This window comes from Lampetra planeri, chromosome 28 (assembly GCF_965212315.1).
Source record: "Lampetra planeri chromosome 28, kcLamPlan1.2.h2, whole genome shotgun sequence".
NCBI classification, from domain to species: Eukaryota; Metazoa; Chordata; class Hyperoartia; order Petromyzontiformes; family Petromyzontidae; genus Lampetra; species Lampetra planeri.
In genome coordinates, this window is record NC_136134.1 from 8,076,533 (window position 1) to 8,148,621 (window position 72,089).

At 47.5% G+C, this 72,089-nt stretch overlaps 2 protein-coding genes across 2 annotated transcripts in view; both read left to right on the forward strand.

The window, feature by feature from the left end:
- Nucleotides 1-14,881: 14,881 nt before the first annotated feature.
- On the forward strand, nucleotides 14,882-50,014 carry LOC144728262 (uncharacterized). The gene is made up of 8 exons (XM_078607571.1): nucleotides 14,882-14,885; nucleotides 15,757-15,879; nucleotides 18,922-19,047; nucleotides 26,443-26,565; nucleotides 33,749-33,871; nucleotides 44,978-45,166; nucleotides 48,755-48,874; nucleotides 49,905-50,014. The coding sequence occupies exons 1-8, from the start codon at nucleotides 14,882-14,884 to the stop codon at nucleotides 50,012-50,014; spliced, it is 918 nt and encodes a 305-aa protein (XP_078463697.1).
- Nucleotides 50,015-66,816: 16,802 nt separating this feature from the next.
- LOC144728263 (uncharacterized) overlaps nucleotides 66,817-72,089 on the forward strand; it is a 23,068-nt gene continuing 17,795 nt past the window's right edge. Inside the window, exons 1-4 of the mRNA XM_078607572.1 lie at nucleotides 66,817-66,847; nucleotides 67,098-67,226; nucleotides 68,746-68,877; nucleotides 70,108-70,236. Coding sequence (XP_078463698.1) covers nucleotides 66,817-66,847; nucleotides 67,098-67,226; nucleotides 68,746-68,877; nucleotides 70,108-70,236 — 421 coding nt within the window. The remainder of the gene's footprint in view (nucleotides 66,848-67,097; nucleotides 67,227-68,745; nucleotides 68,878-70,107; nucleotides 70,237-72,089) is intronic.

The window sequence follows — 72,089 nt, forward strand, 5'->3', positions numbered from 1 at the left end:
GAGGTGATGTGACTTTTAAATTGTTTTGGGAAAACAAGAATGCCTTTGGAACTGACAGGGAAGAAAGCAATTGAGAAATAACAGGAAAGGCTCAAAATGAGAACCACACATTTTCTTAGGGCGAGTGAGTCGCTGGGTCTTGGGGCCTGTTTCAACCTCGGTAAATGTGCTCTGCTTCTTTTAGCCATTGTCGAAAGAGCGGTGCTGATTGTAAGCTTGATCAACCTCACAATTGCACAATTTCCACCGTAGGCACATTTGCTTTCACCACAATGTTTGCAACAACAACAAAAAATAACAGCAACAAAAACAAATGAACTTTCTCTTTATACATTCTAATCGAAAGTCTGCAAAGTGCCAGTATTGTTATTTGTAAAATGCAGTGTACATGTAAAGTTAAATTCACAAAATATGAAGTATGGTTATATAATATGTAGCCTGGATGGTAGTGGCATGACTTCCGCGTTAGTACGCAAATGTATCTCAATTGCTAAATTACATGTGTAAGAATGATTATTTTTACATTTTATATACGTTCTATGTAATTGGTTCATGTCACCCTTTCCCACCAACAGAGGCCAGAATATTCATCACAATGTATTTTTTTTTAAATCAATAGATTCCTGAAGTAAACGATGACCCTAAATGACAACAATTCGTTGAACCTCAAAAGGGTTAAAGCATGACACCTCTGGTGGATAGATTGTTGGGAAATTAATATTGGCAAGCACCTACTACACCTGCTTTTTTTGCTACTATTTTTTATCTTACCAGGTAAGGCCCACTGAGCTATACAGTTCTTTTTCAGAAGCGACTTGGCCACAAATGATAGCTCAACGAAGTGGCTTATCACGTGGAAATGTACAGCAACCAAATACTCGAAACGCATGGTTTTTTTTTAAATGTGAAGGTTAAAAACCAAAGGAACCGGATAAAAATCCACGCGACCACAGAGAGAACATGGAAACTCCAAATATGCAGGCATCCGGGTCGGGATCTAATCCACGACCTCCTGTATACCAGGCGAGGGAGTCAACATCTCGCTGCCACGGTGCCCCTTAAGCAGAGGTAGCAAACGGGTTTTGATTCCTTACCCGTACCCGGCCGCACCAGGGTCGAACACGGGTACCCATACCCTTACCCGGCCGGGTACGGGTAGCTAGGTTTCGGGTATCGGGTACCCGGTTGCGACCTCTGCCCTTAAGGCAATCCTCGTGTACGGAGGGGTGGAGTTGCCACCACCAAGCACCCCAAGGCCTCTTTTCCACACTGCCACAGGTCGTCATTTTGATTCATGGGAGGTGAGGCCTAGGTTGAGATACCAATTACGACTAATGTTTTGTTAGTTTAAAGTTGATTTTGTTTAACCAGGTGAGAACTCAGGAGACCAGGATGAGTCTCATTTGCAGGAGTGACCTGGCATTAGGCATGCCGGTAGGTGGTGATGATTGCTATTTATAATCTGAATTGAGTAATTTGTGGTTACTTTTTCTAAGTTGGCAAATTAATTGCACCCTGACGCTGGCACGTAATGGGCCTACTCTTGCGATTAACATCAGGGGATTTTTAATGTCCAATGTGAAACAGACGGCGTGTAGTATATACTTACGATTAAAACACCCGCAGTAATAATGAGGGCGACCGCTGTATTCGAACCGTGAACCTCTGCAACAAGCAGCGAATGAGCTTCCGTTATGCCATGTCACCGCCCTCAGCAATGGGGTGCCCTAGTGGCGAGATGTTAACTCCCTCGCCTGGTATATAGGAGGTTGTGGGATCGATTCCGACGTTGTAAGCCAGTATATTCGGAGTTTGCATGTTCTCCCCGTGGTCGTGTAAATTTTTCTCCGGCTCCTCCGGTTTTTTTCCCTCCACATTTAGAAACACGCATCTATTTGGCCACAATCAATGTTCACATGATAAGCCACATCGTTGAGCTATCATTTGTGGCCGGATCGCTTCTGAAAAAGAGCTGTATAGCTCAGTGGGCCTTATCTTGTAAAATTTTAAAATAGTTTATTTTTTTAGTTTAGCTTCAATGTAATGTAATGTATATCACGTGGTCAATCCACCGCTGGATGAGGGCTTCCCCTTACTGGGTCATGGGAGTTATTTGTCCACAACACTTGAACTGCTGGTCAGTGTGGTTTGGTGAAGGCAGCAAGCATAGACGTGGGAACATAGAAGCACGGTGCAACAATGGATGTCGCTATATTAACCTCCTTCAGCTGCCCACAGCATAGCATGTTAGTGCACGGTGCTCACCCATCAAAGCTGCCGAGATGTTATGAGGAGGGGGGCACATTCGTCCGGGTGTTGTGGTTCAGTAGTGCAGTGTATGGCCAGAAATCCATGTCGGGCCTTCGAGATCATAAACGCAGGTCGCTAATCACTATCCCACAACTCCGCTGCACACACACAAAGACAAAGATCCCCCGTATAGCCTTAACAGACTGTAGGTGCAAGTGCTGTTAGCAAGCACCTATGAAGGCCGGAACGGTACACGAACGAGGGGGTGGGTGGCCAGCACCACGCCCGACCGCCTTTGTCTCCCCAGTGGCGATGTTTACACACCGCACCAGGTACTCGTTTAAGGCTGAGTCGACCTATGGGAGGACCCTGGGCCGGGACCGATTCAGATAATCGTCACTGGTGATAGCCGTGAGTGGGAATCGAACCCGGGTCGCCAGGTTCATAGCGCAGCGCGCTAACCGCTACACTACCGCTCCCCACGCGAGCACACACACACACGTGTGTGTGTGTGTGTGCTCGCATACGTTAATAGCTGGCTAACATGAGGCCTAAAACCGTAATGATCGTTAGCAGCAGCGATCGCTAATGATTATTTAGCGTTCCCCAAACGTGTTCTTCATTTTAAGAAAAACATTTGTGAGTAAGAAAAAACACACACACACACAAAGCAACGTTGCAAAGGGAGGCCGTGGAAAGTTTACAAACGTTGCTACAGCTGTAGTTGTTTTTTTGCGTGTTAAATCCACAACAAGGTTTGACAGCCAACAGACGCGTCGAAAGGTTCACCTCAAGGTAAAACCGTGGACGAAACAAAGACGCGCGGGGAATAACAAAAAAAATCCCCAACACACTTTTGACTATTTCAACGGTTCCCCCGATTTTTACTTTTATTTAGGCATTCTAGTCTGGCTCATAATCCTATTTCCTTCCTCCGTCGGGGTGGGGGGGGGTCTCCAAACGAATTCTCGTCCGCCGTGCGATATTTGTGTAGAGAATAATCACATTCAATCACAGCAGGCACCGTCCCTAGAACTTTGTCCGTGCCTCCGTGCAAGTGGGGAATTTCAATGGCGTGCATTTCCCACCACCACCCCCCCCCCTCTGTTTCCCCCCCCCCCCACCATCACCCCCCCCCTTCTCTGTTTGCCCCCCCCCCTCCTCACTCAATTCCCAAAGAAATGCATCTGCAGTGCTTCAAGGTCAAAATCAATGCAGAGCAACCACATCAGTGGGGGGGGGGGGGGGAGAAACTGCATTGCATATCCATCATTTTTAAGACTGCGCGATGCCGAATTGTTTTTATTGTTATTTTTTTTATAATATAAAAAAATGATTTGTATAATTTTTTAGTGAACTACGTTTAAACGGGCGCACTATATTATTTTGTTTAGTGCAAGTGTATTTTTTATTGCCCGCGAGGGCGTACGCTAGGCACTGCATCACACTCGCAATCACGTGACGGCCCTCTGTCAATCCACTGCTGGAATTAAGCCCCCCCCCCACCTCCCCCATGCCGTGCCATTCATGGGGGTTTATCTGACCATACTTCACCATGCCGGTCATTGCCGGGTCGGCGAAGGGGGTTTGCCGAGAACCCGTTAAGGATTTCACTCGCCACTGATGTTAGTCGCGTTCGGGAATCCAACTGAGGTCGCCGTATCTAGCGGCGGTGTTACAACCACTGCGCTACCACTCCAGAAACACGTCATCGTCATCGTTATTATTATAGATATCATCTTAGAGGGAAAGTCGTATTGTCGTCGATCTCTAAATGATTCATCATCATGCCCTGTCATGAATCCTGCACATTCGTGTTCTCTGTTAGCCGGGTCAGGGCGACCCAGCCTTTTGTCACGATTCATCGAATCGCTGAGTGATTCTCCTTATTGGATTATGTCGGGCGGTCAAGCGTCACGGCGACAGCGCGTACCACCTCTCTCCGTGCAGAGGCTCGCCGTTTGAAACCGGCAGGGCCCCCCCCCACTCCCCCCTGGTTATCGCTGCGTGGGTGCTAGCCATGCAATACTCTGCCTCACAGGTGAACGTCAACGATTCCTCTGGCGTCATTCAAATAATATTAATATGCAGCTCTTTCTCAATCCACTACTGGATGAATGCCTTCCCACATTGTGTCAGTCATGGGGGGGGGGGGGGGGGGTTGTTTGACCATACTTCACCAAACTGTGCAGTGCACACATGAGCAACGCACACAAATAAGGGCTGTCGTAAGCATCTCGGGAGAAACTGGTCGGACCCTCCCCTTTAGAACGTTCTTATATCCCACTTTGTTGCAGTCCACGTGTGGCGACTCTCCGTCAATGCAAGCTCCGCTGTTGTCCATCGATCCCAGCAAGTCTCAAAAGGGGCTACTGGTGCGCAGGTCAACAGTTTTTTTTGTTGGGGTCATCATCGTTCATCATTGTAGTTTATCCAAACCCCTCTCAACCACCACCTCAAGAGACCTTCTAAATGGACAAGATGACTTGATTTGTTGATGTCTGCAGTCATAACAACTTGACGTGGATTTATTTTGGCGGCTGGGAGCAGGGGGTCTTTCGCTTTCAATTCACTTGGGAAATCACTTCGTCCTTGTGTAATATCGTTGAGAACTCTTGGACGCCGGGGTTGAGGCACACGTATTTATTCCGCAACAGTTGTCACAACCGCGGACATACAACACTGGAGGGGGTATCGGCCCACTCACCCGGCTAGCTGGGAACACACTTGCTAGCTATCTCTGACCTACCTCCTAGTCCTCCACTAACGGGCTAGGGGAGGCTGTCTGGCCCGACACTGGTAAGTCGGGCTACGGTACCCGGAGTCCCAGAGCACTAGCTCTGGTTCTCGGGACCACGCCGCTGGCTCGGTCCAGCGCGGCCCTGACAAGGGCGGCGACCCAGTGGAGTCCAGGGCTCTAGCTAGACGATCTTCGGTCTTCACTGGTTTAGCTTTAACATTGTTCCCCGAGCTCTCCGGCCCATCCCCTTTTATACCAAAACCCCCCGCTGAGGGGTGGGGCCCCGGGGGATCACAACTCCGGGCCAGCCCCCCAGGCTGCCCGGTGCGGACGTCGTTGAGAGCACCTCCCCGTGCACTCACGAAGCTCCCGCCCACTGTGTTTGTTTCCCGTGTGATCCTATGTATACAGCCCCTCCGTAACACCCCTACACTTGTACCGACGCACTTGATGGTCTGAGATGGTGCGTGACCACAGCGGTGTTTTCCGCACGCAACAAAAAAAAACTTGAGCAGTGAAATATTTGATGAAATCTAATGTTACTTGTCTGCGAGACAGCTGACTAGCACCTGCATCCTAACTTTTTTCAGGCACCTCTTGCCCTCGTGTTATATTTGCACGGTTTGTTATGTTATTGCGTGTTTCGTACACAAACAAACAAAAACACCGATAAATACCTCGTCAGTCAGTTGGGCAATTTTCCCTAAGAACCCTTCACTCATTCTCGGCAATTCCGATGTTGTCGTGTTTTGTTTTCGTTACTTCTGCTGTGCTCACGCACCAACACGAATCTCCCCTTGTAAAATATCAACTGGCTAAACGGGACCATCTGTTCAACAAATGTAAGATAAACTAAAACTAACCTAAGACTACACTTGTTGTGCTTATTTTTTGCGGAAGGCAAAATGAATAACTGAACCACAAGGTCAATGACCGACTTTGATGCGAGAAGATGTATCGAGCTCATGCCAAGACACCATATGGGTAGACTGGGTCAATAATATAATAAAAACAATGTCCATTATACAGCCAATAACTTCCATTTCAAAAACGCACGTGTGTGATTTTAAGAGCACGCTGGTATATCATTTACAGGCCTTTGTGAATTCACTGCTGGATGAAAGTATCCCAACGACATGTCAGTAAATTGTGAGTTGTTTGACCGTACTTCACCATGTTGCTCAGGGCGGGTTGGTGAAACTTTGGGGCCCTGGGCAAATTAAGACATCACTCGCCACTGATGCTAGCCATGGCCGGGTAATCGAACTCAGGACATCGGGTTCACGCGCACGCTTGGGATAAAAAAAAAAACATAATACAAATATCACAACGTTTTGATCGCAACGCAAGCAATCGTCATCAGGTGGCTTTACCGAAAGACCCAAAGAATATGAATTCCTACAGTCACGAAAGCTTTAAGTCAAGATTTTACACTATTGATGTTTAAGAAAAGTAGGTGGGCTGGAGCAAAACACGTGGCTTGAAGGGTTGTATGCATGTGCGTTGGACCTCTTGCCGTACGTAGCCAACCGCGCTAATGGCTGAGACTGGTGACAGAATGGTAGCTGATGGAGAGATCACCTGCCAGAGCAGTGGTTCTTAATCTTTGCTGCAGCCTGCACCCATTTGGTTCTCAATCTTAAAAAAAGAATTCTAACGCTAATAAATAAGCTTGATAAAACAACGTAGTTGTACTTACGTGCCCGTGCATAATGTTTTTTTCAATTCTTTAACGTCTTTAAATAATCTGGCCATATCTCGCACCCCCAGAAAGGGCATCTCGCACCCCCAGGGGGTGCAGCGTGCAGCCCAGGTGAAGAAGAGCCACTGCTGCTAGAAGATTACCGCTCTAGAGACGAAGCAATGAGATCAACTCATTTGCAGGAGCTGCATCGATTGTTGTAACACGAGGCTGTGACGGATGGCAGCCTTCATCCAGCAGTGAACAAGATCATGACCGATAATGATGATTATCACTTTTATTATCATCAGATACGTTTATGAGGGTAAGTTCCAAGAAACACTTGTAAACATATTGTGTACGAGAGATGTATTACTGGAACAAGTCAGATATTGTTTATTTGAACACATACACTCATCAAATGTATTACTTTATTTTAGCTATGTAACAATTATAATGAAAACACGTGAAGAGACGTGTAGCATGTGAGTTGGCAATTTTACTGCCAAGGATGCTTGGGTTTTGTATATTTGTCGGCAAGTTCTGCTGAAAAACTAAACTATAATAAACTCCCTGAAGTGTACTTGTATAAACACCTCCAAAGGCAAGCGTATAAACTCATGCCCCCGCTCGCACGCGCAAATGTAAATTTTTCAAGATCCAGGCTGCACGTAAATTGTCAAAATTTGTGCGCGGGCTCTCTGCAATATGTTTCATCAAACCACGTGGCTTTGGCGCGTGACATTGATTTCCTGTTTGTTCACGTTCAAGTGGGCACAACTGCCACTGGCCGTGAGCCAGGGAGAGTGTGTGCACTGCATTTATTAAAGTTTCTTGATGTACACGATGAAGCTTAACTTTGGCCGATCCATTTTACACGCACACGTGGGTGTGCGTCTCAATGAAACAGTTGTATGGGACGTCCCGTGTGCAAACATTGACCTGTAAATCGTTTCGCCGGCGGGGAGCGGTGGCGCAGTGGGGGTCACGGCACCGGCACAAGGGACAACGTATACTTCAGTTCCTAGCATACGGATGTCTTCAGCTGTAGATTGACAATTGGCAGCGAGTTTGTATTCTTCTTTGTTTGCTCAGCCCAAAGTCTCATTGCTGTAATCGGGCTCGGTTTCTGAGATTATCTTTCACCGTGAGCTTCTTATTCTGCGCCTCTTCTCTGATTCACATCCACTCGCCCTCGTATCTCATTCCACCGCATCCTCTCATCCTTCCCCCGTACCTCCGATGAGCGCGGTTTGGCTATGTATGGTGTGAAAGAAGTTCAACATACGTCTTATCCTTGATCTCCCTCAACCCCTCCTGGCCTGCATCGGAGGCGTCTCCACAGCCGTTCTTATTCCGTCCTCCTCGTCTCTTCTGATGTCACGGATGGCCTACCAGGATTAATGGAAAAGGCCAATGAGAATTATTATTATTCCATTTTGAACCTCATTTTCCAGTAAAAAATATGATAATTGGTTTTTTTACCCTTCTATCTGAATTATGGCTGCAGGTATTGTGGTCTATGCAAACATGACTCCTTGTAAAAAAAGGTGTCAGTTTTGTTGCCAGATAGAAGGGTAAAAAAAACTATTAGCACTATTATTATTATTATTTATAACCATAATTTATGAAACCCTTTAAAGCCATCAAATAACCTGCGTTGAGTCTTATCGGATTCTCATAGTAATATAATACTACTGTGGAGATTTATGGAACCGTGAAAAGGCATCTGGGCCCGTTTGAATATGTTGTGATAACAAATACGCAACTTAAACATTTTCTTGGTTCTTTCGGTAAAGTCACGTAGAAGGCAGCGTCTTTCCCACAGACCTGTTCTCCACCCGAGGACGGCTGCTTGCGTTGTGGCCGAAACGTCGTGAGAATTATTTTATTGTGTTTTATTTTTATTATTTTATTATTTCCCTTCTACGTGACTTTACCGAAAGAACCAAGAAGATGAATCCCTGCAGTCACGAAAGCTTTAAATCGAAACTTAAACATTGTTGAGTTATTATCCAAAAACAACTGAGGATAGCAAAAGTATTTAGCTTCAAGTCACGAATTGTTCGTGAGTGCAGAGCCGCAATTTTCCACTTGTGTGGTTTCCACAACTGGACTCAGCGGCAGTAATATTCATTCATGTTTTGAAAGTTCGGTTCGTGCCAAGAAAAACTGAATTCCACACACACCGGGTCTGACTATACCCAAAGCACGAGTGCCAGCCTCACGTGATGTCAAGACTGGTGGCGTTAGGGGACAATCATTCAGTGCACCCCTCCAAAAAAAATCCTCCCTCCTTTGCGCTCCGCTTCCCTCCCCCTCGCCGCAGCGTGAATGTTTTTTTTATCGACAGCGGTGACATTTTATATTGCATTACGTGCGAAGGAAATCAATGGATAGAGCCGTATGATTATTTTCCGATCACCAAAAGTAGCCAAGGAAGGATATTCTGGCACGTAATCTTGGAAACCTTTCTTTGGATTACGTTTACTTTGCTGTAGGGCAACGGAATTTGGCCGCGTTCAAATTTTTTTAAAATAAATCTCTTTTGTGATGCTGGCCATATTGGCCACGGACTGTTGCTCTCTCATTTCTCACAACCCACTGCTTGGAGGTTAGGAACCTTGATCCTGCAGAAGTGTGGTGTGACGTTGAACGAGATCTCATCATCACGATCATCTTTTTCGTCCTTCCTGTGGCAGGGAGTTTATCCTGCCACATGGTGAGTGAGCCAAGGGAATGGCATCAGGAGTAGCCGCGTGAATAACCGAAACGCTGCCGGCAAAAGAATGGAGGTGGGCATTGCCACACTTTGGGTTAACCCTTTTCCATTACAATGACTTACGTGTACATCATCGGTTTTTTTCCGAATCCGTTCCGATAACTTTTTCGATACCGAGGCTCCCACAAGGCCATGCGGGAAGGCATGTGGCGCAGTTTGTCGCAGTTTGGCGCCAGCTATCATCGAGTGCGACGGTCGTGTCGTTACAGTTCCATGCAGTGAGTGCAATGTCTTTAATAACAACGGCGCTACGCCTCTCTAAATAAAATTTTCGCTGCACCACTTGCGCATTCCGAAATTCAGCGGTGAACGGGATCCACCTTGCAACTTGCAGACGCCTCGGAGCGGGGAAAGGTCAAGTCCCAATTTGTGTCAAAGAAAATGATTTTACACACGTATATATCTCCGCTTTTCTATTATCGTGAAATATCTTTCTTTCCATGTTACGTCCCGTTTTTTTCCTTCATCTTTTACATCTCACAAGATGGAAATCCTAGCCACGCCGTGTGCCTGCTGACCGCATTTGGGCCGTGGGCTCTTCGTGATTGTCCCACGTTGCAGGAGATGGAATTGTTTGTGGTCATTGTCTGATGTCAACTCGTAAGCAGAGAGCGTTTGAAGTTCGTGTTTGTGGTGCAACACAAAGTGACGGCCAGCCGGTGATGTGCGAATGCTGTGTGATTAATCTACGCTCGTGGAGAAAATGTATTTGTATTTTGCGCCGTACGTAGCCAACCCTGCAAATCAGAGGTGCGGGGGAAGGACAACAAACTAAATTACAAAAAGGAGTTCTCAAGAAATTAGTTTTCAATCTAGACTTGAAAGTGTAAAGCTCCAGTGGCTTCCTAATATCGGAAGGAAGAGCGTTCCAGACGACTGCAGAAGCGTATCTGAAAATGTGGGATGCAGTGTTCTGTTGATAAGACAGACCTGTTCTTCACCTGAGGACGGCTGCTTGCGTTGTGGCCGAAACGTCGTGAGAATTATTTGATTGTTTTATTTTTATTATTTTATTATTTCCACTCTACGTGACTCTACCGAAAGAACCAAGAAGATCAACTAATTGTGTAGCCATTTGCAATGTTGTAGAAATGAAACATTGGTTAGACTCGGATTATGGCCCAATTTTTTTTATTACGCTATTCATTTGGGCTACACCCATTTCAAACGTTTTAAAACAGTCTGCCTCAGCAGCAGACCACGCTTTCCCACCCCACCTGATGACGGACGCTTGTGTTGCGCCCGAAACGTCTATTTTATACCTACGTGACTTTACGGAAATAACCAAACAGTACACTATTCATTTAATTTAACAAAATCTAAATAACATCTGTGAATTAGAAAATATCAGTTTGATCACACTGCAATGAACATCTGTCTGGGTAGCAGGACGCGTGGGGGGGGGAAGTGTGTGTGGATTTGAAATGCTTACTTGACGAGATATAAGAAGTAGTTCTGTGGAGTCTGCTTCCACGGTCCGTTCTTTAACAGACGAACGCGATGCACAGCGTGATGCTGATATCAAACTTGAAATTCATTTTGATAAAAAAAAATCTAAAAAAAGAAAACAAAAACAAAAATCCCAAGTGAACAAGTATCGTTGCAGAGGTAAAAACTACCAGGCATCTGTTAAAAAAAGAGCTTTATATCTCATCGGATTCCTCCAGTATAAATTTTCTGATTTCCGAGGGAAAAACAAGATTACACAATAGTGGAGGAAACTGCTCGAGTGCCTCAGTTCCAAAATCCTTCGTCGCAAACCAGATTCAGGGATGCAGCTGTGAGGCAGCGGTTCGCACACTGGTCCCGCAATCCAGAGGCCCGCCGGTTCGTTCTCCCGCTACGGCAGTCGAAACGACGGTGCTCGTGTCTTAAATCCCCTCTGCCTGCCGCCTCTGTCCACCCGGCAGTGTGAATGGGTAGATCACGGTCAGTCGATGGGGGGGGGGGGGGGGGGTGGTGTGAGTACGCCCCAAGCTCGAAAGAGTACGCCGAAATGCCCCCCAAAGGGGGCCCTCTAGAGCTGTCTCCACGAGGGGCCCTTTTATCCACTAGCAGTGGCACGAGCAAGAAAATTGCAGGGCTGCACCTGTACCCACCAGATGCATGCGCCGTGTTCTGCTCGCGGAATTATTTCGATTTCAGTTTTTCTCTTCCACAATTGACCCCTTTGGCACCGCTGGGAAGGCACACACACCCGTGCCCTAAGGTGCATCCTGTTCATCAGTCACGATGCCAGAGGCCTGGAATCGGAGGTGAATGTTCAGAGCCGTTTGTGCTAAGTGGCCTCCTCCGCACTGCACCGCCACCTGTTCAGTAATCCCAGTGGCAACCCCGCTTCTGAGCCTGCTTTGTGAACGGCGAAGGGGATTGCGAGAGATAAACGACGTCAGTGCTTGCGTGATTGTTTCCAACGGCCCATTATAGCAGCACGGTATCGGAATGCCCTCAATCCAGCGGGCGGATTGAGAAGGACTGGACTAATGGGTTCGTTTGCTTCTCGTGATATACGCTCGGGGAGTAAGCGACGCGGCGGCTGAAGTACACTGCGCTATTGTGCGCTGTATTTCACAAGCATCCGCAACTGCGGAGATTTAAACCTTCCGCGCTTCCAGCTTCCAAAGAATGTCCCAGCGCGTGGAGGGGAAAACTTCGGACGTCCTGCCGAAACAAAACGCGGCACGGCCTGACAGCTCATCGGAGAGCTACGCGGAATCGCGGCACAAGCCCAGGCGGTCGTTGGGGCTGTGGTCTGCCCGTCGCAGCGGTTCAATGTCGCTGTTGGTTCAATGTCGTTTTTGGTTCAATGTCGCCGTGGCTTTTTGTTGTTGTTGTTTGGGCATCATCCTGGATCAGGGTGGCTCACGCACCACCGCCGCGTCGAGGTAACGCGGCGTATCGCAGCGAATCCCGATGCGCTTGTTGCATTACCCCCCCCCGCCCCCCCCCCCCCCAATATATCCCCGTGGCATAGATTACTCACGCGCACTTACGCACTGCCTGCGTTTAAGTCGCATTTCATGGGATGTTATTAAGCGCAAGCACTATATCGTGTTCGGTTCCACTTAGGCTGGAACAGCCGGGAGCCAAAATATTTGAGAATCTGGACTCCCGCCTACGTTGGCCCCTGCTCTCCTCCCTCTCTCTCTCTCTGTTTTTCGGCCTAAAAAACCAAGAGGGTGTCAGCGAGCCAAGGGAAAAGGCTCGCGCCGATTTACAAACAAGACGGCCTCCTTCTCAGAGCCGAGAGGGTCCGTCTCTCCAAGGCAGTTCTTTACGTCGAAACTCGAAGTTGGGGATACTCGGCCCTAGGGCACACAACGTAACCCCCCTCCCACACCCCCTTATCCAAAATAATCATACACGATCGTACGTGTTAGGCTCGTGTAATCCTACGCAGCAGGTTGTTTCAAGTCAGATGCGTGCATTCATCGTTGTTGTCAGTGTGCTGTGTTTTTGCTTGTTGTTGACGGTAATGTAAAAATGCATCACGCGGGGGGGGGGGGGGTGGACAAAATGAATTCCAGAGCAGTGTTCCAAGCTGTCCTGGCTGCAATTAAGCACTGGCTATAAATATCTATATGTGTGAGAGGTGCGATCAATAAACCTACGGTATGACTCGGAAATACACGGTGCAGCAAGAACGAGTGTATGTTCCATTTATAAGTACAATCTTACTGGTAGGATCCTCCTGGTTACACCAGCCCACAGGGGATTATTGTGTCCGTCCGTCGTGCAGGGAGGGACTGGGTGGGAGGGAGGGGCTGGGTGGGGACGGTGGAGAGGGGCTGGGTGGGGAGGGGCTGGTCACCCCGTGGTGCCCTTATAAAACTCAACGTTTAACCTACTCACGCCGGCTTGTGCCCACCCTCACAGTCGGGCATATAAGTGTAACGGTGTTGGTGGTCTCAGCCCAGTCATCATTTAAATTAGCAAATATGTCAGCTCTGGAATTTTTACAAAATAAAGTGTCAGTGTTGACTTGCCACAAGACAAATATGGCAGTGTGGGGAAAGTGCAGTGCCACAAATGGGGATTTAAATAAACGGTAATGCCAACTCAGACAGAGTTTGTTGATGTGTTCTTCCTAGGGCCCTTCTCTAGCGAGGGATGGTGGACTTGCCTCAGAGAGTTCCCAATGGATTATTTGTCTCGCGTTGTAACCCCAGTGGCACAACTGCAATAAAAACTGTGGAAAATAACGGACGTATCGAAACTAAATAAATAACTGTACGATATCACGTTCTCTTTACAAACCACCAAATACTCCCTGACCTGCATTGCTGATGTTGATTAAGTTCACGAATGAGTCTATGACTTTGTCAAACAAACTTTGTTTGATTGATGCAACGTTGGACGACAATTGTACGTTATGTTCTTTGAGAAGAGACATTTTAAAAACGCATTTGCTCTTGAGAAACGGTTTAGCCTATTTAATAAATAAAAACCCTGAGAACAAAAACGATATTCCGCGTGAGGACAACATTAGGTCAAAGAGGTCGGAGAATAAAGACGGAGTGAGGAAGCTCCTTCAATGATGTTGTGCCCAATGACCTGAAGCTCTGACCCATTTAGCAAGTTGATGCACGTCAACTCTTAAGAAGTGTGGCGTTCCCACTGAGAACTGAGAGCAGCTTGCCCAGGACTATCGTCCGTTCGTGAAGATGGGCAGTGCACAAAGGAGTGAAGAATGTAGAAGAGAGAGTGGAAATTGTGAAGGAGAGAGTGGAGTTTGTGGAGGATAACGTGGAGATTGTGGAAGAGAGAGTGGAGATTGTGGAGGAGAGAGTGGAGATTATGGAGAAGAGAGTGGAGATTGTGGAGTAGAGAGTGGAGATTATGCAGAAGAGAGTGGAGATTGTGGAGTAGAGAGTGGAGATTATGCAGAAGAGAGTGGAGATTGTGGAGGAGACAGTGGAGATTATGGAGGAGAGAGTGGAGATTGTGGAGGAGAGAGAGCCTGCACCGGTCAAACAAAGAAAGGTAGCTCAGGCGACACAAGCCAGCATCATCTGAGATGTCCCCCTAAGGAGAGGCATGACTGTCCGAGTTGTGGGAAGATCTGCTATTCAAAGATGGAGCTGCTCAGCCAACAACGGAAACAGCTCCTCTCATAGCCAGGCGGCGGTGGTGGCTATGCAAACACGCCTGTAGTCCACCACTGCGGAGGCGGTGAGGATTGGCGGATCATCGGACAAACGTTGCCAATCTTTTTTCCTGTGCACGTTGAGGAGGTGCCATGCCCTGGCATGCCAAGGGAAGGCGGTTCGGCAAAGTGCGGACCCTCTGTCCCATCTGTATACGGATTGAGTGTTGACCCCTCGCACGCGCGGATTTACGGCGGTTGCTCCGATTTCCTGCCACGTGTAATAACACTGAATTAACTGGCTGAAAACAACATCTTAATATATAGAGATGACTGCAGAACATGGGCAATTGTTGGCACCGGCTCATGGCCTCACTGCTTGTCTGTGGTTCCTCGGCGGTTGTGAGATGCGATTTGCATGAATGGCGCTTTATAAATCCAAACAGTCATCATCATCATCACGATTATTATTATTATGAAACTTTTCACCCTGGCAAAGCGTGTTGATTTCACTGAATGCCCGTAAGAGCAAAAGAAAATGCCTTTGAGGCTTAAAGTCGTCATCTCTTGTCAAACGGCCAGCACACTGTGACTCCCGCTGGGCGCTTGGGAACGGGGTTTAGATTCGAAGTGGTGAACATTGACGGTGGAAAATGAGAGTGCTTTTGCCGCTAAACCTCTGCCCTCTGCCTTGCCCCCCTCCCACCCCCCAAAGGGAATAAAATCTGATGGAATGTGTAGCTCTTTTGTTGTTTAACACTGTTTTGAAATGTGTTGCACTCTGGAGGCTTCCACTGTCTCGAATGTTTAACTCCCAATTAAAATTAAATTTGAATCACTCAAAAAAACCCGCGTGCTTTAATGGCGGTCAACCGAACGTTGATTTGCTCTGTTCGTGATGTTGAACTCCTTTTTCATTTATTTACGTCAGTTAGTTTATCGTGTGTAACCAGGCGAGAACTCAGGAGACCAGGATGGGTCTCATTTGCCAGAGTGACCCGGGTCACCAAGATGACTATAACCCTGTCTGCCGTTACAACGTGCTTGTTTTTTTTCCCTTCCTCTATCCAGGTCTCACTAAAACACAAAAACAAAAGAAGACACGTCTGATCTCTCCAGGTGATCGCCCGGTCTCAAGTAAAGGGAGCTGGGGGGAGTGCATCGCTTTGAAAGGCCGCGCTGAACGGGTTTTCTCTCTCTTTTTTTTTGCGCGTCAGATCTGGACGAGTGCTCGGCGTACAACGGGGGCTGCCAGCACACCTGTATCAACACTCCGGGCAGCTACAACTGCGAGTGCCACGCAGGGACTCGGCTGCACGCGGATGGCAAGACATGCGTCAGTGCGTGCATTTCCTCCCTTAACAATCCATCCGTTTGACTTCAAACGGCTTCGTTCATTCGATGCATTTTTTTTACGTGTGTGTGTGTATAGTGGGGAGGGAGGGTGTAGCGGTTAGCGCGCCGCGCTACGAAGCCGGGGGACCCGAGATCGATTTCCGCTAATGGCCATCACCGTTGACGATTATCTGAACCGGTCCGGGGCCTCCCCCTGGTAGACTCAACCTCGAATGAGTACCTGGTGTGGTGTGTAAAATAACATAACGCCACTGGGGGAGACAAAGGCGGTCGGGCGTGGTGCTGGCCACCCACCCCCTTGTGTACTATGCTAGATGCTCACTAACAGCACTTGCCCTGAAAGTCTCTTAAGGCTATACGGGGGATCTTTGTCTTAATATAGATATAAAATTATCTTTACTTACCCATGACAGCCTCTCGAGATTCATCTCGAGATTATAAAACATCTCAATGCAGAAGAGTGTCCTGCATTGGGATGTTTTTGATTTATTTTTCTCATGAGTGTGTTTAGCTTAGGGAAGGAAACCAGAGTATCCACAGGGTGGTGGGTGGGGGGGGAACAAAACCAATACGTATGAACGGGGGAAAAACTAAATCTCCACACAGATGGATTCAATAATCTGTTTGCTGTACTGCCATGCATGGGCCACCATGGATGGCACCGAATATTCCCAGGCAGCTTCACGTCTCAATAATTACATCAGCTCAACCCGGCTCAGCTGCTGAGCTACCTAACAGGTGACTTGGTGGTAGGCCGAGTTACGTGGATAAACATCCTCTGTGAATTCCGTCCGCCTGCCGAGAATTCCGTCAAGCCGTTGGGTTGCTGTTTACACTGACACCACCAAATTGATTCTAGAGTCACTTCGGCAGACCTCTCTTACGCAACGCCAAATGCGTCCGATGAGTATTATCACGTGAGCAGTCATTGATGACCATTCGGGGACCACCAAGTCAACACGCCAGAGAGGCCTCCTGAAAAATCCCAGTCGTTGTTTTCTTTTTTTCACTCATAACATTGAATGATGCCCCGATCCGGTAACGCGTTACACAACAGCCGAGGTCAGACATGATACATTTAACGGAGCTGGCGTCTGTGAGTGGCGTTGATTTGCTAGTGGACAGAGCGTAGGAATTATCACGCGCTGAGTGTTCACAGCACACTTGGGCAAAGGGCTTCTTTTTGGAGGGGAGCTGCATGACGTATGATTCACCGATGCACTCTGGCCTTTTGGCGAGCGGACGGCAAAATTTAGCCGTGGATTTTTTTTATTTTTTGTTTTTTTTTGTTACGGTCGCCCAAAGAGCATGGACTCATGCAGAGTGCTCGACTCTCTGCCAGAGCTTCAGCGTCGTTGAGAACATTGGCTCGGCGTTTCCGAGGCTCGTGTGCTTTGTGTGCAGATGAGACGCAACATCCAGTTCACTGTGACTTGCCCCACATGGAGGCACAATCATTAATCGTGAATTTTGGTTTCGGAATAATTGATTTACCGAAACAAAATTATTTGAAGCTTACTGGTTTTTTTTTTCTTCACGAAAACAATCTTGCCTCGTGATTACCCAAATTCCACATTTGTGTTTTATCCAGGAGCCTGACATTTATGAAGGATCTTGGCTTTTCGCAAAATAAATATATATAACGTTTGGCAAAACGGTGGTTTAAGTACATGCACGTGTGTACTCAAAACGATTTTGTTGTGCGTGCAATTTCACGTGAGTTTTATTTTTCTTTTACGCATACATTGTATGCATCGTGATGCATTGCACGGTGCTTCTATGCTGCAACACAAGAGAGAGCCTTTTGTGGCATCCGAGCCCGGCCTGCATCTCCACAGATGCTAACTATGGACAAATCAATATCTGCTTGTGTGGAAGCCCTGCAGCTAAGGGGGAAGCACATGACACGGCTTAGTTTGTGGAGAACCAAACATGCGTTTAACATATCAACCTCACGTGTTAGAATCGCCACCCCAGATGAGATAGCAATCTCCCTCCCCTCCCCCCTCAATTAAAACGTCTGTCTGCCGAACAACAGTGGTTTAAATGTAAGTAATCTATGGTGCATATATACAGTTAGTCAATTGGCATATATGATTGCGGTGTGGTAAAGTGTGGGTACCACCTTCCTCATATCCGATATGTCTGACCAGTGCAGAAGATTTAGCCACATGCTCTCTTAGAGGGAGAGCTGCATATATTGGAGAGCCCTTCTGCCAGCAGTAGTATGAGCAAGAAATTGCAGGCCTGCGACTTTACCTTCAATAAGTAATTTCAGTTTTCAACGTGCAATATGTTTGTATTTTAGCAGGGTACGATGTTAATAACAGGACCCTGCGGGGTGGGCTGGTAGGAACGAATAACCAAATAATATAAACATAATGTATTATTACACTTGTTAAGCCAGGAAAGCCCCACTGAGTCAAAAGGTTTTTGTAGGGTCCTGCCAAGTGTTTGCAGTAGGGGTCGATGTTGATACACGGACGGACGGACGGACGGACGGACGGACGGACGGACGGACGGACGGACGGACGGACGGACGGACGGACGGACGGACGGACGGACGGACGATATAATCTATTGGTGGTCTGGTCCACTTCGTTCCTACCAGTATTAATAATACCTCCATACTTTGACTGTTGAAATAAACTCAAATGCCCTTTAGCCCCCTGTTGACAGGAAATTTGATCAGGGGCTTGAAGTCTCTTGGCAACCTGGATATTATCCGAGTCTATTTTGTAAATGTACGTTGAACTTCTATCGCACCGTACGTAGCCGACCACGCTAAACAACAAGCTAAACACACAAAAAAGCAGTTTCTTTTTATCCAATAAATGAGTTTGCAATCGAGATTCTGCGCCGGCCTTCGCAAGTGCCCGCACACTGAGAAGCCACCTCCCCCAACAGCATGTTGCGTTGTCTATCCCCCGGATGTTCCTTCTGTTTTTCTTTGCTGATACTGTGCTTTTGTCTATCTCTTCTCTTCCCCCCCCACTACCTCTGCGCCCCACCTCCGCCGGGCAAAGCGACCAACCTGTGCACCATAAACAACGGGGGCTGCGAGCACGAGTGCGTCCAGCTCCCGTCGGGCTGGTACCAGTGTCGCTGCCCGCACGGCTATCGGCTCAAGGACGACGGCAAACGCTGCGAAGGTGACGCGGCGCCTCGGCGTGACAATGGGGGAACCGCGGGCACACCCACGGCCGCCGGCTGGCTCGGGGCTCGTCCTCAACGCGAGCTCTTGCATCACGATCAGCCTAGATTTTCACGGAGCTCACGAGCTACTCCATTCCCGTGTCATTCATTGATATCCACGCGTTGGTGTACTGGACCTTTGGTGGCTGAGCAACAGGATTCCATTAAATTCTGAGCGCAGATGAGTGTGTTCTCTACCAGTCAGGAAGGTGTGGATAACTGAGGTATAGTGCCCGTTAGCTCCTGATGACAGTATGAATGACTGGGGTATAGTGTCTGTTAGCTCCTGATGACGGTATGAATGACTGGGGTACAGTGCCTGTTAGCTCCTGATGAAGGTGTGAATGACTGGGGTATAGTGCCTGTTAGCTCCTGATGACAGTATGAATGACTGGGGTATAGTGCCTGTTAGCTCCTGATGACAGTATGAATGACTGGGGTATAGTGCCTGTTAGCTCCTGATCACAGTATGAATGACTGGGGTATAGTGTCTGTTAGCTCCTGATGACGGTATGAATGACTGGGGTATAGTGCCTGTTAGCTCCTGATGAAGGTGTGAATGACTGGGGAATAGTGCCTGTTAGCTCCTGATGACAGTATGAATGACTGGGGTATAGTGCCTGTTAGCTCCTGATGACTATATGAATGACTGGGGTATAGTGCCTGTTAGCTCCTGATGAAGGTGTGAATGACTGGGGTATAGTGCCTGTTAGATCCTGATGACAGTATGAATGACTGGGGTATAGTGACTGTTAGCTCCTGATGACAGTATTAATGACTGGGGTATAGTGCCTGTTAGCTCCTGATGACGGTATGAATGACTGTGGTATAGTGCCTGTTAGCTCCTGATGAAGATGTGAATGACTGGGGTATAGTGCCTGTTAGCTCCTGAGGACAGTATGAATGACTGGGGTATAGTGCCTGTTAGCTCCTGATGAAGGTGTGAATGACTGGGGTATAGTGCCTGTAGATCCTGATGACAGTATGAATGACTGGGGTATAGTGACTGTTAGCTCCTGATGACAGTATTAATGACTGGGGTATAGTGCCTGTTAGCTCCTGATGACGGTATAAATGACTGTGGTATAGTGCCTGTTAGCTCCTGATGAAGGTGTGAATGACTGGGGAATAGTGCCTGTTAGCTCCTGATGACAGTATGAATGACTGGGGTATAGTGCCTGTTAGCTCCTGATGACAATATGAATGACTGGGGTATAGTGCCTGTTAGCTCCTGATGAAGGTGTGAATGACTGGGGTATAGTGCCTGTTAGATCCTGATGACAGTATGAATGACTGGGGTATAGTGACTGTTAGCTCCTGATGACAGTATTAATGACTGGGGTATAGTGCCTGTTAGCTCCTGATGACGGTATGAATGACTGTGGTATAGTGCCTGTTAGCTCCTGATGAAGGTGTGAATGACTGGGGTATAGTGCCTGTTAGCTCCTGAGGACAGTATGAATGACTGGGGTATAGTGCCTGTTAGCTCCTGATGAAGGTGTGAATGACTGGGGTATAGTGCCTGTAGATCCTGATGACAGTATGAATGACTGGGGTATAGTGACTGTTAGCTCCTGATGACAGTATTAATGACTGGGGTATAGTGCCTGTTAGCTCCTGATGACGGTATGAATGACTGGGGTATAGTGCCTGTTAGCTCCTGATGAAGGTGTGAATGACTGGGGTATAGTGCCTGTTAGATCCTGATGAAGGTGTGAATGACTGGGGTATAGTGCCTGTTAGCTCCTGATGACAGTGTGAATGACTGGGGTATAGTGCCTGTTAGCTCCTGATGACAGTATGAATGACTGGGGTATAGTGCCTGTTAGCTCCTGATGACAGTGTGAATGACTGGGGTATAGTGCCTGTTAGCTCCTGATGACAGTATGAATGACTGGGGTATAGTGCCTGTTAGCTCCTGATGACAGTATGAATGACTGGGGTATAGTGCCTGTTAGCTCCTGATGAAGGTGTGAATGACTGGGGTATAGTGCCTGTTAGCTCCTGATGAAGGTGTGAATGACTGGGGTATAGTGCCTGTTAGATCCTGATGACAGTATGAATGACTGGGGTATAGTGACTGTTAGCTCCTGATGACAGTATTAATGACTGGGGTATAGTGCCTGTTAGCTCCTGATGACGGTACGAATGACTGGGGTATAGTGCCTGTTAGCTCCTGATGAAGGTGTGAATGACTGAGGTATAGTGCCTGTTAGCTCCTGATGACAGTATGAATGACTGAAGTATAGTGCCTGTTAGCTCCTGATGAAGGTGTGAATGACTGGGGTATAGTGCCTGTTAGATCCTGATGACAGTATGAATGACTGGGGTATAGTGACTGTTAGCTCCTGATGACAGTATTAATGACTGGGGTTTAGTACCTGTTAGCTCCTGATGACGGTATGAATGACTGGGGTATAGTGCCTGTTAGCTCCTGATGAAGGTGTGAATGACTGGGGTATAGTGCCTGTTAGCTCCTGATGACAGTGTGAATGACTGGGGTATAGTGCCTGTTAGCTCCTGATGACAGTATGAATGACTGGGGTATAGTGCCTGTTAGCTCCTGATGACAGTGTGAATGACTGGGGTATAGTGCATGTTAGCTCCTGATGACAGTATGAATAACTGGGGTAAAGTGCCTGTTAGTGCCTGAGGAAGGTATGAATGACTGGTGCTGGTCATACTGGACCTCAAACTGGTCGGGGGTTTAACTGTGTTTCCCCCCGTACACTGTTTGCATGCGTTATACGTTTAAAATTTGAATTATACAATGTAGATTATGTTCTCTGTGTTTGGTTGATGTAAATTCTGGTCACCTGTTCCAAGATACCTGGCCAATTTGGAAGAATAGCTCCCGCTCTGTACGTGCGTATGTTGAACTTCTTTCGCACCATACGGAGCCAACCGTGCTTATCGGAGGTGTGGGGGAAGGACAACAAACTAAACACAGTAAGCAGTTCTAAAGATATCTTTGGGTCGTTCGGTAAAGTCACGTAGATAGGTTCAAAGAAAATAACAAAATAACAAAAAACTACGACTTTTCGATCGCAACACAAGCGGTCATAGTCTTTTGTTATTTTCTTTTAACCTATCTACGTGACTTTACCGAAAGACCCAACGAATATGAATTCCTGCAGTCACGAAAGCTTCAAGTCAAGATCAGTTCTAAAAAAATACGAGTTTTCAATCGAGATGATTTAAAAGAGCATAGCTCCAGTGATTTCCTAATATCGGAAGGAAGAGCATTCCAGACGGCCGCAGAAGCGCATCTGAAAGCACGGTGACCGTCTTTGTTCGATGACCCAATAACTATATTCTTGGCTCTTTCGGTAAAGTAATGGAGAAGGGAAATAATAAAATAATAAAAATACATTTTATTTTATTATTTCCCTTCTACGTGACTTTACCGAAAGAACCAAGAATATGAATCCCTGCAGTCACAAAAGCTTTACATCGAGACTCAATAACTGTGAAGTGCCCATATATACTGCTGAGTGGACAGAGTTGGATTGAACCAGTGACCTCTGGATGAAAGGCTAATAATGGTGGCCTTTAATCTGGCAGTGTCATGAGCAAGCAATTACATGGCTCCACATTTTCACGTTTCCCTTATTTGTGAAAATTCTTTGAGAATATGGGTGAGCTGAAAAAAAATCTGTTCGGAGTGACGCTCAGAAAAATGAAGTAGTTAAGAGTGGCAGATGGGGCCAATTCATCAAAAAAGGGGCCTGAGAAAGATTGGACCCCCACTGGATCGTGGCCCCTCATTAACCCCTGCCTCCTTCAGGAATCCGAGAGGGGATGGGGCGATTTGCATTTCTCTCTTCGCCCCGAAATTTTTAAGCACAGCTTTGAGTCGTTTGACCGCTCACACCCAGCTGTTGGCTTGGCCATTAAATGGAAAATATTTGCCAGCAAATGCTTTGTTTCATTAATGTATTATGTTTTTTCTGATGTGGTGGGGGAGGTGATGTCACCGTTCGAGCACGCTGAAGAAATGTTCACAATTGCATCTTCTCCGTGTTTTGTTTTCGTAGCAAGGATATTAGCGTTAATGTGTGGAATGCCACGTAAAGAATGCATCGCGGGGAATTTTACTTTGATTTGAAGTATGAAATAGGCAAAGATAAAGGTGCAGTCCTGAAAGTTGATCGCTAGCACCACTGCTTGCACAAGGACCTCCGCGAGAGCGAGCTCTAGAGACATCCCTCTAGAGGGGATGTTGGCCGACTCTTCCACGCTGTTCTTAGGTTGGTTTTTTTTCGGTAAAGTCACGTAGGTAAAAAATACAGCTATCGTGCTGTGACGGTTCCACCTGAATACGGAAGCTTGTGTTGCCTCCGAAACGTCGTGATTTTATTTTTATTTTTATTTTACTTTCATTATTTTTTTACCTACGTTACTTTACCGGAAAAAAAACCTAAGAATATGAATCCTTGCAGTCACGACAGCTTCAAATCTAGAATTAATTCTCTTCCACGCTGGTCCTACATCCTGGCAAAGGTGGAAGCACTCACACTTTACACCACCACATGCAGCCTGCCGATTGTCGAACTGCGGTAAACCCGTTTCCACTGCTGGATGGGCAGAGGCAGGGAGATTGAGTGAAAGTTTGCACCGTTGTTTCGCCTGCATTGCCAGGTGATAGAAATGGCATCCTCCGGATTGCAAATAAATTGTGCTCTTCTTGGTTCTTTCGGTAAAGTCACGTAGAATTGAAATAATAAAATAATAAAAATAAAAGCCGTCCTCAGGTGGAGAACAGGTCTGTCGACAGACCTGTCCTCCACTTGAGGACGGCTGCTTGCGTTGTGGCCGAAACGTCGTGAGAATTATTATATTATGTTTTATTTTTATTATTTTATTATTTCCATTCTACGTGACTTTACCGAAAGAACCAAGAAGATGAATCCCTGCAGTCACGAAAGCTTTAAATCGAAATTTAAATTGTGCTCACCAATACACTGTGGTAGCTTCCTATTTTGTATATTTATTGTACGTAAAAAAAGCCGGCAATTTATTGAAAGCTATGTAGGCACATCTAGCAATTGCCCGGTATGCGTATAATTGCAATTGGCTTTAAAAAGTATAATAATGTATGGCCCTTTGTCAATCCACTGCTGGATGAAAGCTTACCTATACCATGTCAGTTATGGGGGTTTTCTGACCACATCTCATCACTCTGGTCAGGACCGGTTCAGATATAACCTGCTACTAGGCGTAAGCAGCAGCGACCTTTGTTTATCCAGGAGACACATGATACATTGCACCTTCAGATAAAGTACATTTACAATTCAATAGAACATAAAAAAAACATTAATTATAAACGTTACAAATCTCAACCGAGCTTCATAATAATTTCATGAAAAAAATAAGAATGCAGCTGACATAGCCTCTCATGTTAGCCGTGGCTGGGAATTGCATTGAGGTCGCAGGGTTCAAAGTGTAATGTGCTAACCACTGCACCACTGCTCCATCCCAATCTTAGAATAATAACAACAAAACCATTTAGTTGTTCGTAATGAAAACATTTTCTTAGGTTTTTTCGGTAAAGTCACGTAGGTAAAAAATAAAAATTAATAAAAGTAAAATAAAAATAAAAATCACGACGTTTCAGAGGCAACACAAGCTTCCGTCTTCAGGTGGAACCGTCACAGCCCGACAGCTGTATCAAGTAAATGAGAGATTACAAGAGATACCACTTCGTATATAGTAAGGGGAGGCTTAAGACTAAGAATAGACTGCATAACAAATGACTCAGCCTTTGTTATGGAGAGGTGCGTTTGTGACTACGCATAGCCTACATAACAAATGCTGTAAATGAGACCGAGCATCTGCCATGTAGATTTTTTTACCTACGTGACTTTACCGAAAAAACCTAAGAATATGAATCCTTGCAGTCACGAAAGCTTCAAATCTAGAATGAAAACATTCTTTAATCAAGCAAGGTTGTTTGATTAATGATCGTGCGATCGAACTCGAGATATGAATGCGGCTACTTTTGTTAAATATGGATTTATTTTGTCTGGTGTGTAAATAATGTGTTTTCGCCACTGCGTCTGTAAGGTTGTGTAATCGCGCGCGTGGATTTGTAGCCTGCGAGAGCTTGAGTGTGTCTGCATGTTCAATTCAATGTGTTAATAATGATAATGCAATTTTTGCTTCCTTGGGAATTCTCATACTTCATCTCAATTAGTTTAGAAATTCATCTTCATTAAAAAAGTATGTATATATTTCGATTGAAAGCTTTCGTGACTGCAGGGATTCATCTTCTTGGTTCTTTCGGTAAAGTCACGTAGAAGAAAAATAATAAAATAATAAAAATAAAACATAATAAAATAATTCTCACGACGTTTCGGCCACAACGCAAGCAGCCGTCCTCAGGTGAAGAACAGGTCTGTCAGACGCTGTCTTTCCGACAGACCTGTTCTTCACCTGAGGACGGCTGCTTGCGTTGTGGCCGAAACGTCGTGAGAATTATTTTATTATGTTTTATTTTATTATTGTATTATTTCCCTTCTATGTGACTTTACCGAAAGAACCAATAAGACATATCTATATATATAACTTAGCCCTTTAACTAATTCACCTGGAATGTGCCTGATCTCATGAGGTCTAGGAAGCTAAGCACGCTTTCTTTTACTGGTGGATGATGCTTCTGTGGGTGACCGTCATACATACACAGATTTTAAGGGGGCAGTGCAGAATATCCATTATGTTGTACTGTGTTTCGGCACTTCGAATTCTATGCTCCCAACCTTCATCATCCCCGTGCTGAGGAACGTGGTGAAGCATGGTCACATAACCCCCACGGCGTGGGGAGGCCCTCATCCAGCAGTGGATTATCCAAAGAATCGTTGTGCATATGCATTGTTACAATTGACCATTGCACCTTGTGTCACTGCAAGTGTGGGAGCAGCATGCAATGCTTCGTTGCGTGGCAATAATCTGTGAAGATGTACATCCTTAAGTTGACGTGCTATGAAGAAGGGCTGTTGCCCAACACGTCACCGCTCACGTATCAGTTTAACACACAGTAGGCTTTCACGACCAATATCATCCATTGTTTGGGTTAGAGCGTGTAAATATAAATGTGTCGTGAAACCCCCCCACCACCCAACACAGCCAATCAGTAGGTTTTTGTCACGTAAACAAAACGTGCCAATTCGTTACTACTTGAGCACACCGGTGGTGTGTCGGAGAGTCAAGTGCTCGATATGTAAATGTAGATACTGGCAGAAAGGGCTCCCACAGATATGAGCTTGTTGTTGTTGTTGCTTGTGCCCAACTGCCTAAGGCAGCACCAGCGGCAGCATCACCGCATCATTTGCTTACCCCCCCTCCCACGCCAGCGATCGACCCGTGCACCAACAAGACCGGTGGCTGCTCGCAGAAGTGCCACAACGAAGGAGGCTCGGTGCGTTGTGACTGCCGTGCGGGATTCCAGCTGAACGCCGACGGGAGGACATGCGACGGTGAGTCTCGCTCACCCCCCCCCCCCCACCGTCTCCGACAGCCTGCATGTCACGGCATCTTGGAATCCCTGCCTCAGTTGATACAGCAAATCTGGCTGTGACGGTCCCACCTGATGACGGAGACTTGTGTTGCCTCTGAAACGTCGTGATTTTTATTATTATTTTTATTAATTTCAATTTCATTGATTATTGGTTTTTTACCCTTCTCTCTGGCAACAAAACTGACACCTTTTTTACAAGGAGTCATGTTTGCATAGACCACAATACCTGCAGTCATAATGCAAACATAAAAAAACATAACTCTGATAATGTATGCACTGTCCTTGAAGTTGATTGGTCCACACCCGAGACAGCTTTCCTTAGAGCCTAGTCTCACATGGTGTTGGACCAGATGACTTTACCGAAAAAACTAAGAGTATCGCTTCCAAAGGTCAGGGGTTTCGCCGGAAACAATTGGTTGCTCGCACCGCTGCCGGCAGAAGGGCTTCCACTCCAGGGAGCTGCAGAGAGTCACTCCCGGAGGGCGCTTTGGACCTCATCTTCTACGCCAGCCAGAGGTCGTGGAATAAGTGGTCATCAGGAACAAACATTTTTCAAATGTGATTCTCATCAGGCCCCACGGGGTGAAGTGCGGTCTCCAGCTCTTGTCCACTCTTTGGCCGCGCTATGAAAGAGGGACATTGGCCAAAGCACCACCGATTATATGTTTTATTTTCTCACACGGCCGCAGTGTTCTTGACGAATGCGTTGATGATTTTTGGTTTGTTTGCGCGTGGGCACCACTTCGACCCGCTGCGGCGCAAGCTCACGACTCATTACACAATAAACAACAAACAGATCTGTTTTCAAATATATTTCAAACCAATGACCGCGATAAATATCAGTATATGAATGTAAAAAGTTGTGTAATGTTACGTGTCAAAATTTGGGGTGGTGGGGGGAGGGGGCACTGCGTTTAATAATGATGAATTTTTGGCCGAGGTGAACCACTGCCTCTTATTTGTCCGTAATTACATGTGAAATGTGAGAAATTTGCTGGACTTTAAATGCTAAAGCAATCCGCAGTAGAATTGTCCTGAATTATTTCAGCCTGGGGCTGAAAAGGGGCCGCTGTTCGGCTTGCACCGTCGATAAACAAACACCAACCCGACAGCAAATGTTCCGAGTGCTCGCACGTACGTCTACACACACACACAGTCCACGTTTTTCTTCATCGACCGTTGGAAGTAAGTGTGGATAGTATGTATGCATGTAGAACTTCTTTCGCACCGTACGTAGCCAACCGTGCTATTCGGAGGTGCGGGGGAAGGACAAAAAACTAAACCTAAAAAGCTATTATAAAAAAAAAAGTTTCATCCTAGCTTTAAAAGTGCGTGGCTCCAGTGGCTTCCTAATATCAGAAGGAAGAGCATTCCAGACGACCACAGAAGCGCATCTGAAAGCGCCGCGTTGTTCGAGTGTTAGCGAAAAACCGCTGCGGCGACAATGACAACAACCGGAGTTCGCGTGATGATGGTTTATCCTCCTCGATGAAATCAGCAAGGTTCGTGAGTTCCTATTAAGGCTGGCACGGCGCGCAGGGTGCACAAGGGGAAAACAATCGATGGGATTTTATCGTCGTCAGAGAGGAAACCAGGAGAAAACCCACACACGGGTAAATATATACAAATAATGATTGTTCATCTCCTATTCGATGTTTGAGCATAGTTGCACCAAGCTGACGCAGTCAAACTCTTTCTCAACAACTGTGCCACAGCCGAGTGAAGTATATAAAATACAATATGTGAACAAAGTCACCTATCAGTGTCGACATATTCACCTTGACCATGGTTAAATCACCCTGAAATTGCCAAATCTCGTCAGATCTTGCAAGCTAAGCCGAGTGGAGCCTGGTTAGCGCTCGAATCGGAGCCCACTAGGGCATGCCGGGTGTTGTAGGCACGGGACCTGGTGAGGTAGTGAGTCGATGGGGCACGATTGAGTCTTCCCCCTCGTTTGTGTGAGCTTTCACCGGGCACTCCACTGTCCTCCTGTAAGACACTCATGAATTTTACCGGATAAACATCCCAATGTCGGGCCATCCTGGAAAAAAAAAGTCTTGAGACTCGGTGAAGCTTTCCCGGATAAATAATGGTCGTTATTATTCTAATTATCAAAAATATCCACGTCCAACCAACTTTGTTTCCGGAGCGCTGATGTTAACGCACTCATTTTAGGCCAAGTTGATCTACGGGAGATCCAAGATAGATTCCGTTACTCTTTGCCAAGGGCGTGCATTTGTGGACCGTGAGTAAACCCAGCAACCGCTGGGATCACATCAATAACCACAGCCGCCATTCACCATCCAGCAGAGACGATAACATCTTCACAGACCTTGCACCAGGCGAGACGCACTTTGATGCCACGAGAAGTGTCGAAGATTCGCTGGCAAGGAGGTCATGGGACACACCCAGAGTTGTTACACGTTAACTGACCGAGGTGCTTGGCAGATGCACCACCTGCGCTCCCCACTGCGCCGAATCGTTGAGTGTCGCTTCTCAGCTCTCAGTTGTTCTTGGAGGGCGACTTGACTACTACTGCCCAGAGCACACACACACACACGCACACACACACACGCACACACACACACACGCGCGCGCGCGCACGCCCGCGTGCACTTGCACACACATAGCAAACATCGACTGGACAGAAGATGTCCATATACCAAGCAAAGGAAACAAGATGATTGCCGTCAAAACAAATGACCTTATTCCAGTGGTTTGTGTTTTTGCCTTGAGTTTAATGGGTGCTGCGTGTTTTCATGAGTAAATAAACCGGATTTACCCCCCCCTCCCTCTTTCTGCTCCTGCTGGGACATTTCAGAATAATTGAGCCCATGGATACGGTCTTACCCATTTTTATAGGACCGTTGTACCCATTAGAGAAAATAGTTGCGTACGCTTGACTAGAGGGATACAACGATATCACTAATCTGGGGTTGGTAAAAAAGAAAACGAGCAGCACCTTGTGGGGCTGTACCTACAGGGTGCTATCATCAATCCACTGCTGGATGGATGCCCTCCAAAACGTTGTCTGCGACGAAATCGTTCGCACCGGCTCCCGTGCGCACCGATTTCCATCGCTGCGTCTCCCCGGTGGACGCGTTTTCTCCGGACGCGTTCACATCCCTTGGCTAGCACTCCAACGTAATTCTTGATCATCAGCCATCGAAAACCCTTCCAGCAACGAGCCCTGCCCAAGCCCGCTCACTTTTTTTAATGAACAGTTTGAATGATGCCTTTCACCTTGCGTATGTTCTCCAATCCGCGTGTTTCTCTTGTTGCAGCCTCTTTTGTTTTGTTACATTTTCATCGTTAAATTCCTCGGGATGAAATTACGACTCCTGGACTGAAGAAGTTACACAGTATGTCAGCCCTGCAGAAAATAAATATCTGAAAGCTTTTTTTTTTGTTAAATTAATTCGGCCATATTTTCACGTGGGTTCCCACTCAAAATAATGAAGGCGGTGCTCAATTTTTGAGTCGGTGGTGGAAATTCAACATTCCTTTGGCAAGGCAAAGTCTATACACCGGTCAATAACTGTTGACTTCGGACTTGCACTCAATGTTTTAATCAACACTGGCTGGAAGCCCGCACAATATTCAAGCTCGCAACTCGCAAGCCGTGCGCTCAAACCACCGTGCAAGCTGACACGATTGAGATTCCTCACTTCCTGTCTCTCATTAGTGACTCAAGCAAAACAATAATATGTATTAGATGTTTTGTTTACTGCAAATGTGAGTATAATGTACACGCGCTGGATGCTGACTCATAGTGTGACGGTTAAGACGACCGGAGGTCAACTGGTTCAAATGCCCCTCCACGGCATTTTAATTTTAATCAAAGGGGGGGGGGGGGCAAGTATTGCGAATCTTCCTCACCGCCTCTGTGGCACCCAGCTGTATGAATGGGTACACCCAGTGCCGAATTATCCTAGTAGCAAGGTAGCTACATATGCTACAGGTCCCGCACTTTCAAAGGGCCCCACGCTAAATGCTTTCAAGCTATCAATTCCGGTTCAGTGATTCTGCACTTGCTCTATTACTAGAGTACTATACCGCCTTCAACTTTTGTGAACGACTGGGTGTTTAAGGTTAGCCATTTGTCGTATTATCTGTCTGTATAGCAAATGAAAAAATACAATTACTTCACCGTGCAAGGAAATAAATTGTGTTTTAATAGTTATGTTTTTTTTTATTTTATTTAGGTCCACCTTATAACTTATGCTACAAGCCCCACACTAGCTTAGTCCGGGACTGGGTACAGCACGGTCCCTTGATCGGCAGGTCACGTGTGGTGGGGTAAAGTGTGGGTACTTCCACCTCTGCCAGGATGTCTGGCCAGTGCGTAAGGGAAGGCCAAAAATACCCTCAATTTTTCAAGGACTCCCTCCAGCGGAGGCCTTTCACCAGCAGTGGCTTGAGCCAAGATATCTATAACAGAGCTGCACCCCTTTGCTTCATGACATCACGTGCGACGCGTGTGACGAACAATTCCACCGAAGCTCACCTCTACTCGAGATGATCCCAACGCGAACGCCGACGTGCCCACATCTGTGAGTAGCCGCGAATGAAGTGCGGTGGAGGAACTGCAGAGTTCAAAGTTCGTTGGCCAAATAAATGGGATCCGCTGCAACAAATGAAGAAAAAAACGTCCGTCGCTTGGAACAAAACAAAAATCGCAGCACTTGGACGAAAATGCGGATGATTTAAAAAACAGTTTGAACAATCATGTTTTCAGAGAGATGAAACGTGCCAATAAAACGCCCACCACGGCACATTACTGCATGAGCACCAGAGCCGCACATGTGCGCGGCACGCCATTCGTTACGAGGAGCCCTCGCTGCCTTCCGCGCTGAATGGGCCCCACTGTTTTCATCCACTGCTCTTTGCAATAATGTCTGGCAAGCCGGCAGACTCCCTGTTGACGAATCCCTGAAGGTCAAAACGGGTAGACAGTTTGCCTGCTTAAATAAACCACATTGGAAATTGTAGATCTGGCAGGCGCGTAGGCCAATGTATAAAATAATAAACTTTACTTAAAGTGGAGTAACGGACTTGCTGTCTTTATATTACATATTCACAATTGGCCTTCCTGTGTCTTTTCACGTGACAGGGTCGCACTCATTACACACACAAAGTGCTTGCCACAAACAAACCACAATACCCCGCTGACCTCAAGAAGGAACATAAATCATCACGCAAACTCCGATCATCCTCGCAGCGGCACCTTTTTGGCTGCTGGTCATCGAAAAAAGACGATGATCCCCACGTCGCGCAATTTCAGATGCGCTTCTGCGGCCGTCTGGAATGTTCTTCCTTCCGATATTAGGAAACCACTGGAGCCATGCACTTTTAATTAATCGAGATTGAAACTTTAGAACTGCTTTTGTCGTTTAGTTTGTTGTCCTTCTGCCGCACATCCGATTAGCACGATTGGCTACGTATGGTGTAAAAGAAGGTCAACTTACATACACATATTTAATATATTCATTTAAAAGCCTCACTGAGTCTCAACTCTGTCCCACAACATACCTGATACATTTTCACAATAGAAGGGGACGATTGCCATGCATTTCCCATTTTTAGTGATGTTTCAAGTTTGAACCATAAAGGCAGCAAACGATGGCTTACTCTTTTAAATGGTGTCATGGAGACATCTAACGTCTACTACACTAAAGCAGATGGCACTTGTTTGATAGATAATGCATCTGGTGTATTAACCAGGGCAGCCTACCGGATTCGAACCACGAACCACTAGAACAAGTGCTGAACGCGATGCCACTCGGCCACGTCAAGCAAAAAAAATGTCTGTTCTTAACATATTTCAAATAGATGTCCTGCCCGGTAATGATATCATAAACCTCTCATGTTAGCCGTGGCTAGGAATTGAATCCAGATAGGTGCGTTTCATCGCAAATTGTTCACAAAACAACTACCAGGTTAAGCCCACTGAGCTATATAGCTATTTTTCAGAAGAGAATTGGCTATAACAAATGATAGCTCAACGAAGTGGCTTATCACGTGCAAATTTATATCAGCTAAACACACAAAACGCATGTTCGTTGTAAATGTGGAGGGGAAAAAAAACGGAGAACCCGGAGAAAAATCAACTCGACCACTGGGAGAACTTGCGGACTCCAAATATACAGCAGGCATCAGGGTCGGGATCGAAAGCACGACCTCCTGTGTACCTGGCGAGGTAGTTAACATCTCGTCACTGGGGCGCCCCAGTGGGCCACATCGCGCGTGCCGTGTACGTGCACGCGACGTTTCGGGTTCGCTAAACCGCGCCGCCCCCTTTGCGAGGAAGTGGGGGAGAAACGACCGCGAGACTTGCATAGCGAAATCCATTTCCGCGCGAGGGAAATTGGAAATGACCGCGCGGGGCTCAGAAGAAAGCGGTCCGTCTGCTCGCGCGCGAATCTGCCAAGAAGGCTCCAGGCGTGTCGTACGCGAGGTGTCAGTCCATCACACGCCCGGGAAATATCGAGAAGAAAAAAGTTCAGAAATAGTTGAGGGGCGATGGAGGAAGGTGGTGCTAAGGTTTCGTTTGTCCAACGCCAGTCACAGGTGAAGCTTTTTTTTTTCTTTCCCCGCAGCTCTTTGTAGACACTCTCGCTGCCAAAGTAAACCTAATTTGAAATACTTGCTATGCTGTTTGTAAGTGCTTCTCGAAAGAAAAAAAAATGCGTTTGATTCATTGGCAAAGCTTTATACTTCGCGAAAGTGTCAATTTTCATGATTTGTTTTGAATTATAAAGAAACTTTAAACTCGCTGTCGCAGTGCCAAAACAAACATTTTTGAATTACGGAATGTCAGAAATGTGTTCTCTTTTAAAACAAATAAAATCACTCAATCTTTGACATCACCATTTGTGTTCCCCGTAACCGAACGCACTCAGAATTCTCACAGTTCGTTGGAAACATCTCGCATTCATCCGACTAAATTAAGGCAACCCGACAAGGCGAAGCGGAGACGGACAGCGAAGCGTGCCGAAAGAGCCCATCACGAGACACGAGCCGGACAAATTGCCGATTTCTTTCGCGTCATTTTTGTGCACGCGCCTTGAGCCGATCTTTCCCTCTCCGTCTTCTCCGCCCCCCCACCCTCACCCCCACCCGCCCCTCCACCTCCTTCGCAGATCTTAACGAGTGCTCGCTGGGTTTGGCGCAATGCTCGCACGTTTGTCACAACACCCGCGGATCCTTCGCCTGCTCCTGTTACCCCGGCTATTCTCTGGGGCCCAGCAAGAAGCACTGCTATCGTGAGACGCACAACTGCACCGCACCCAGCGCCGGGAAACTAGGGACTGGTGGCTTAGCGGTAGAGCAATTGGCTCGTCGTCGGAAAGGCTGCGCGTTCGGATGGACAATGGGGGGGGGTTGACTCAGCCCATCGTCGGTTAACTGTCGTGGTTGTTTAACACGTAGGCTTTCGCGACCAATATTATTCGTAATAAACGTTTTTGGGTGAGATCGCGTTGTTACCCATTTATAAATAACGCGATCTAATCCAAAAAACGTTTATTAAATGCTGGTTGTGTCGTATAGATGGGCTCACCGTGGGAATGTGTGTATGTTGAAATCCTTTCGTACCGTACGTAGCCAACCCGTGCTCGGGACTGTGTTGTTGTTGTTGTTGTTGTTTTTTCTACCTTGCCCCAAGCTTTGCATGTATTGTTGACAAATCTGCAGAAATTCATGTACGAGTGCACATTGTACTTCTACACTTAATATTTTCTATAATTAACTTGCTCAATATGTCTCTGTCTTGCTCTTTTATCTTCATGTTTCATTTGTTGTTATAACTTGTTGACTCCCCCCCCCCCACTTGACATCTGTAAAGAAAGAGCTTCATGGCTCATCGGATTTTTCCAGTCTAAATACAGATTCGGACTAATGCAGGGCCTGTGTTTAAAAAATATACATACTCTCACCTACCATAGGAATGAGGAATTTCCACCAATGGCTTAGGGCCCGGGAGGGGGGGGGGGCTTGAATGCTGAAGGAACCCCCTAAAATTATGAATTGCTCTTACAATAATGAAAATGACACCGTTGAAATTAAAATAGATGCGTTCATTGTAACTTCGAATTACATTTACAATTCACAACACCATATTTATTTTCAATCATAGAATGACAAATTACCAGGGTAAAACGGGGGCGGGGGGGGAACGGGGTGTTTGGCAGCGGTGGTAGGGAAGGGAGCTAAAAATACTAAGATAGGCCCCTACGATATCAGCGCCCCCTCCCTCCCACTCCCTGTGTAGTATGGTTCAAGGAGACTTGGACGACGTAGTCGGAGGCACACTTATTTATTAACCACAGTTGTATCACAGGCCAAGAATACAACACTCGAAGGGGTATCGGCCCCTTCACCCGTCTAACAGGGAGATCCCTCAATCTCTATCCCGGCTAGCCTACTCCCAGGTCCTCCACTACAGGGCTAGAGGGAGGCTAGCTGACCCAGCTCTGGTTAAGCTGGGATCAAGGCACCCTGAGTCACCAGACCGGCTCTTAGAAGAACATCGGCTCTGGGCTCTCGGGGCCACGCCACTGGCTTGCCCTGGTCGGTCCTGAGAAGGACAGCGATCCAGGGGAGTCCCAGGGCCTATCTAGCCGGTCTTTTTGCTTCACTGGTTTAAGCTGAACACTGAACCCCGAGCCCTCCGGCTCACCGCCTTATATGGCAACTCCCCCCTGAGGGGTGGGGCCGCGGGGGATTCCAGCGCCGTGTTAGCCCCCCAGGCTCAACGGTGCGGACGTGGATGTAAGCATCTTCTCGCGTACGGGCGTAACCACGCCCAGTGTGTTTGTTTGCCATCCGTAACACCTCTACACCTGCACCAGGCCCCCCGCCACCCTCAAAGGTAATCCGGATCTGATGGCACCATTCGACCACCTCCATCCTCGCCAACACAAGCGCCACCATTTCACGAATAGTTGAGCTGTCAACACCTGAGATCCTCGGTTCGAATCCAGGCAGCTGTCGGTGATTGCACTGCTTTTTTCTCGGATGCCGTGAGTCGATGGTCTCGGTATAATCCACGACGACAGCACGAAAAAACAAGCTCATTATTAAATCTCTGCAAATTATATTTGGTGACATTTCGGTTTTTGCTGTGAGTCACCTGGCAGAGTGGGGTGGGCCAGTGCTGCTGCTGCCTCTATGGTGTGTGTGTGTGACCAGAGGTTCATCTTCTTGGTTCTTTCGGTAAAGTCACGTGACTTTACCGAAAGAACCAATAAGATGAATCCCTGCAGTCACGAAAGCTTTACATCGAAATTTGACCAGAGGTTGCTTGAAGGAATCTCAGAGGTTGCCTCGTGATAGCCACTTCTGCGGGCCGTTTTCGAACACCAAGAGCTGCAGCTGCCTTCTCTGTCTCACGGCGGGACACTGGTAGCACCCTCGCGATGAAACTATGGAAAGATATACATTCATATGTATGCTGCTGGAACGCATTGGTCCAGATAGTCACTTGTTTGTTGTTGGATTTAACTGTATTTTTTTTTTTGCAAATAGAGGGACGCCTCTTGTCTAAATGAAGGGCATTGTCGTCAATATTATTAGCCGAATGTGTGATCCTTATTTAAAAAAAAAAACCTCTGTGGAGGGTTCCCTTCATTAAGTACAGGGCATTTTTTAAAATCTACTGTTATTTTGAGTTTTTGAAACAGTCTGCTACCTTCACTGGTATAGATAACAATATGCTGAGGTCAGTATTATATTTTAATAAGACATTAATAATTCAATAATGATGCCTCCGATTACGTTACAAAGGTTAAACATATTTATCTGTAATAATAAAGCGAACAAGAACCTATCAAACCAACTCGGTCAACCATTGGTGAAACAGCATAGCTTTAAAAGCAATGATTCATCTGCAAATGCCTTTGCAAAGTAGCATGCGAACATCCGCACACATTCCACGGGTTAGTGCAATATCACAGCAACGTTTCTGCGTGGGCACACGGGTGTGTGATCGTGCCCCAGTGTTGTATAAGCCCTGCTCCGGCTGGGTTTGATAATGTGCTGAAATGTGACGTTGGGCCAAAAAAACACAAGATCCCCTCCCTCCGTCCCTCCCGTACGAACCCACAATCTGGTGTGACTGGCACACGCGATTAGGATCGCGGAGTGATCCACGGTGTGAATTTAGGGGCGTGCGAGCTAATAGCAGCCCAAATGTGTCCCGTAGCGAAACGTTATCTGCGCGACGTTGACTTAACAACGTACGTGAGGTTTCGCAAACATTTATTTTTTTAAAATTCTCGTTTGCTGGTTTGCCCGCTTGCTCTTTAAAGCCTCGTTCAGCCTTGTTCGAGTGTCAGGGTTGCACTCATTCGTTCGCACGGTGGCGGACATCTGTTAGGCAGTGTCTCTATGGTCGTTTCGATGTCGGTGGGTGAGCCACGGTGGATCGCTTCAAGAGTAGCCTCATGGCGAACGCCTGAATCGCGTCTTCTTTTCTCTCGCGCGGCTGCTGCAGATGCAGAGCAGCAACTAACAACGTCACATTCAATCCGGATAACCCGCGTCAGGAGCAGCTGAGCGCATCGCTGCGATGTCTCCTTTGCATTTGTGGATCGGGCATTGCGTCGTTCTACGTCGTGCGGTCTGTTCTGGATGACCACAGTGGCACAATGGAGATTTTTTTATTATGCATTTGTGCATCAGGGATCAGCATTTTTTGTGTTTCGTTTGTTGTCCTTCCCCCGCACTTCCAATTAGCACGGTTGGCTATGTACAGTGCGAAAGAAGTTTAGCAGATATACATCTGATGCATCGTTGCCGTAGAATGATAGGAGATGGACCGTGGCATTCATGTGTGATCCAAGGTCTGAGGCTGCTGACTGCAGTTGCACCATTCGTAGTCGTCCAGGTTTCAGGAGATGGCATTTGTTTGTGCTGATTGTCTGATGCCAATTGGTAAGCGGAGAACGTTTGAAGTTTGTGTTTGTGGTGCAAAACAAAGTGGTGGCCAGGCTGTGATCTGTACACGCCGTGCGACTATTCTGAACTCATGTAGAATATTTATATATATATACAAAGAGCAAATTTCAGTGCAACCATGCTACAAGGCATATCTCAAACTTCATGATGCTTTAGATTCGTAGTGTGTCGGGCAACAGTAGATATCTGCATTCCAGAATCAGGACTATTTACAAGTAAAAACATATCACATTCTCACATATTTATTGAAGTTAAAGTCTGGCTTCCTATAAAACACACTCACCACATCTCGTCGCAGGCCTAGATTTGTAAATGCATTCAATAAAAGCCACTGTGTTATTTACGTAAGCAATGTGACATTGAAGACTTGTTTAAATCAACAGAATATCTAGTATCGGGTTGACATAAAAGATGTAACAAACTAAAACTAAACTCGATTTGAAGCTTTCGTGACTGCAGGAATCCATACTCTTTGGTTCTTTCGGTAAAGTGACGTAGGTAGAAAAAGTAATAGATCACGACGTTTCGATCGCAACAAGAAGCGACCGTCTACAGAAGGCGATCGAAACGTCGTGATCTATTAAGAGTATAAAACTAAACTATTTTTTATTTCACCAGGTAAGGTCCACTGAACTATATGGCACACCTGATGATGATTGCTTGTGTTGCAGTCGAAACGTCGTGAGAATTTTTATTGTTTTATATTAATATTATTTTATTATTTCCCTTCTACGTGACTTTACCGAAAGAACCAAGAATATATGGCTCTTTTTCAGAGGCAACCAGGCCACAAATGATAACTTAACGAAGTGGCTTATAATGTATTAAAAAAACATTTATAGCAGCCAAATAAATTAACCACACTTTTGTTTCTAAATATCGAGATTTAAACAAACCGGGAAGGGAAAAAAACTAAACTATTCTGTGTGCATGATTCACGTTTTAAAGATCAAGTCGTGCATAGTCACAATAAAATGTGCAGGTAGGTGGTGGACAAGGCATGAGTCGTAAAAAAACGAAGTCAATAACGCGTGGAGCTTAAGTAAGGCCAGATGCTGGCCAGAACAATTGGCCTCATTCTGCGCATTTAAATTCTAAGTTCCTTCAAACAAAAAGTGCAACATGTCCTACGTGACTGTTGCCGTGGATGCCAGCTGTTAGTATGATGCTATTAATAAAGGATATACCTACTCCGGAATGAATGTAACTTCAAACAATTATTTTCTTTAGTTTGTTCAAATATCTTCTTGGTTCTTTCGGTAAAAACTACGTGACTTTACCGAAAGAACCAAGAAGATGAATCCCTGCAGTCACGAAAGCTTTAAATCGAAATTTGTTCAAATAATTATATTGGACTATCTGACTTTGCTCATTATTATTTTACATTAGGCCAACACTGCAGCCTGATTTCGTCAATAACACTGGTCAACAAAAAAAACATTTTTTTATGGCCTGGACTTTTGCAGCTGTTTTAGACTAATTTCAGGGCGCTGATTCCAAATCTGATCTCAGATTTGCTCTATCACATCTCATTTTTATGCTATCGGCATACCCCATTTTCATTGATTTTACCCTAAATTAACTCTGTCACTTATGATTGCAAGTTGTTGCGAGTCAGTGACTGCTTTAGTGTTAAAATATGGTGCTGTATTTTTAGGATAGTGTGTTTATAATATCATTTTATGTAGATATCCACATTTATTGAATATTTTTCTTCTGCAGTTTTTATTGAAAATGCAATATTTGATATCTCAAAAACCTGATGTGATAGACAAAAACTGATGCCAGATTTGGAATCAGCACCCCAAAAATACCTTAAACCCGTTGGAATACCTTATGCCAGAAAAAGTGTGTTGACCAGTGTAATTCTTCTGCAGTGCATTTTCATTGATTAGTACAACGACTGTGTCGTCAGTAGACACGGGCAGGCTAACATTTTCTCACGTTAATTCGCGTCACTCTATTGCTCCCTTTTAACGCTCACGCATATGTATTCTAATGTTGCTGTGAATAGCCCGGATGAAAATATATCTCCTGCCCTAAATTGGTAATCTGTCACTCTCTCCGCATGCAATCTCGTTGAATCAGCTCCTTGCGTATAAATGGTTGTTAATTGTCTCTACGATATCTTAAACTATTTCTTTATTTTACCAGGTAAGGCCCACTGACCTATATAGCTGTTTTTTTCAGAAGCCAACTGGCCACAAATGATAGTCCAATGAAGTGGCTTATCACGTGGAAATGTGTACCAGCCAAATACGCTAAACGCAGGTTTCTAAATGTGGAGGGAAACCCCTGGGGGATCCGGAGAAAAATCCACGCGATCACTAGAATAGAGAGACACGCAACATTCTAAACACGCAGGCGTCAGGATCGGGATCGAACCCACGCCCTCCTGTATACCAGGCGAGGTAGTTAACATCTCATAGCCACCGTAATGAAGATGAGAGAGAGACACTTAAACTCCAAATATACAACCGGCATCAGGGTCGGGATTGAACCCACGACCTCCTGTATGCCAGGCAGGTAGTTAACATATTCTAGCCACCGTGATGATGATGAGAGAGAGACACTTAAACTCCAAATATACAGCAGGCGTCAGGGTCGGGATCGAACCCACGACCTCCTGTATACCAGGCAGGTAGTTAACATATCCTAGCCACCGTGATGATGATGTGAGACAGACACGCAAACTCCAAATATACAGCAGGCGTCAGAGTTGGGATCGAACCCACGACCTCCTGTATACCAGGCGAGGTAGTTAACATATTCTAGCCACCATGATGATGATGCGAGAGAGACACGCAAACTCCAAATATACAACCGGCATCAGGGTCGGGATCGAACCCACGCCCACCTGTAGACCAGGCGAGGTAGTTAACATATCCTAGCCACTGTGATGATGATGAGAGAGAGAGACACTTAAACTCCAAATATACAGCAGGCATCAGGGTCGGGATCGAACCCACGACCTCCTGTATACCAGGCAGGTAGTTAACATATCCTAGCCACTGTGATGATGATTAGAGAGAGAGACACTTAAACTCCAAATATACAGCAGGCATCAGGGTCGGGATCGAACCCACGACCTCCTGTATACCAGGCAGGTAGTTAACATATCCTAGCCACCGTGATGATGATGAGAGACAGACACGCAAACTCCAAATATACAACCGGCATCAGGGTCGGGATCGAACCCACGCCCACCTGTATACCAGGCGAGGTAGTTAACATCTCTCAGGTTTTTTCGGTAAAGTCACGTAGGTAAAAACATTAAAATTAATGAAAGTAAAATAAAACAAAATAAAATTCACGACGTTTCGGAGGCAACACAAGTCTCCGTCATCAGGTGGGACCGTCACAGCCGAATTAGCTGCATCAAGTGAAGCAATGATTCAAGATGTAATCCCTTATAAGCAAGTTGAAGGGAGGTGGAGAGGGGGGGGGAGAGAGCTTATCAGGCTGTGGTAGCCAATGAATGGAAACGTATCGGGAGGGAGGAGGAGCGGTGATCAAAGACTGCACGCAGTGCTCAACACAATGAATGGAGACGTGTCGGGACGGAGGGCGAGCGGCGATCAAAGACTGCACGCAGTGCTCAACACAATGAATGGAGACGCGCCGGGACGGAGGGCGAGCGGTGATCAAAGACATCACGTAGTGCTCAACACAATGAATGGAAACGTGGCGAGCGGTGATCAAAGAACAATGAAGAGATTACTGTTAAACACTGTGGATGTTAACACTCGGTGAAGTAAATTAAAATAGTGCCTGTCAGATAAGATGGTCCAAAAAGTGTAATTAAGTCTTTTTTGCGTGGTTAATAACATCTTTCCAGTGATTACTGAGTTTGTACCCATCATCACGGTTGAAATTATGTCTGTGTTTGTATATTTGTATGGCTTCGTGTACAAACCTTTGATGGTAGCCCGGAGGTTTGCAGAGAACCTTGGTCTCGGAAAAGACAATTTCATGAGAGCCCGCCGAGTTGTAGCAATGATCGGCAACGGCCGAAGAATCAGTTCTGCCGTGTTTCAGATCTGACTTGTGCTCGCGGACACGATCAGCAACATGACGTTTTGTTTCTCCAATGTAGCAATCACCACAAATGCAACTCAATTTGTAGACTCCAGGATACTGTAAGTCAGGAACGACATCCTTCACAGATGGAATCAGATCACGGATTTTATGCACTGTACTGAATCGGACTTGGATCTTATGTTTGTTTAGAATTTTGGAGATCTTTTTGGTCACGCCTGCTATGTATGGTAACGTGATAGTTTTGGTCAGAGTTTCATGTGGTTGTTTCTGTGTGGTGGGAGAGACAGCTTGGCGGATAGTGCGGTCAGAGTATCCGTTCATCCTGAGGGCCCGATGTACATGTCTTAATTCATCAGTCAGGTGGTGTTGGTCAGAAATGCCATGGGCTCTGTGGTATAGCGTTTTGATGAGAGAATTCTTTTGAGATGGGTGGTGGTGGGAATCCGGTTTCAAGTAGGAATTTGTGTGGGTGGCTTTCCTGTAGACAGAATGTCCCAAGGATCCGTCAAGCCTCCTCTTAAACAGAATATCCAAGAATGGTAGTTTACCGTCTTTCTCCACTTCCATGGTGAATCTGATAGATGGGTGTCTAGAATTGATGTGGTCCAAGAAGTGGTTCAATGCTGGGAGGCCATGTGGCCAGATGACGAAAGTGTCATCCACATATCTCTTCCACAGGGAAGGACGCAGGGTGGATGTCTGGATGGCGTCTGATTCAAACTTTTCCATGAACATGTTGGCTATAACTGGTGACAAGGGGGAGCCCATAGGGGTACCCTCATTCTGTTTGTAGAAGGTGCCATTCCAGGTAAAATAGGTGTTGGTGAGGCAATGCCTAACCAGCGCAGGTACATCAGAATTCAATCCATGTTGGACTAAGTCCTCAATTATTGTTAGGGTGTCCGGTACTGGGACTTTGGTAAACAAAGATACTACATCAAAGCTGACGAGGATGTCATCAGAAGATAGCACCATGTCCTTAACCATAGAGACTAATTGGGTTGAGTTGAGTACTGCCGAAGAGGTCTTGCCTGTGAAGGGGAGCAGAGTATCTGATAGAAAACGGGCTAGTTTGTACGTCGGAGAGTTTATCGTCGACACGATGGGTCGTAGCGGGGTGCCTTCTTTATGGATTTTGGGAAGACCATAGAGTCTGGGAGGTCTTGATCTCCAAAATTCTAAACAAACATAAGATCCAAGTCCGATTCAGTACAGTGCATAAAATCCGTGATCTGATTCCATCTGTGAAGGATGTCGTTCCTGACTTACAGTATCCTGGAGTCTACAAATTGAGTTGCATTTGTGGTGATTGCTACATTGGAGAAACAAAACGTCATGTTGCTGATCGTGTCCGCGAGCACAAGTCAGATCTGAAACACGGCAGAACTGATTCTTCGGCCGTTGCCGATCATTGCTACAACTCGGCGGGCTCTCATGAAATTGTCTTTTCCGAGACCAAGGTTCTCTGCAAACCTCCGGGCTACCATCAAAGGTTTGTACACGAAGCCATACAAATATACAAACACAGACATAATTTCAACCGTGATGATGGGTACAAACTCAGTAATCACTGGAAAGATGTTATTAACCACGCAAAAAAGACTTAATTACACTTTTTGGACCATCTTATCTGACAGGCACTATTTTAATTTACTTCACCGAGTGTTAACATCCACAGTGTTTAACAGTAATCTCTTCATTGTTCTTTGATCACCGCTCGCCACGTTTCCATTCATTGTGTTGAGCACTACGTGATGTCTTTGATCACCGCTCGCCCTCCGTCCCGGCGCGTCTCCATTCATTGTGTTGAGCACTGCGTGCAGTCTTTGATCGCCGCTCGCCCTCCGTCCCGACACGTCTCCATTCATTGTGTTGAGCACTGCGTGCAGTCTTTGATCACCGCTCCTCCTCCCTCCCGATACGTTTCCATTCATTGGCTACCACAGCCTGATAAGCTCTCTCCCCCCCCCTCTCCACCTCCCTTCAACTTGCTTATAAGGGATTACATCTTGAATCATTGCTTCACTTGATGCAGCTAATTCGGCTGTGACGGTCCCACCTGATGACGGAGACTTGTGTTGCCTCCGAAACGTCGTGAATTTTATTTTGTTTTATTTTACTTTCATTAATTTTAATGTTTTTACCTACGTGACTTTACCGAAAAAACCTGAGAATATGAATCATTGCAGTCACGAAAGCTTCAAATCTAGAGTTAACATCTCGCCACCGCGACACTATCAAGGGGGGTCTCGCGGTTGCGCTCTAGTCCCTCCGGTGTGTTTTCGTGTTCTACCGCCTGTTGCTCAGTCAGTGTGAGCCGCTGAGGTGGTGATGGGTTTTGTTTTTGTTCCCGTTGCTCCGTGCCCCCTGTACCGTTCCCCTCCTGCTGTAATGTGGCACTGATGCCCACTTTATTGAGGGCGATATTGGCACGTTAAATGAAAATCGATTGATTGTTCAGCGCTGTATTCCAACGTTTTCCTCCGCAAGCCGGAAGCTTCAATCCATTCAAGCCCTGAAGATGCTCCCAGCACGTGGGGCAAAACGTCGGACATCGTGCCGATCACGAAAACACATCAGAGAGCTCATTGCAAAGATATTTTTTTCATTATTATTATCATCATCATAAAGGGCTCCCCTTGTTCGCGGTGCCGTATCACAAGTTGGCTGTGGAAAGCGACAAACTCACAGAGGGCATTGTCAGACATTTGACCGACTTCCTGAGGTCACCGGGCAGCGTGACGGATCGCTGCCTCTCAGCGAAGAGCGTGAGACCTCCTGTATACTCACCGGAGGAGGAATGTATTTCCTTCAGGTGGTCTCAGTAGTTCTTAACAATGGGAATGACTGAGTTATCGATTCATTGTGGGTTTTTTTTTCTCTCTCGAAAAATGTGGAACTCAATCGTGGTATTTTTCTTCGAAAAGTATAATTGTTTCTGTTTGTTTTGTTGAGACAAAATTTACGTGATTATGAAGGTCATCCTAAAATTCTTGTTTTTTTACTGTGATCATAACTTTTGTAATACCGTACACAGCCCACTGAGCTAAATATCTCTTTTTCAGAAGCGATATAGCCACAAATGATGGAAATTTGTAACAGCCAAATACCCTAAACGCCTGTTTCTAATTGTGGGGAGAAAAACCGGAGGACCCGGAGAAAAACCTACTCGACCACGGGGTAATAGACGACCCAAACTCCAAATATACATGCGTCAGTGTCGGGATCGAAATCCACAACCTCCTTTATACCAGGCGAGGAAGTTAACATCTCGCCACCAGGCCTACCTGGGTTAACAAGCCTCACGCCCTAATAATCACGATGAATTACGTGTGGGTTTTTTTCCCCCGCTGCGTATGGCGCGACTTCAGGCATCGAGCTGGAGCTCATCAGCGGTTGTGAGAGAAACAATGGTGGCTGCTTCCAGCGGTGTGAGAACGCCCGTGGAGGCCCGCGATGCCACTGCCTGCAGGGATACGTCCTGGAGAGCGACGGCAAGACGTGCACAGGTGACCCAACAGCAACGGCCGGCAGTGGCTGCGGCAGCAGCAGCAGCGGCGGTAGAGACATCCACCATCAAGCAGCCACTAGGAGTGACATATTTCACTGACAATGTAAAACAAAGGTAAGATTCTGGACTCAAATCGTGACCCCCCCCCCCGCCGCCGCCGCCGACAGTACTGACAATTTGAGATGACCAATGATTGGTATTGTTTGGCAGTGGGTGATATCACGGCGGGTACTTAAAGAGCACAGAGTTAAATAAAAGTGACCTGGCCGCAAATGATAGCTCAACGAAGTGGAGTATCATCTCGTGGACATTTATAGCAGCCAAATACTCTCAATGCATGTTTCTCAATGTGGAGGGAAAAACCGGAGAAAAATCCACGCGACCACGGCGAGAGAGACACGCCAACTGCACATATGCATGCATCGTCAGGTGTCGGGTTTGAACCCACGACCAGCAGGCGAGGTAGTTAACATCTCGCCACTGCGGCGCCCCAACGGGGAACGAAACTACGAAATCAGGGACGCAATATTGACTGTTGAGAAAGTTGAGTTGACTTGGACAAGGACGGGCGATGGCTACGAGGAATGATGGTCTCTAGACAAGAATGGTAGCCAAAAGAAAAAGAGATTGGACCCGGGAGGATGACCGTTGTGGAAACGGAGAAATGAGATCAGTTCCCCGTGCAGGAGTGAGATGGATTGTGGCATCGCAGAATCGTGAGGGATGGTGGTGGTGTGGGGAGGCCATCATCCATAAATATATATACGTATTACAGTAATGATAACGATTATGATTTGGTGCAAACAGCCACTCCATTGTAATTGAGTAAAGTGTCACTTGTCAAAGCTCGTAACATTTGAGTTTAATGCACAAGAAGACATTTTTTTACGGGTGGAAAATGATCAAATGTTGACCATTTAATGTACGGACATGTTATATAATACAGGTTCTTAAATTTTGCTTATCATCCTTGATTTAAAAAAACAATCTACCTTCCCATTATGATACATGCATTGAATAGTGTGGGTGGTTTTCTGTTCTGCTCTTTTAGATTTATGAAAATTACATAAAAGACATATTATGATGTGACATTAATACTCATGAGGCAATAGATCTGTACATGCTCAATAAATATAAGGCGAAACGATACAAACCACATGGTAAAACTTAGATGCGATGTTTTATTGTCCATTCAAATCATGACCCTGAATCATGACAATTCCACAAATCATGACAATTCAACAAATCCTAATTAGATGCTGACTTTTGTTTTTATTCAGCAGCTAAAGGTGCAGCCCTGCAATGTCTGGCAGATGGACCACCAATAAAATGAGCTCTTAGAGAGCCCGAATGGGACCGCCAGATGAGGTTGGCCAATTGTTGGTGGCAGCTGACCGCGTGGTTGCTGCAGCCGCCTTCCTGGTTTATCTGTGGTACCTCCTCGCGCCTTCGAGTCATTGCCTCGCTCTTTTCGAGAGCGAGCGAATGCTGTGCACGTTACAAGTTCAAATTATCGTTGTTTCGATTTAAAGCTTTCGTGACTGCAGGGATTCATCTTCTTGGTTCTTTCGGTAAAGTCACGTAGAAGGGAAATAATAAAATAATAAAAATAAAACATAATAAAATCATATATTTCTTTCGGTAAAGTCACGTCGAAGGGAAATAAAAAAATAATAAAAATGAAACACAATAAAATTATATAATATAATATATTTTATTATGTTTTATTTTTATAATTTTATTTACCGAAAGATATTCTTAGGTTTTTTCGGTAAAGTCACGTAGGTAAAACATCAAAATTAATGAAAATAAAATAAAATAAAAACAAAAATCACGACGTTTCGGAGGCAACACAAGTCTCCGTCATCAGGTGGGACCATCACAGCCGAATTAGAAACGTTGTGATTTTTGTTTTTATTTTATTTTATTTTCATTAATTGTGATGTTTTACCTACGTGACTTTACCGAAAAAACCTAAGAATATGATTCCTTGCAGTCACGAAAGCTTCAAATCTAGAATTTACCGAAAGAACCAAGAAGATTATGGTTGTTGTTGTTGTTGTTTGGACAAACTGGCCAGACGTCGTGGAGGAGTTTGGTTAAGCGGTGTGTCACACGGCGGACACGGTGGGGAGTGGGGGTTGGATTGATTTGAGTCATGAGAAACGACAAATTGTTCACTGCATCAAACTCCACGGTGACGAGATGTCAACAACCTCGCCTGGTATCCAGGTGTGCGTGGGTTCAATCCCAACACCTGAGAATGCCTGCATATTTGGAGTTTGCGTGTCTCTCTCTCCCCGTGGTTGCGTGGATATTTCTCCAGGCCCTCCGGTTTATCTCTCCACAATTAGAAACCTGTATTTAGAATATTTAGCTGCAAAAATTTCCACACGATGATCCACCTCATCGAGCCCTCATTTGTGGCCACGTTGCTTCAGAAAGATAACTCTATAGCTCAGTGGGCCTTACCTGGTAAAATAAAAAAAATAGTTTATAGTTTCAGAGTTTTTAATCAATCAAACACGTGCCTGGAATTCACAATACATGCCGAAAGATAGTGTGTTTCCACTGCAGCGCTTTCCATAGACACTGCTAGTCGTTGGTAGAGCATCTAAAAAGAGGCTTAAAGGCATGTGTCAGAACATATGTATGTATGTACGATCATCTGCTGGGCTCATGTAAACAGCCGTCTCTGTCTTCCCACTCTCTTGATCCAAGAACACATCGCAGGAGGGCAGTCAATTATTTTGAGATTCATAATTCTGGACAGAATGAAAAAAAAACTTTCATTGCAAACGTTTCCTTGGCGGATAAAAATATGCAAGCAGTCAACGTTCTTTGTGCGACAAAACACGATAATAGCTGCACGCTGTGCACGTTTCAAATCCAACAAGATTACGAATTCTTCACAATGAAATGCACAGACTCCTTTCATCGGACGCTTGGGCAGCATGTGCGCTAAAAGTGAAACTGTTCTCCCTCCTGCTCCCTTTAACCCCCCCCCCACATCCGATGAATTGTCACAATTCCGTCTCACAAATTGATTTAAAAAAAATTGTATTTACACAAATTACATTGTAGTGAATATATTAATATAGATATACAACGTTATACGAATCAAAGAAACGTTGATTCTTCCACGTGTCGTTTGGTGTATCAGGTGCTAATAGTAAACCCGTCAATTTGCACTTGTGCAATTTTTGGCCCGCATATTTGGGCTGGCAGCAGAGGATACTTTCGGAGTGCCCTGTCGATGCGATTCTTAGCCCCTCTCTCCCACACTGGCCAGACGTCTCGCAAGAGGTGCGAGAAGCCTCACGCCACCCCATCACGTGCCCTGCCCTCGCCTATGCCCCGAATTGACGTTTAACCGGCCGAGCGATGATCGACGTTGAGACTCGACGTTGAGGCCACTAAATCGACAGTGCCCGTTCCTCCACGCACGCTCCCACGCACGCTCGCGGGTCTCCTGCTCGTCACCGAAACAGAACAACAAGTCTCGGCATATACGGTGCAGTACATTGTGTGCAAGGAATTAACTTTGAAGGCGTGGAGTGATTTAGCGCCCGGCACCGGGACAATTCAGTAACGTTGGCCTTGGCTGCTGCCTGTTTGCGTTCTTGCGCGCGCGCAGATGTGGACGAATGCGCCGCCGACAGCTGCTGTAGCCATTACTGCACAAACAACCCCGGAGGCTACGAGTGTGGCTGCCGGGCAGGCTACAGGCTCGGCATCGATGGCTGCGCGTGCGACGGTAAGACAGCGATTTCCTCAACAACAACAACAACGACAATAAAAACGGCATCTTCCATCCACCTCCCCCCCGACCCCACCGTGGTCTTCATTTGACACGGCGGAGCCTTTCCGTAACGTGTTGCAAAGAAGGGGGGCCGCTTGCTGGCGGGAAGGGCCTCCCGTTTGAGAGAGCTCGCGGGCAACGAGCGTTTGGCGACGTGGCAGTCGTCGTGATTATGTCAGCTGGCCGGTTATGTCCAAGAACGAATCTCGCAACCACGTTTAGCAATGAGACACGACGCTTAGAAACTAAACTGAACCCATTTTTTTTTTATTTTGCCTGGTATGGTCCACTGAGCTACGTAGCTCGTTTTCAGAAGCGACCTGGCCACAAATGATAGCCCAATGAAGTGGCTTATCGCTTGGAAATGTATAGGAGCCAAATACTCGAAATGCACGTGAATTTTAAATGTGTAGGAAAAAACCAGAGTAACTGGAGAAAACTCCATGCAAACTCCAAATATACAGGTGTCACTGTCGGGATTGAACCCACGACCTCCTGTATAGCGGGCGAGGTAATTCACATCTCGCCACCACAGCGTTTCACTTGAGACCGTGACCAAACAAACATCAGCACAAGATCCAAACATCAACTGTGAATCATGGTGTCTGACGTCCCGATGCTTGGTGTACTGAAGGAACTGAATGAACTCCCAACATGTAGAGCTCCAAGTACATGGGGCGAAACGAAGGACATCATGCCAAGCAACACACGGCACACAACCAGAAACACATTAGAGAGATATTTATCATGCGTTTAATGTGGCCAACGGTCGACAACGGGCCGCGAGACGGTGCCGAATCTGCCGCCCCCCCCCCCCCAAAGTTTCGACGTGAACGCTGAGGAGAAAGGTTATCGGATCGAACTTCGCGTTCGTTTGGCGCGACAACCGTCTGGCGCTTCGCTCCGCGGATGCCGGGCGGCAACTCCGTGGCGAAGCGAGACGGTGCAAACCGCGTCGAACGACGCGCGATAATGACCCGAAAAGCAAACGCATCCGGAAGAGCCGCTCTGGCCCACCGTTTGTCGCAGCGGTTCGCGATGACGGCCGCGCAGACGGCGCTGGGGCAGCACAGAGACGCGGGGCGCTGGAGGTAACCGCCCGAGACAGTTCAGAAGCATCGCAGTGGGAAAGTGGTTCTCTTCGTATGCCGGGTACTTTTCCTTCTTACTACTTTGTTGCTGTTGTTAAGTCGCTGTCTCTCTCTCTCGTTTAACGCCGCGGCGCGCGCCGACGCTCAGACGTGGACGAGTGCCTGGCTGAGAACGGCGGCTGTGAGCAGGAGTGCGTAAACAAGGCCGGCTCCCACGAGTGCGCCTGCCAGGGCGGCTTCAAGCTGACGGACGACCGCAAGCACTGCGTCCGTGAGTTACGCGCACCCAGTTCCTCTCTCACAAACGCTGTGGGGGGCGCGGGGGGCGGGGGGGGGGGAGAAAGAAAAAAAACACTTCAATAAGTGCACCCTTCAATAATGACAGTCGTAATAATAATGATAATAAATCTCCCCCCTCCCCTCCGCCCGCCAAATAAACTGAACGTGGTTCCGTGAAAAATAATTTACGAACACGGTAAAGGCGGCAAAGGTGTTGCCCTGCAATCGCTGGCTCGTGCCGCTGCTGGCGGAAGGGGCCTCCGCTGGAGGGAGCTCTCCAGAGATCGTATTTGGGACCTGGCGATCGACTAACTGTGGTGGACCCCACGTTCCCACTCCTGGGTGGAGAGAGACAGTGGAGGACTTGATGAACGAGCACCATTGTTCCGACTGCCACGCCGCCGGTTGGAATCGCACCCGGGACCGCTGGATTTTACAAGCCCCGTGTGCTAGCTAACCACCACACCAAGACAATCATAATAAAAAAAACCAAGAATGTCAAATATACTCCCGTACAAATGTTGTTTTTATGATTCACATGTTCAAGCGCCTGCTCTTAATCTTCTTATTTCACTGAGCGTGGAATTTGTGTTGATGTTGTTGCTGTTGTGGTGTTTTCAGCGCCCCGCTATTTAATGACATCCAGCCTTTAATACGGCAATGTTTTTTTGTTTATGGAGCTGTCCGGTCAAACTGGCTCTCGTGGACTGAAAATGTGCGGTGATATTTTTGCAAAAAGTTAGGTCACCATGATCTGCTGGACCTCCTGGCCAAACATGCGCAGACTATTCTGAAAATGTTTTTCCCATCTTCTCCACAGGAGCGTTGCCTTTTAAGCGCTTTGTACCCAGACCCCTTTCTGCTCTATTACATTGCGACATTCAAATCGTTGTTACGCGTCATGTCGTAATTAAAACCGAACCCATACAACACGCGATAATAGGGCCCAGGAATGCATCCACGAGGTGAGCAGCGCCTCGGTCACATGGGAACAGATGTCCCCACAATGCAATGTGCCAGCAATATTTGACTTTTATAGGAATTCGTTTATGCAGTAGTCATGCGTTTTGATTATGCGGTTTGTCTGTTACTCAATCGCAAACTTTAATGTAACTATTCATTTCCCTATTTAAAAATGGGTCATCAGAAAACATTTTTAAAAATCTAATTGAAATCAGGCCCCATGGTGTGCAGTGTCCGACCCTCATGATCCACTCTGCTGTCTCTCTGGCATGAGCTATGGAAAAGAGCCATTGCCCAAAGTGTTGCCTATTATATTTTTATCATTTCTAAGGCAGTATTGTTGACGAATGCGTTGGAGTTTTTGAACACGTACAAATGCCTCACCTTATTTACGTATAAATCAGCAAGCGTACAACAACGCACCGATTCTTTGAATGAAATTTATATTTACGCTCACTGTTATTTATACCCAAATTATATGCTCATGGTATACATTCAGACAATTGCGACAGGCACAATGTTTCAAACGAGACAAGGTGAATGAAGAACAATGCCAGTCAACTGAGACGAAATATTAGGGTCGAGCCTTGAATCAAATGATGAATCGTAGCAATTGGTGACGGGTTGAAAACAACGGTCCAAGTTTCTTCAAGCCTCCACCCCCTAACTCTCCTCTGTCCACCCACATTGCATGTGTTGGAGTAAAGTGTGGGTACTCTCACTTAGAACGCGGCTCTTTAGAGCTCCCTCTAGCAGAGGACCTTCCGCCAGCAGAGATATCGGCAAGCACTCGCGGGTTTGCACCTTTACCTTTTTCCGTTTATAATTCTGACCACAATTCCTTTTTTTTTTCATTGTGCCCAAGCCCTGGACAATTCATTTGGGCTCAGGCCAGAGGGGCAGTCTCCCGTGAGGAAGGGCCTGATCTTCCGCCCTCCACCTCCTCCACCTCATCGTGCCGAGGCCTCGCGCTCCAACCTGTCGCTGCTGCTGCTGCTGGAGGGGGAGCTGTCGGACGAGGAGCACCACGCGGGGCGGGACTGGGACGACTGGGACGGAGATGGAGCCGACGGCGGCGACGCGGCGGCGGCGGACGAAAGGGCCGAGCACACGGCTCTTCACAAAACACGTACGGAGCGCTCCCGCGCCGTGAGCCGCCTCGCTTCTGGGGGCTCATCAGCAGAGAGGCAGGGCTTGCTTCAAACGAATTCCGTTGATCAGCAGAGTCAGGGCTTGCGAAGTGAATTCTGTTGATCAGCAGAGGCAGGGCTTGCGAAGTGAATTCCGTTGATCAATAAAGTGATGGCTTGCTAAGAAAATTCAGTTGATCAGCAGACAGGGCTTGCGAAGTGAATTCCGTTGATCAATAAAGTCAGGGCTTGCGAAGTGAATCCGTTGATCAATAAAGTCAGGGCTTGCTAAGAAAATTCAGTTGATCAGCAGAGTCAGGGCTTGCGAAGTGAATTTTGTTGATCAGCAGTCAGGGCTTGCTAAGAAAATTCAGTTTATCAGCAGTCAGGGCTTGCTAAGTGAATTTTGTTGATCAGCAGTCAGGGCTTGCGAAGCGAATTTTGTTGATGTCTCATCATCAAAATCATCATCGTGGTTTCTGGTTTAACAAATGGCGAGAGCACTCCCTATAATTGACTGGGTCCTCAAAGTGCAAAAAAATGAATTTGTATATAAGTCGTTATGCTCTGTAGTGGGAGCAGTTTGGGTAAATAAATACATGGAATTAACTCTATTTTTTTATTCTCACAAGACTCCTATGGCGCACCCTGGTTGCTGGGTCTCATCAGCAGAAACAGGCTTGCTAAACAAATACCTTTCATGTTATTGGCGAAAGCATTTCCCCCTTACCCCCCTATCGGCGCAAGAAACAAAACATCGTCGAACAAAGTAAACAGGAGCCGAAGATGAGCATGCTGGACATGTACATAGATCAATACAACTCATAGTTTTAATTCTTAGAGATTGGTATTAGTTTAGTTCAGGGGACAACCAGATTTTTTATTTGTTTCTATTTTTTTGTGCAGACAATTGGTGACCGCGGCTGAGACCACGAACCGGCGACACTTGAGAATCCAGTCTAATGACCCCATGTCTAAACCCAGGATCTGAGCAGCACTGTCTCGGCACATTTGCCTCAATATCAGCCAATTCTTTTAGACCACCCAGAGATCTCCACGTGAAGCCTTTAACAGACTTTTGGTGGCTTCTAAGCGAGCGCCTATGAAGGCCGCCACGGCAAGCAGGGGGGGGGAGGCCAACACCACTAAAAACAACTCGCAAATATTGGATCACCTTGGCAACGCATTTTTGCTGTTGTTGCTGCCATTCACAAATAGTCGGGCCCGCCGTCACGGCGTAAGGGATAAGGCCACAATGTACGGAACGAGCCGTGACGTCATTGCTCACAATGTACGGAACGAGCCGTGACGTCATTGCTCACGATGTACGGAACGAGCCGTGACGTCATTGCTAACAATGTATGGAACGAGCAGTCATTGCTCACGATGTACGGAACGAGTCGTGACGTCATTGCTCACGATGTACGGAACGAGCTGTGACGTCATCACTCACGATGTACGGAACGAGCCGTTACGTCATTGCTCACAATGTACGGAACGAGCCGTGACGTCATTGCTCACGATGAACGGAACGAGCGGTGACGTCATTGCTCACAATGTATGGAACGAGCAGTCATTGCTCACGATGTACGGAACGAGTCGTGACGTCATTGCTCACGATGTACGGAACGATCTGTGACTTCATCGCTCACGATGTACGGAACGAGCCGTGACGTCATTGCTCACGATGTACGGAATGAGCCGTGACGTCATTGCACGCCGGCTCCCAGTGACCGCGCGTGTGCTTCACAAGTTCAAGTTCATTTATTAGGTATAGCCCTGTGAGCCATTCGGCTCTTGAATCGGGTGCAACCGCAACAAACAAAAACGTGAACAAGAAAACATCTGAAAGAGTGAATATGTGACTAAGTGCAAACAGAAAATCCAAGAAAAGACAGTAAAATATTGCAGAAAAAAACACCGTACACCAACGCTGTGTGCAAAAATCCCAGTGGGATGCAAGTCAAACAACAACAACAACAACCACAAGACAACTTAGATTTAGGCCATCAGTCTAACTCTGTACTACAACAAACAAACATGGCTAAACCAATACACTTTTCGAAATCACCAAAATAAAGCCATGAAAGCAATGAAAAAGCAATCATAGGAACTGTGACGGAATTTTCACAATAAATGGCATAAGCAACATGTACTACCAAAACCTTGCAGCAATAGCTGGCTGCATGAGCCACTCCACCACAGCAGGAGCATCAATAGGAGTATTATAATTTTTCAATGCACCAAAGACAAAGACTCCCCCCCCCCCGTGTAGCCTTAACAGACTGTAGGGACAAGTGCTGTTAGCGAGCACCTATAAAGGCCGGCACGGCACACGAGGGGGAGGGTGGCCAAGAACCACGCCTGGCCGCCTTTGTCTCCCTATTGCCGATGTTTACACATCGCACCTGGTACTAACTTTTGAGGCCGAGTCGACCTAGGGGAGGCACATGACCGGTTCAGATAAATATAATCGTCACTGGGGTGTTGGCCCTGAGCGGGCATCGAGCCCGGGTCGCCAGGTTCGCAGCGCGCTAACCGCTGCACCACCGCTCCCCGCGCACGAGTGGGGGGGGGGAAGAGGTAGAGTATTAAAGAGTCTTTTTTTAATGAGTCCGTTCCTTTGGACTGAGCAGCAGAAGGAAATATTTTCTACGCAAGTCACGCAAACGGCAGCTGGTGCCAATTTGCTTGGGCGTATTTTGCAATGAATCATGAGAGGAGAGGGGGGACCTGGTTACACGGCAGTCCCGGATTCATTTAAACTGGCGGTGCTTCAGTCGAGATGACATTTGACATGCACGCTCATCAGTGTGACCCAGTCCGTGATGCATACGCATCTGCAGACACGTTTGTCCAATACACCGCTGGATGAGGACTGCGCCATGCCTGGTGTGGATTGTGAGTGTTTAAAAGTTTCGCCACGCTGGTCAAAGTGAGGCGTGTATATGTGGATACATAGAAGTAGAGTACAAGAATGCTTTTTTTGGACACATGCCCTCTTAATGCCTAACACATAGCCTCACAAGTCGTACAGGAACCTGGTTTGTACATGGTCGTCTGCCATCCAAGCACTATCCAGGCTCAAATCTGCTTAGCTTCTGAGATCTGATTAGATCGGGCGTGTTCCAAATTACATGGCAGGGAGCATTGTGGGTAACACAATAAATTAACAGACTTCCTTAAGTTCTTCGACGTAAAAGTAACATGTTTTTGTTGTCAACATGGACATTCCAGGCAAATATTATCCGGCAGTATTTGTTCAAGCAAACAAACTCGAGACCAGTTTCAACCTGGGTCTCATCATCAGTCAAGCTTGTTAAACTATTTGTTATTTTCAAGAACAGTTCATCCTCACAATGGGAGCCCCTGCTCAAAGCCAAAAGCTGTATTATATACACACACACAGAGCAATACTTATATATATAAATAATTACGTGCTGGTTGGAGCATTACTGCCAATAAATTAAGCAGACTTCCGTTAGTTTCCAAACACAGTAAAACTCTGCTGGGTTGCAGCACATTAATGACAAAGAACAACACGCCTGACTGCTGATGACGCCCAGAAGCTTGAAACCAGTTGAGAGTTTGTCTACTTAAACAAATGCTGCTGGATGCATTACATTAGCCTTGAAGGCCAATGGGCTGATAGACTAAACATATTTTCTTTTTTCCGTGGGAAGAAGGACTTCATGTCTGTTGAACTATGCGGTGCATATCCATGCATTAGAGACCAATTGAACGTGAGGTTGTGACTCCTTAGGCCCAATTAGGAATAGTTTATGGTAATTCAAACATTAATTCTCATTAATTCTGGGAAGCTGCCGTGATCGTGTGATGGTGACCACCGTGGACTTGAAATCGAGAGATTTGGGTACTCCAACAACCTCTTTCAAGAGGTCTGACCAGCGTGCAAGACTCGGCTAAATTGCCCTCTCGAGTCTAGAGCAGAGGTAGCCAACCTGTAACAGACCAAGCGCCAAAAAGCGCCCATGTGTTCGGCAAACAGCCAAGTATGTCTATATATGTCTATATATTGACATTTTTTAGTACAGCACGGGAGACATGCATTATTCTTTGCTACTGTGATAGTGTGTTCTACGTTACGCCAGTTGGCCCTTTGGGCCTCACTCGAGTGGAAGGGGCGAGAGTGAGCAAGCAAATTGAAACTTTACCCATACGCTGTAGAACAGCGCAATGTGATAATACGCGACAACGTTCACTTCTTCGCAGTGCCGGATTATCTCAGCAAAAGTAGCTACATATGTTACGGGCCCCGCACTTTCAAGGGCCCCCGCGCTAAATGCTTACAAGCTATCAATTCCGGTTCAGTGACTCTGCACTTGCTCTATTACTATAGTACTATACTGCCTTCAACTTTAATGAACGATTTGGTGTTTCGGGTTGGTGATTAGTCGTATTATCTGGCTGTATAGCAAATGAAAAAATACAATGACATTACTATGCAACATTACTATGCAAGTAAAAAAATGTTTGAATATTTACGTGTTTTTTTAACTTTAAAGGCCCCTTTATAACATATGCTACAGGCTCCGCACTAGCTTAAACCGGCACTGCTTCTTCGAAAGTTTTTTTTGGCTTTATTTCGTTGACGACGCGCCTCTCACTCGCGCACTCCTCCGGCCTCTACGACGCCCCAACAATGTAAAGGTGCTCCCCGAACTCTTTGCGGGCAGGGTAAGGATGAGGAGGGCGGGAGAGCTTTTCATAATCCCGAGAGCGCGCGGGAAGTCGCGTACTCGTCCCATCGTCGGTGCGAAACCCCGCGTCTCGTCTCGTGTCGTGCGGCAGTCTGCCTGGGCGGCTCTTTCGGCGCCGACTGCTCGCTGTCGTGCGCCGACTGCACCAACGGCGCCGCGTGCGCGGACGGGGCCGACGGGTGCGACTGCCCGGCGGGGTGGACCGGGCTGCTCTGCAATGAGAGTACGGCATCACGCACGCACAGACAGGCAGAGACCTCCCCCCCCACCCCACCCCACCCCGTATAGCCTTCAACAGACTTCGCAAGCACCTACGAAGGCTGGAACGGTATACGAGGGGGTGGGTGGCCAGCACTACGCCCGGCCGATGTTTACACATCGCACCGGGTCATTGTTTGAGGCTGAGTCGACCTAGGGGAGGGCCCAGGATCGGTTCAAATAATCATCACCGGTGTTGGCCATGAGCGGAAATCGAACTCGGGTAGCCGGGTTCATAGCTCAGCGCCCTAACCACTACACTACTGCTCCCCACACACACACCAACCATTTAACTACGTCTTACTTTACTAGGTGTAAGGCCCACTGTTGTTCAAAATCGACCTGGCTAGCGTAAATGATAGCTCAATGGAGTGGCTTATCACCGTCTGGCAATTCACAGCAGACAAATACTCTGAACGCGCGTTTCTAAATGTGGAGGGTGAAAAAACGGAGGAACCTGAGAAAAAAATCCACGCGACCACGGGGAAAACATGCACACTCCAAATATACAGCAGGCGTCAGGGTCGGGATCGAACCTACGAGGTAGTTAACATCTCAACACTGGCACCCCAGAGAGGACTTTCAGCAGCACTGGACTTACCTCTATGACCTTCTCGAGAATTGTGTTACAGTCAGATACTTTGAGTAGATCCAAAGTCAAGTCAATTTATTATTTTCGTTGAACACGTGGCCATCTCTCTGGCGCAGATCTGCCACCCAAAGCGCCATCACATCATTTCACACGTAAACATAAAATAACCCACAGGCAGATCTAGCAACCTCCCAGGGGTGGCGACGGGGGGGGGGCATTCCTAAAATGTAAAGCAAAAACAATTCAAAACTGGATACAATAAATAAATGTACTTAAATAATAAATGTCCTATTTATCCAGGGGGGGGGGGAAACACACTGGGTGGTAGGACTCTTTTTCTTTTCAGGAGGGTCCTGCGTTATTTTTTTTTATTATAACATGTTTTCAACCAATTAATGATGAATATTTATTACACGTGTGGGAGTGTGGGAGGAAACCGGAGCGCCCAGGGAAGACTCACGAGCTGTTCACGATGCACGTTCCTTGGGAGATTTACATCCAACGTCATGATGTGTTCAGTTTGTTATCCTTCCCCCCCGCACCTCCGATCAGCACGGTTGGCTACGTACGGTGCGAAAGAAGTTGAACACGCGTACATAACAGGAGCTCAGATCCCACGTTGCCTGCCGCGTCGCGTGTCCTTCTTATCTCACGGCAGCACGGGCGCGTGTCTCACATCTCCCCCCACCGCTCCGCCCCACACAGCATGTCCCCAAGGCTTCTACGGGAAGAGCTGCAACAGCCCGTGCGAGTGTCGGAACGAAGGAGTGTGTGACGCCATCACCGGAAGATGTCACTGTCCACCCGGGGTGATGGGAGATCGCTGCGAGGACGGTAAGAGCATTTGTTACCTTAAACACCCCTTGCAGGAACACAACCGAACGTTCCTATATGCCTTGCTTTATCTAGGTAGGAACAACAGGTTCCACACTGCCCACCAGGGATTATTTGTCTGTCTGTCGTGCATATGACCTCTGTTTTGATTTAGTGTGCTGATCTTAAAGGTGCATTGAAAAATTATAATACTCCGATTGATGCTCCTGCTGTTGTGGAGTGACTCATGCAGCCAGCTATGGCTGCAGGGTTTTTGGTAGTACATGTTGTTTATGTCATTTATTGGGAAAATTCCGTCACAGTTCCTATGATCAATGTTTCATTGCTTTCATGGCTTTATTTTGGTGATTTCGAAAAGTTTATTGGTTTAGCCATGTTTGTTTGTTTGTTGTAGTACGGAGTAAGACTGATGGCCTGAATCTAAGTTGTCTTGTGGTTGTTGTTGTTGTTTGACTTGCATCCCACTGGGATTTTTGCACACAGCGTTGGTGTACGGTGTTTTTTCTGCAATATTTTGCTGTCTTTTCTTGGATTTTCTGTTTGCACTCAGTCACATATTCACTTTTTCAGATGTTTTCTTGTTTGTTGCGGTTGCACCCGATTCAAGAGCCGAATGGCTCACAGGGCTATACCTAATAAATGAACTTGAACTTGAATATTTGTCTGTCGTGCACGAATGCGCTGTCCAACCACGTCCCTACCTGCCCACTCCGAAGGAACGTGTTGAACTAAAAACTAAACTACTTCTATTTTGCCAGGTAAGGCCCGCTGAGCTTTGTAGTTATTTGGTCAGAAGCGACCTGGCAATCACAAATGATAGCCCAACGAGGTGGCCGATCACGTGGAGATTCACAGAAGCCAAATTCTCCAAACGCACGTTGATTCTAAATGCGGAGGTGAAAACCGGAGGACGCGGAGAAAAATCCACACCTGGCCTTGTGAATTCAGGTGCATGCGAATATTGCGAGGAATGTCATGGAAGGATGGGGTGAGCAGGGTGACAGAATGTGGCAAGACAGTGCGATTGGTGGGGCAGGAGTGGAGGGTGGGAGAGGGTTGGTTGCCGAGACTGGCATTGGCCGGGCAGCCGGGCGTTTTGCGGCAAAGGGGAAGAGCTAACTTCAAAAGTTGGCGTTATACGGCAGCGATATTCCAATGCCGGGTGGTAACATTACAACTGTGGTGGAAGGAAGGAAGCAATGTTGAGGTGTCGTGGCATCGATGGCATTCACCATGAGCGACCTGTTGATCTTGACGTTGACCTGCAGGCTGCCCCAAGGGATTCTATGGAAGGACTTGCAACCGCAGGTGCAACTGTGCCAACAACGGGCGCTGCCACCGCACCTACGGCGCGTGTCTGTGCGACCCGGGGCTGTACGGCCGTTTCTGCCACTTGGGTTCGTCCTTCACTTCGCCGCTCGCCATTACGAGCCCCCCCCCGCCACCCCACTAAACCCTTGTGTGTGGGTGTGTCTGTGTGCGTGTTATTGAGTCTGTTAAAGGCTATATGGGGAATCTGCCTTCTTCTTGGTTCTTTCGGTAAAGTCACGTAGAATGGAAATAATAAAATAATACAAATAAAACATTAAATAATTCTCACGACGTTTCGGCCACAACACAAGCAGCCGTCCTCAGGTGGAGAACAGGTCTGTCGAGAAGACAGAGTCTGAATGACACACCCCAGGCTTGGAGCGACTATTTAAGCTGGGATGGAGGGGGGGAAGAGCGCCTTGACCAAAAAAATTGCATATCAAGAGGAATTTAGCATATTTATGGGAAATGCAGATATGCGATTAGTACTACTTGTGAAATTCGTAGGAGGTTTGGCGGGTGGTTTAAAGTCATTATGCCCGTGCATTATGCAGGATTAGCAGCAGCAAAGGGAGGGGGATAGGGGTAACATTAATAAAGGGAGGAATGTTAATAGTATGTAGCTGCAGTAACTAAACCACAACGGAAACAACTAAAGTATAAACTACATAGTATCATCAGTATACTAAATATACTCTCCAATTATTTCCATTCTACGTGACTTTACCGAAAGAACCAAGAAGATGAATCCCTGCAGTCACGAAAGCTTTAAATCGAAATCTTTGCCTTTGTTTTGCGATTCAAGGGAATGACACGTAGTGCAGTGGTTAGCGCGCTGCGCTTCAGACGCGGTGACCCGGGTTCGATTTCACGCTCACGGCCAACACCAGTGACGATTATCTGAACCGGTCCTGGGCCTTCCCTAGGTCGACTCAGCCTCAAATGAGTACCTGGTGCGGTGTGTAGTAAACATCGCCACTGGGGAGACAAAGGCGGTCGGGCTGGGCACCCACCGCCTCGTGTACCGTGCCAGCCTTCATCGGTGCTCGCTAAAAGCACTTGCCCCATCAGTCTGCCCGGGCTATATGAACATTATGGCGGCACCCCGGGGTACCATAGTACCCCGGCTCTCGCATAATGTCCCTGATGCAGTCATTTTTAGTCTGTTGATGGTCGGCGATGCAGCAATCGTCTGGACGAGCTGTGCACGATGCACCACTACGGTGCGTACGAGCGTTCAGGGTTTCAGCGCAATCGTCCTCGCTGCGTTTCGACATCGCGGAGTAGCACCGACTTCGGATTGATTGGTACCCCAGTCGCGGAGTGAAGTACACCCCTGGAGAAAAATAGTGTCCCAGAAATAACATATTTAATTGCCTCGGCCATTGTGTATTACTTGGTACCCCGGGGTACCGCTATAAGGATCATATATGGGGGTGGAGGGGGACTTTTTTTGCCTTTGTTTTGTGACAGTCTGCCCCCGCTGGGCGTTCGGGCCGGGCTGCTCGGAGGAGTGCCAATGCGTGCGCGAAAACAGCCTCTACTGTGACGCCAAGCTCGGCAGCTGCACCTGCAGACCGGGACACCACGGCAAGGCGTGCCAGCACGGTGGGTCCCCTCCCCGGCAGAGACACACATGGCTACACCAAATGCTCTCTTGGTTAATTCGTTTCACCTCCACAACGGTTCGGCTAAGCACGGTGCGAAATACGTTCAACATACAACACGTACACTGACCAACTCACTCACCCACTCACGGTTGTCTCCGTACGGTGTGAAAGAAGTTCAACACACAATACATACACTGACCCACTCAATGACCCACTCACTCACCCACCCATGGCTGGCTACGTACGGTGCGAAAGAAGTTCAACACACAATACATACACTGACCCACTCAATGACCCACTCACTCACCCACCCACGGTTGGCTACGTACGGTGCGAAAGAAGTTCAACACACAATACATACACTGACCCACTCAATGACCCACTCACTCACCCACCCACGGTTGGCTACGTACGGTGCGAAAGAAGTTCAACACACAATACATACACTGACCCACTCAATGACCCACTCACTCACCCACCCACGGTTGGCTACGTACGGTGCAAAAGAAGTTCAACACACAATACATACACTGACCCACTCAATGACCGACTCACTCACCCACTCACGGTTGGCTCCGTACGGTGCGAAAGAAGTTCAACACACAATACATACACTGACCCACTCAATGACCGACTCACTCACCCACCCACGGTTGGCTACGTATGGTGCGAAAGAAGTTCAACATGCAATACATACACTGACCCACTCAATGACCAACTCACTCACCCACGGTTGGCTACGTATGGTGCGAAAGAAGTTCGACATACAATACATACACTGACCCACTCAATGACCCACTCACTCACTCACTCACCCACTCACGGTTGGCTCCGTACGGCGCGAAAGAAGTTCAACACACAATCGATACGGACGTGCGAGCGATCCCGCCCTCCCTCCCTTGCTTCTCGGTGGGGCGCAGGCTGCGAGCCGGGCTACTTCGGCGCTGGCTGCAAGCAGAAGTGCAACTGCCCCGCGGACGTGCCCTGCGACTCGGCGAGCGGCGCTTGCAGGCGCCAGTGCCCCGCGGGCTTCCACGGCGCCAGCTGCCAGGAGGGTCGGTGTTTCCCCCACACACCCCCCCCCCGTCCGACGGGGAGTGGAGTGCCTCGTGCTCGATGTCTTTCGGGGGTCCCCGATTCGATGTCAATTCGGGGCGCCGGAGTAGCCCTCCTCCACCGGACGCGACGAGGATAAACCAATGAAGTTGTCGCGTGGGGAGGTGGATGCAAATGTGCCGATTGATTTAGTTTTTTCGCATTGAAAAACGAGCGTTAATTTTGACACATTGCTATACCACGTTGCGCTGGAAATTGCACCGTCGGAGCTCTCGTGAACTCCCGATCGTACTGGACGTAGTCTCCAGCGAAAAATCTGCTCGCTTTCCAACAACGCGAGCGGCTTCGCTCAATCACAAACCGAAATCAATCGGCACATTTGGCCCCGCGTGACGACTTCATTCGTTTGTCCGCGTCAGGTTTGGTGGAGGGGAGGGCCTTACGGGACCCGAATTGACACGATCTGACCCAAAAAGAAACCACCTGTGAATGAGAATATCGGTTGCGAACGGCTGCGCATGAGAGTGGTGGCTTTGCGTCGATCGCTAAGCACGGCGCGTCGCAGCCAACCCCCCCCCCCACCCTCTGCCACCGCCCCCCCCCACCGTATTTATTTCCGCGGTACAATAGCAGCCCTGTAAGCCTCTAGCACGCCCGCGCGCGCGCGTGGAATTCTCGCGTGAAATGGAACACCGCGAGGCTCCGGGGAGGAGCGATTCCCGCAGGTGCGCACCGTTACGCACGCGTGCGGGTGGTCCGTCCGCAGGTGTGTAGCCGGTGTTTGAATTGGCCGACGCGGCCACGGTGTGACGGTGTGAGTAAATCGGTTGCTCGTGGTTGTAATCCTCAATAAGGTGGTGGGGAGGGGGGGGGTTCTACAGTGGGTTTGCTTTGTTGTGGTTGGGGATTTTAAAAAGGAGAGAAAAAAATGTAACTTCCCGTTGTCGACTTTGCACAGGTGTTTGGATGGAAGCGATCCGGTGGGCTAATTCCATGTTTTTTTTGTTTTGCACCGTTGCAGTCATAATTTCTCGCGTTATTGGTGAGACCCCCTTAAGCCCTATGGAATCCCTGACCCCTGTTTCTCCTGCCCTCTTAAGATCCCCACTGAACTCGAGCCAAGCAAGGAGGGCTTTCATTTTTTTCACAGCAGTGAGCTGAAAAATAAGAGTTTGAGTTACCAAACAAAAGCATATTTACAACAGATTTGGCAATGATATTAATAATTAGGGGCATAATGATTTATTCCTCTCACCCCAGGCCTGGTATTTTTATAAATTGTCACGATTCAGGGTTAAGATTCGACAAAAGAATAGATAATTTTAAACGTTGTGTTGAACTCTTTAACGTCTGCGATTGGCTGCAAGGGTTATGTGCAGCCATTAAATACAAAGTATAAAAATTGGAAAAAAACGTATTGCTTATAAAATACGGTGGTCACAGGCGGCAACATGTAAGATTATAAAAATGTACATTTCTTACAAATGCGCCCGGGTAAATGTGTCGCGATTTTAAGAACTAGTAACACGAGACGCCTCATGCAAAACCATCTTTTCGCGGCTTTGCTGTACAGCTCTGAGATGTTCCTTTCAGGGTTGTTCTGCGTCGTTGTTCGGCACGATGTCCGACGTTTCGGACCCAAAGAAGCTCCCACCAAGCGGAGAAAATCTTCAGACGTTGTGCCGAACAACACGCGGCAACAACACCTGAAAACGCGTCGGCGAGCATCCGACATTTCCAAATCCCCCTTCTCGCTGTTGTACAAACAACGCTATTGGTTGGCGGCACTCGCCGTGGTAGAAATATCGTCTTCCTGGAGAGGAGGTAGTGGGGAGGCAGTTGGGGCTATCATTGATTTCACCGTTGTGGGCACAACGGTAGCTAAGATATATTAACTACCTCGCCTGGTATGCAGGAGGTCGTGGGTTCGATCCCGACCCTGACGCCTGCTGCTGCTGTATAATTGGAGCTTGCGTGTTTTCTTTCTTCCCGTGGTCACGTGGAGTGCTGTCCTGGCACTCTGGTTTTTCCCTTCACATTTAGAATCGACATCACGCGTTTCGAGTATGTGGCTGCCGCTATTCATTTCCGCCTCGACCCGTAGGCCACTTCGTTGAGCTATCATTCGTCAGTCCAGTTCGCTTCTAAACAAGATCTACATAGCTCAGGTGGGCCTTACCTGCTAAGATAAATACAATAAATAGTTCACTGCCCTGCGCGATGACCTCCCTTTTCCCCGTTTCCCCGCGCGGTGAGCTCGGTGCGTTGGGTTTTTGCGAGCGCGTGCTCGCGCGGCTGCCTTTGCAGAGTGCGCTGCCGGCCAATACGGAGCGAACTGCCGCTGGGAGTGCGACTGTGGCGGGGCGCCCTGCGATCGCCGCACCGGACTCTGCAGCTGCCCTGCCGGACACACGGGGATGTCGTGCGAGAAGGGTGAGGTGGCCTGTGAATCGTCGTCGTCGACATCATCATTATTATTCTTCTTGGTTCTTTCGGTAAAGTCACGTAGAAGGGAAATAATAAAATAATAAAAATAAAACATAATAAAATGCAATTCTCACGACGTTTCGGCCACAACGCAAGCAAGCAGCCGTCCTCAGGTGAAGAAAAGGGCTGTCGGAAAGACAGCGTCCGAATGAACACCACCAAGCTTGGCAGTGTATATTTAAGCTGGGTTAGAGGAGGAGAGCGCCTTGACAAAGGATATTACATATCAACAGAGGAATTTAGCATATTATGGAAAATGCAGGGTGGTGTTCATTCGGACGCTGACTTTCCGACAGCCCTGTTCTTCACCTGAGGACGGCTGCTTGCGTTGTGGCCGAAACGTCGTGAGAATTGTATTTTATTATGTTATATTTTTATTATGTTATTATTTCCCTTCTCCGTGACTTTACCGAAAGAACCAAGAAGATGAATCCCTGCAGTCACGAAAGCTTTAAATGGAAATCATTATTATTATCATCGATATCCTTGACCATTCGTGAGCCAGGTTGCCCCACACCATGTGAGCGCACAGAGCTATTCATGTGGATGTATGTTGAACTTCTTTCGCACCGTGCGTAAGACAACCGTGCTAATCGGAGGTGCAGGGGAAGGACAACAAACTAAACACAAAAATAGTTCTAAAGAAATTGGTTTTCAATCTCGATTTAAAAGCGCATAGCTCCAGTGGCTTTAGAAGTGCTTCTGAAAGCACGCGATGCAATGACCTTCATTGTTCGATGACCTGCCAAAAGCCGTTGCTGTGAGGATGACCGGAGTTTGCGAGATGGTTTATGCTCCCTGACGAGATGAGCAATGTATTCTGGTTCATTTGTTGCAAGCACTTAGTTCGTAATGAGTGCGACCGTATATTGCATTTATTCAGCAACCGATAGCCAATGCAGCTCATCGAGCACCGGACAGACACGGTCGGATCTCGCAGTACCCGTCACGACAGCGTGCCCAATAATTTCTTACACGCCGCAGCCTGGTCATGTTTTTTGCCAGACGTCCCGTATAGCAGTGAGTTGCAATAATGGAGCCTCGTCGATGCTACGCCACGCGCCACCGTGGTGGCTACGTCACGACTCAATAGTGGGCGAACGTGTCGTAGAGCCCCCGTCATGAACGTCTGTAGGACCTGTCTTTACTTTTGCTGTTGACGTGTGGCCGCAGATTGCGCGGATGGCCTCTGGGGAGTTGGCTGCAAGGGCATCTGCCCCGCGTGTCAAAACAACGGGGCGTGCAACAAAACAACGGGGAGGTGCGCCTGTCTGCCCGGGTTCTCGGGGGCCTCCTGCCAAACCCGTAAGTAAAGCTGGGCTCACTGCCGCCCTCGGTTGTTGGGCACCGGTTGCGTTGTCCCATCCAACGATTCAACCATAACGCAGTGAATGGTATCGTCAGTTACGTCATCATACAAAAATGTATTGTTATTAGTATTGTTTTGTATAGTGCCATTCGCAGAAACAAATGTCTCGCGGCGCTGTACAATTAAAAACAAACGGAATAAAATGTCGGAAAAAATGTATTATTTTAAAACAAATGTGAGAGAATACTTCACGTCAATGAAGGTGCTGCAGCTGCGCTACGAACCCGGTAGTGACCCCAGTTCCATTGCTGCTCACGGTCAACACCAGTGACGAGTGTCTGAACCCGTCCTGGGCATCCCTTGGTACCTGTTGCAGTGTGTAAACATCGCACACTCGGGGTGTGGTGCTGGCCACCCACCCCCTCGTGCACCATGCCGGCTTTCGTAGGCGCTCGCTGCCAGCGCGTGCCCCAAACAGTATGCTAAAGGCACAAAAGAGTTTGATCGCCGATACCCGTCCCTGTGTTCCCCTGGCAGCGTGCGCTCACGGCTTCCACGGGGCGGGCTGCCTGCAGCGCTGCTCCTGCCAGAACGGCGCGGCGTGCGAGCCCGCGACGGGACGCTGCGAATGCGCCGCCGGCTGGACTGGACAAGACTGTAGCACGCGTACGCACGGTCATTGACTGCCCGTGGCGCTCATCGCCACGCTCGCTCTGTCACGCTCTTAACGCATTCGCACTGTCGCCCACCTCCGATTAGCACAGTTGGCTACGTACGGCGCGAAAGAAGTTCAACATACATAGATGCAATCTCGATTTAAAGCTTTCGTGACTGCAGGGATTCATCTTCTTGGTTCTTTCGGTAAAGTCACGTAGAATGAAAATAATAAAATGATAAAAATAAAACATAATAATATAATTTTCACGACGTTTCGGCCACAACGCAAGTAGCCGTCCTCAGGTGGAGAACAGGTCTGTTGAGACTCTGTCTCCTTGGCAGACCTGTTCTCCACCTGAGGTCGGCTACTTGCGTTGTGGCCGAAACGTCGTGAGAATTATTTTATTATGTAAAATTTTTATTATTTTATTTATTTTTATTATTTTATTATTTCCATTCTTTACCGAAAGAACCAAGAAGATAGATGCAATCGCCCACTCTCACCCACTCGCACTCTCGCCCAAATCAGCTGCTCCCCACTCGCCCACTCACACGCCTATCCAATCGACAATTCGCCCACCCACACTCTCACCCACTCCGCCCGCTCTACCTGCATATACAATCACCCGCTCGAACGCCCACGTGGTTTGCCCACGCATGCGCTCGCTCACTGACACGCTGACCCACTACTCGCACGCTCACCCAGACACACCTGCTCGCCCACCCACAGATAGTCCTGCTCGTCTAAATTGTTTTGTTAACATTTTTGGCGATTTGTTTTGCTTTTCTGCACGGTGGATTTCTTTCAGCCACGTCTCCCCTGAAAAGGAGACCCGTGGCGGTGCCCATGCGCCCTTGCACACGGTCACGTGCAGCCCTTTCGTTTATCCACTGCTGGATGATGAGGGCCTACACACGCCGTGCAGGCCACTGGCGTTGATTGTCAATGCTTCGCTGCTTTTCCCAGTGCGTTGTCGGTTAACGCGGGGAACATAGACGTGGCAGAAATAAAAGTGCAGCACAACTGACAAGGGAACAGCGATACAGAGACATGCAACTGTGGGCCGGTTTCGTCCTTGTCAGGACTCGTCAGCGCAGTATAGTCACCAATGCTCACTGCTGCGTGTACATGGGTTCCAACAAGCCTCATGGGGTGCCGCGGTAGGAATATGTTAACTACCTCGCCTGGTATACAGGAGGACGTGGGTTCGATTCCGACCCTGACGCCTGCTGCTGTATATTTGGAGTTTGCTTGTCTATTTCCCCGTGGTCACGTGGATTTTTTTCGTCTGGGCCCTCCAGTTTTTTACCTCCACATTACCAAACGTGCGTTTAAAGAATTTGGCTGCTATACATTTCCACTCGATAAGCCACTTCATTGGGCTATCGTTTGTGGCCAGGTCGCCACATAGCTCAGTGGGCCTTACCTGGTAAAAAAAAAAGTGGTTTTAGCTTAAAAAAAAAGTTGTTTTAGTTTGTCCCCTCTTTGCCTCTCTCTCTCTCTCTCAAATATCTCTCTCTCTCTCAGTGTGCGAGTCTGGCCGCTGGGGGCTCGCGTGCAAGAACCCGTGCCACTGCAGCAACGGCACGGGGAGTTGCGATCCTGTCACGGGGCTCTGCACCTGCGAGCCCGGCTACACGGGGACGCACTGCGACCAGCGTGAGCGAGAAGGGTGGGGGGGCGTCTCACGCAACGGCGACTCCGGCTGTGACTGTGGCGATCGGGCTCCCAGGTCGCGGTCCGTGTGGCCAGAATCAGAAGTTTTTTCCCACCACCCGGGTGAATCCCCGTTGAGCCGAGAAGCTTCTTTTCAAGGGAGACTCGGCCGGGGCAGACGACATCGGAGCAGAGAGCGCAAGGGGCGATCTGACCCGCTCGCAAATTCTTCTTCTGACAAACAAATTATTGAAGAACGCATCGTAGATTGACCCTGCAAATGGTTTCCACTAATGTTGACGTATTTCACTCGCAACTATAATGGTTAAAGCCTCTTTTTGTTGTTGTTCATACATGATATTGATTGTTTACACTCACAATACATGCATTCAATTGCGTACTTCAATAAGTACGTAATTTACATTACATGCTACTTAGACGATAATGTTGCGTTCAGGCCAATGAATGCACACATTTGCCAATTCTGGAATGTAGAGCCAATGTGCAATGTCCAATGTGGTATGTTCCCCTACGCTGCCTGTTTGTCCGTGCGTCGAGAACGGCGGTGTCGTGGCTAGCGCACTGCGCCACCAACTCGGCGGACCGAGTTCGATTCCCGCCCACGGCCAACATCGGTGACGGATATCCGAACCGGTCCTGGGCCTACACTAGGTCGACTCAGCCTTAAGATTCACACTCGCTGCGGTGTGTAAGCATCAGCACTGGGGAACGCAAAGACGGCCCGGGCGCGGTGCTGGTCACCTACCCCCCTCGCGTGCTGTGCCGACCTTCATAGGTGCTCGCTAACCACACTTGCCCGGACAGTCTGTTAAAGCTATTTGGGGGGATCTTTGTGTGCGAGCGTGTGTGTGCGTGTGTGTGCGTGTGTGTACAGGGGAGCGGTAGTGTAGTGGTTAGCGCGCTGCACTACGAACCTGGAGACCCGGGTTCGATTCCCGCTCACGGCAAACACCAGTGACGATTATCTGAACCGGTCCTGGGCCTCCCCTAGGTCGACTCAGCCTCAAATGAGTACCTGGTGCGGTGTGTAAACATCGCCGCTAGGGAGACAAAGGCGGTCGGGCGTGGTGCTGGCCACCCACCCCCTCGTGTACCGTTTCGGCCTTCATAGGTGCTCGCTAACAGCACTTGCCCCTACAGTCTGTTAAGGCTCTACGGGGGATCTTTGTCTTTATCTTTGTGCGTGTGTGTGTGTGTTGTGTGTGCGTGCAGGGTGCCCAGCGGGGATGTATGGCGAAGGCTGCCAGTCCAAGTGCCGGTGCCAGAACGGTGCCGGCTGCGACCACGCCAGCGGCGCCTGCACCTGTGCTGCGGGCTTCATGGGGACTCACTGTGCCCGCAGTGAGTTTCGCGGTTTCATTTAGAAGAATCTCGTTCGGCATTTCAGCCTCTAGGTCAGTGGTTCTTAACCTGGGGGTGCGATATGTCCCGTCTGGGGGTTGCGAGACACGGACATATTTTTTCGAGAAGGTAAATCATCGAAACAGAAATTACGCACTACTTGGTTTCATAAAACCGATGTATTTATTAAAATAACAAAAATATAACGATTGCGTACCAAATGGATGCAAGGCTGCAGTCAAGGTTAAGAACCACTGCTCGAGGCAAAGTCCCGCACGACAGTGACGGCGGCGTGTGCGCTCTATTCACGTATTCACTCCCCGTGCGTTTCAATGAACTCAAGTTTTTTTTTTTATGATTCGAGAAATTGATAAACAAAAATAATTGCCATCGTACAGAACATACTGCCTCGGGAAGCTGTCGGTATTATTCGACCAAATTACATACTGAATATGAATCGTAAATAATTATCCAGTCCTGCCCGCATAATTCCATGCGCGCACCATTAGTGTGAGACCATTCTATGATAATGGATGAATCTATGGATCATAACATACCGGGTCAGTTCGCTACAATTCTAGATGCTGTCCCCGAGGCCACTGAAATGTTCTTGGAGGCCCGGTGAAAAATGCTCAATGGGGCCCCATTGGCCATTAATGAGGCCGCTTGCATCTGAGGCCTGGGGCAAAAACTGCCCCAGCTATGTATGTACCGTATATTGAACTTTTTTCGCACCGTACGTAGCCGACCGTGCTAACCAGAGCTACCCCCATCCCCCCCCCCGGGTGTGAGCTAAGACTGGGGAACACTCCCTGTGTGGCAAACACGCTCACACTGCAGCCGCGACTTGAGAACAGAAATCCCAAAAACGTGACCTGGAGTCGAGACGCCTTTCCAGACGATGGGTGACCCCGCATAAGCATGCAGTAATACGCGCTTAGAGTAATCGCCGTGCCAGGCATTTAAAACAGGATATTAAAAGCAAGCACTGATTCAAACCGATTGAGTTATTTTGAAATGTAGTCACTCGTGATATAATTGCCCATTTTGCTATGATGCGATTAATTCTGAAATGTGCGTGGGTTTGAAGTGACCCAAACTTTAGGACTTGGCGCAACTCTTCTTTGTTCCAGGATGAAACATCTTTTGGGAACGTACCGACCGTTTCCCGAAATCACAAAGACAACAAACCCGTTGAGTTGATGAGCAGTGAAAGCATTTGTCGCTACGACGGTGCTTCTCAAACTCCAGTCCACGCAAGCACCTCCCACATCGGACACCCTTACCCGGTTCACCGATGTTCTTTTTTCCACTCGCGTGTGAAATATGTAAGCCCACGAACCTTGCAACGCAGCCGATTGCCGGCACCAATTGAAAGCCACACTGTGATGGGAACACTTGGAGTGGAGTTTAAGAATTACTGTACCCTCGCGTTCTGATACAATTAACGATCGGCTTAAATTGTGTTGGCATGACTTGACAAAGACTACGGTGACATGGTGTGATTGTTTGTCGTTTGTTTCGTTGGTATTTTAATCAAATACAATTTGGATTTACGTAGCGCCAACATTCAAATGCATCTCAAGACACCGTGCGCACACCATCGGTGGATTTTATGTCAAGAGAGAAAGGCAGTCGGTCATAAGCAGAGGAAGAGGAGGGCAGTATTGAGGCTGACCGCGAACAACGGCATGGAATGGACACCACGAACGGCCGAGGGAAGGAAACTTCAGACAATGGGGGCAGCAGAAGAGAGGGAGCAACGTCGCCTGTCCGTTTCGTATCGTTTCTCGCTTGTTCCTTCTCCTTTCTGCATCTCCCCTGTCGCGTCTCCACCGTTGCGTTGTCGCGTC

Bases quoted from the DNA above. Each gene is read 5' to 3' on its own strand.
- LOC144728262 (XM_078607571.1), top strand. The intron at 19,048-26,442 runs GTGACGCGGCGC...CTCCCACGCCAG, and splicing joins CGACGGCAAACGCTGCGAAG to CGATCGACCCGTGCACCAAC. The intron at 26,566-33,748 runs GTGAGTCTCGCT...CCTCCTTCGCAG, and splicing joins CGACGGGAGGACATGCGACG to ATCTTAACGAGTGCTCGCTG.